The sequence below is a fragment of the Bufo bufo genome, chromosome 6, assembly GCF_905171765.1.
Source record: "Bufo bufo chromosome 6, aBufBuf1.1, whole genome shotgun sequence".
Lineage (NCBI taxonomy): Eukaryota > Metazoa > Chordata > Amphibia > Anura > Bufonidae > Bufo > Bufo bufo.
The window spans coordinates 316,007,305-316,079,393 of NC_053394.1; positions in this window are offsets into that span (position 1 = coordinate 316,007,305).

Below are 72,089 nucleotides of genomic sequence, written 5' to 3' on the forward strand. Positions count from 1 at the left end.
GTACGACCACATATGGGGTGTTTCTGTAAACGGCAGAGTCAGGGCAATAAAGATACAGTCTTGTTTGGCTGTTAACCCTTGCTTTGTTAGTGGAAAAAATGGGTTAAAATGTAAAATTTGGCAAAAAAATTAAATTCTCAAATTTCATCCCCATTTGCCAATAACTCTTGTGCAACACCTAAAGGGTTAACAAAGTTTGTAAAATCAGTTTTGAATACCTTGAGGGGGTGTAGTTTCTTAGATGGGGTCACTTTTATGGAGTTTCTACTCTAGGGGTGCATCAGGGGGGCTTCAAATGGGACATGGTGTAAATAATCCAGTCCAGCAAAATCTGCCTTTTAAAAACCATATGGCACACCTTTCCCTCTACGCCCTACTGTGTGGCCGTACAGTAGTGTACGACCACATGTTGGGTGTTTCTGTAAACGGCAGAGTCAGGGCAATAAAGATAGTCTTGTTTGGTTGTTAACCCTTGCTTTGTTAGTGGAAAAAATGGGTTAAAATGGAAAATTTGGCAAAAAAATGTAATTCTCAAATTTCATCCCTATTTGCCAATAACTCTTGTGCAACACCTAAAAGGTTAACAAAGTTTGTAAAATCAGTTTTGAATACCTTGAGGGGTGTAGTTTCTTAGATGGGGTTACTTTTACGGAGTTTCTACTCTAGGGGTGCATCAGGGGGGCTTCAAATGGGACATGGTGTAAATAAACCAGTCCAGCAAAATCTGCCTTCCAAAAACCATATGGCGCACCTTTCCCTCTACACCCTACTGTGTGGCTGTACAGTAGTGTACGACCACATATGGGGTGTTTCTGTAAACGGCAGAGTCAGGGCAATAAATATACAGTCTTGTTTGGCTGTTAACCCTTGCTTTGTTAGTGGAAAAATTGGTTAAAATGGAAAATTTGCCCAAAAATCTAAATTCTGAAATGTTATCTCCATTTGCCATTAACTCTTGTGGAACACCTAAAGGGTTAACAACATTTGTAAAATCAGTTTTGAATACCTTGAGGGGTGTAGTTTCTAGAATTTGGGTGGTTTCTATTATGTAAGCCTCGCAAAGTGACTTAAGACCTGAACTGGTCCCTAAAAATTGGTTTTTTGAAAATTTCAGAAAAATTTCAAGATTTGCTTCTAAACTTCTAAGCCTTGTAACATCCCCAAAAAATAAAATATCATTCCCAAAATGATCTAAACAGGAAGTAGACATATGGGGAATGTAAAGTAATAACTATTTTTGGAGGTATTACTATGTATTATAGAAGTAGAGAAATTGAAACTTGGAAATTAGCCATTTTTTACAAATTTTTGCTAAATTTGGTATTTTTTTTATAAATAAAAATGAATTTTTTGGACTTCATTTTACCAGTGTCATGAAGTACAATATGTGACGAAAAAGCAATCTCAGAATGGCTAGAATAAGTCAAAGCGTTTTAAAGTTATCACCACTTAAAGTGACACTGATCAGATTTGCAAAAAATGGCCAAGTCCTTAAGGAGAAATAGGGCTGTGTCCGAAAGGGGTTAATCGGACCTTAGCTCACAGCCCCAATCAGACCCCTAATGTTAATAAGACCCTCAATCAGACCTCAGATCATACCCACAATCAGACCTCAGATCAGACCCCAATGTAAATGACCCCCAATCAGACCTCAGCTAAAGCCCCAATATAAATTCAGACTTCACATGAGACCCCCATGCCTCAGATCAGCCCCCCGCCATATATCAGCTATCAGCCTCATGTCAACCTCCAGCCATCAGTCTCATGTCAGCCTCCACCTATCAGCCTCATGTCAGCCCCCAGCCATCAGCCTCATGTCAGCTCCCAGACATCACCCTCATGTCAGTCCCCAGCTATAGAGCAAATACAATAAAAAAAATCTACTTACCCATCCTGCTCCAGACCTCAGCTCCTCACCTCCAGTGCTCTCTCTGTTCTTCCTGCCGCGGCTGTGCTGTGACCCGACACGCACAGCGTGATGTTACAGAAATCCCTCACGCTGTGCGCAGCCATAGAGCAAATAAAATTAAAAAAATCCACTTACCTATTCTTCTCCGGACGCTGCCACTCCTCACCTCCAGCGCTCTTTCTCTTTTTTCTGCCACGGCTGTACTGTGACCCGACGCGCACAGCATGAGGTCACATAGCCCATTTGTGTTGTGCTCAGCCACAGCACAGCCGACAGCCGTGGACCAGGAAGCGGTGAGTACAGAGCCTCCATAATGGAAGCGCTCATTAGTATTATTCGTCCCATAAGACGCAGTGACATTTTCCCCCCACCAGTGCGTCTTATGGGGCGAAAAATGTTCTTTTGGTGGTGAATAAGCAAAAAACAATAACTGTCATTTTTCTTTTGACGGCATTCACCATATGGGGTAAATTACATGATAATTGTGTAGTACATGTTGTTACTGATGCGGCAACCAAATATTTGATGGGGACATTATTTTTACAATTTTTTCCATTGAAAAGCTTTTTTAATAAAACTTTTTTTTAACCATTTAGTAGTCCCACAAGGGAAATTTAATCGGTGATCTTATGCAGTTCAGTGTATTATATGGTCATTGCTATACTAGCTAGTCACAGCCTGATACGGATAAACTGCACGCAGGGCCGGGGACTTCATTGCTCCCTAGGCTTCCATGTAAATACATCAACACCCCGCAATCTTATTTGCCAAGATGCCCATGGGAGACAGAGAGAGTTCCCTCCCTCTAAACCACTTAGATGCCATGGTCGCTATTGACGGTGGCATCTAAGGGGTTAAACAAACCGGATCAGTGCTTTTGATAACTTGCTTTGATGCCTGGAGTTCATTTATTGTGCTACAGTTATGTGCCCGCGATGCCCCCTCTACCTGTGGATGCATTCCTTACTACGCTTTCTATGGATCCTAACTGGCATGATTTTTTTCAACTTTATCAAGCTGGCTCAAAGAAAAAAACTAAAAAGGCAATCTTCTTCCTGGCAAACCGTTGCTGAACTCTTTTGCACACCATAGCCGTCTGAAATGGAGTTACCTGATTCCCCAAGTGGCAGCACTAGCTCGCAATTGCCTTCTGAACCTGATCCAGCTGTGAACTCCCCAGCTCCAGCACTTGACCCTACTGAGCTTTATGCAAACATCTATACTCTCTACTAAGGAGCTATCCAACGTGGTTGCGGATTTTACTAAAATACAAGACTTGGGTTCTTGAGTATCCTATTTAGAAGACAAAATGGATGACATGGTGGATGCCATGGAGGTGAACAATCATGTTCATAGATTGGAGGTACATGAGTACAAATTGGAGGATTTGGAGAATCGTAATCACAGAGCTAATGTAGGATTGGAGATATGCCTGAATCGATTACGACTTTACAACCAACTGTCCTTAAAGTTTTTCAAGCATTATTGTCTCAGGACTCTAATATGTTTAGAATGGATCATAATTATAGAGCACTCAGCTGTCCAAGAAATCCTATTGCTCCACAAAACATTGTACTATGGCTGCTCTACCCTGAAATGAGGGACCAACTTTTGGCGGCTGCTCACGGTTTAAAACCTCTCCCGGGTGTTGAATCTTTTGTACAGTTGTTCGCTGATTTGGCCCTGGCCACGGTAGATAAAAATAGAGTGATGCAACCAGTGACTATAGCCCTTCAAAGAGCCCAAATACATTACCGCTGGGGCTTCCCTTTTCATGTGGCCAGCAAGATTGGATCCCACAACTATATGGTTAAAGATCTTAAGGAAGGTTACGGCATACTGCAATGGGAGGGCATACCAACCAGACACACCTACTCCGATGCCGCAAAGGCTTACTAGATCACTGCAAGTTTGACGATGAACTCCCGCCTAAGTCTACTTTCACACTCGCGTTTTGGCTTTCCGTTTGTGAGATCTGTTCAGAGCTCTCACAAGTAGTGTTGAGCGAACAGTTCGAGCATAGTTCGGGTCCGTACCGAATTTTGGGGTGTTCGTGACACGGACCCGAACCCGAACTTTTTCGTAAAAGTTCGGGTTCGGGTTCGTCGTTCGGCATGTATTTTGGCGCATTTTGAAAGGCTGCAAAGCAGCCAATCAACATGCATCATACTACTTGCCCTAAGATGCCATCGCAGCCATGCCTACTATTGGCAAGGCTGTGATTGGCCAAGTGCAGCATGTGACTCAGCCTCTTTATAAGCTTGTGCGCACGTCGGGACGTGCTCACTCCCGATGTGAATAGAACAGGGATAGACGCAGCTGATGCTAGGGCGAGAATAGGCAGGGATAATTGAATAACTGGAAGCAAATTTCTCTCCTCCACCTGTGATTCATCTGAACAACTGCAGCTGAGCTGCTTTTTTGATAGGGATTGGCTATTTTTAGAGTGGCCAGAGTGATTTTTCCATCCACATGTACCTGGGCTGACCGCCGGCCGCCATTTTGCGACTTGTAGTGCTGCAGCAGAAGCTGCCACAGTGTGCATTCCAAAGCTCCAAACAAGTCAGACATCTACACCTGGGATTCAGACCAATAGCGATTTAGCAGCACAGTCCAAGGCTATTTTTTTTAAAGGTTGTGCAGACCATTTTGTGGCACATGTTACTGGGCTGATAGGCGGCGGCCATCTTGGGACTAGTGCTGCAGCACAATCTCTCCCAACGTCCATTAATCACTTGTAATAGTGGTCTGTGCCATAGAAATCCTACATCAGGGACTTGGGTGTGCTTGTGTCACCCCTACTAATACCAGTCCACCTGTAATCCATACAGTGAAAAGCCATAAAGTATTCCAGTGAGGGAATTTTTTTTTTATTTAAAAAAGGCCAAGTTAGTTTATCTGGCGTTCAATATACTAGATACAGTTAGGCCTGCGTTTCATACATCTGGAATTAGCAAACTAATGTGCTGGGGTTGGGAAAACATATATGTACCCATACTAGAATCTGTCAAAGAAAGCGGTACTCACATATAACAGTCATTCCATCTGTAATCCATACAGTCAAAAGACTGAAAGTATTCCAGTGAGGGGATTTTTTTTATTTAAAAAAGGCCAAGTTAGTTTATCTGGCGTTCAATATACTAGATACAGTTAGGCCTGCGTTTCATACATCTGGAATTAGCAAACTAATGTGCTGGGGTTGGGAAAACATATATGTACCCATACTAGAATCTGTCAAAGAAAGCGGTACTCACATATAACAGTCATTCCATCTGTAATCCATACAGTCAAAAGACTGAAAGTATTCCAGTGAGGGAATTTTTTTTATTTAAAAAAGGCCAAGTTAGTTTATCTGGCGTTCAATATACTAGATACAGTTAGGCCTGCGTTTCATACATCTGGAATTAGCAAACTAATGTGCTGGGGTTGGGAAAACATATATGTACCCATACTAGAATCTGTCAAAGAAAGCGGTACTCACATATAACAGTCATTCCATCTGTAATCCATACAGTCAAAAGACTGAAAGTATTCCAGTGAGGGAATTTTTTTTATTTAAAAAAGGCCAAGTTAGTTTATCTGGCGTTCAATATACTAGATACAGTTAGGCCTGCGTTTCATACATCTGGAATTAGCAAACTAATGTGCTGGGGTTGGGAAAACATATATGTACCCATACTAGAATCTGTCAAAGAAAGCGGTACTCACATATAACAGTCATTCCATCTGTAATCCATACAGTCAAAAGACTGAAAGTATTCCAGTGAGGGAATTTTTTTTATTTAAAAAAGGCCAAGTTAGTTTATCTGGCGTTCAATATACTAGATACAGTTAGGCCTGCGTTTCATACATCTGGAATTAGCAAACTAATGTGCTGGGGTTGGGAAAACATATATGTACCCATACTAGAATCTGTCAAAGAAAGCGGTACTCACATATAACAGTCATTCCATCTGTAATCCATACAGTCAAAAGACTGAAAGTATTCCAGTGAGGGAATTTTTTTTATTTAAAAAAGGCCAAGTTAGTTTATCTGGCGTTCAATATACTAGATACAGTTAGGCCTGCGTTTCATACATCTGGAATTAGCAAACTAATGTGCTGGGGTTGGGAAAACATATATGTACCCATACTAGAATCTGTCAAAGAAAGCGGTACTCACATATAACAGTCATTCCATCTGTAATCCATACAGTCAAAAGACTGAAAGTATTCCAGTGAGGGGATTTTTTTTATTTAAAAAAGGCCAAGTTAGTTTATCTGGCGTTCAATATACTAGATACAGTTAGGCCTGCGTTTCATACATCTGGAATTAGCAAACTAATGTGCTGGGGTTGGGAAAACATATATGTACCCATACTAGAATCTGTCAAAGAAAGCGGTACTCACATATAACAGTCATTCCATCTGTAATCCATACAGTCAAAAGACTGAAAGTATTCCAGTGAGGGGATTTTTTTTATTTAAAAAAGGCCAAGTTAGTTTATCTGGCGTTCAATATACTAGATACAGTTAGGCCTGCGTTTCATACATCTGGAATTAGCAAACTAATGTGCTGGGGTTGGGAAAACATATATGTACCCATACTAGAATCTGTCAAAGAAAGCGGTACTCACATATAACAGTCATTCCATCTGTAATCCATACAGTCAAAAGACTGAAAGTATTCCAGTGAGGGAATTTTTTTTATTTAAAAAAGGCCAAGTTAGTTTATCTGGCGTTCAATATACTAGATACAGTTAGGCCTGCGTTTCATACATCTGGAATTAGCAAACTAATGTGCTGGGGTTGGGAAAACATATATGTACCCATACTAGAATCTGTCAAAGAAAGCGGTACTCACATATAACAGTCATTCCATCTGTAATCCATAAAGTCAAAAGACTGAAAGTATTCCAGTGAGGGAATTTTTTTTATTTAAAAAAGGCCAAGTTAGTTTATCTGGCGTTCAATATACTAGATACAGTTAGGCCTGCGTTTCATACATCTGGAATTAGCAAACTAATGTGCTGGGGTTGGGAAAACATATATGTACCCATACTAGAATCTGTCAAAGAAAGCGGTACTCACATATAACAGTCATTCCATCTGTAATCCATACAGTCAAAAGACTGAAAGTATTCCAGTGAGGGAATTTTTTTTATTTAAAAAAGGCCAAGTTAGTTTATCTGGCGTTCAATATACTAGATACAGTTAGGCCTGCGTTTCATACATCTGGAATTAGCAAACTAATGTGCTGGGGTTGGGAAAACATATATGTACCCATACTAGAATCTGTCAAAGAAAGCGGTACTCACATATAACAGTCATTCCATCTGTAATCCATACAGTCAAAAGACTGAAAGTATTCCAGTGAGGGAATTTTTTTTATTTAAAAAAGGCCAAGTTAGTTTATCTGGCGTTCAATATACTAGATACAGTTAGGCCTGCGTTTCATACATCTGGAATTAGCAAACTAATGTGCTGGGGTTGGGAAAACATATATGTACCCATACTAGAATCTGTCAAAGAAAGCGGTACTCACATATAACAGTCATTCCATCTGTAATCCATACAGTCAAAAGACTGAAAGTATTCCAGTGAGGGGATTTTTTTTATTTAAAAAAGGCCAAGTTAGTTTATCTGGCGTTCAATATACTAGATACAGTTAGGCCTGCGTTTCATACATCTGGAATTAGCAAACTAATGTGCTGGGGTTGGGAAAACATATATGTACCCATACTAGAATCTGTCAAAGAAAGCGGTACTCACATATAACAGTCATTCCATCTGTAATCCATACAGTCAAAAGACTGAAAGTATTCCAGTGAGGGGATTTTTTTTATTTAAAAAAGGCCAAGTTAGTTTATCTGGCGTTCAATATACTAGATACAGTTAGGCCTGCGTTTCATACATCTGGAATTAGCAAACTAATGTGCTGGGGTTGGGAAAACATATATGTACCCATACTAGAATCTGTCAAAGAAAGCGGTACTCACATATAACAGTCATTCCATCTGTAATCCATACAGTCAAAAGACTGAAAGTATTCCAGTGAGGGAATTTTTTTTTTATTTAAAAAAGGCCAAGTTAGTTTATCTGGCGTTCAATATACTAGATACAGTTAGGTCTGCGTTTCATACATCTGGAATTAGCAAACTAATGTGCTGGGGTTGGGAAAACATATATGTACCCATACTAGAATCTGTCAAAGAAAGCGGTACTCACATATAACAGTCATTCCATCTGTAATCCATACAGTCAAAAGACTGAAAGTATTCCAGTGAGGGGATTTTTTTTATTTAAAAAAGGCCAAGTTAGTTTATCTGGCGTTCAATATACTAGATACAGTTAGGCCTGCGTTTCATACATCTGGAATTAGCAAACTAATGTGCTGGGGTTGGGAAAACATATATGTACCCATACTAGAATCTGTCAAAGAAAGCGGTACTCACATATAACAGTCATTCCATCTGTAATCCATACAGTCAAAAGACTGAAAGTATTCCAGTGAGGGAATTTTTTTTATTTAAAAAAGGCCAAGTTAGTTTATCTGGCGTTCAATATACTAGATACAGTTAGGCCTGCGTTTCATACATCTGGAATTAGCAAACTAATGTGCTGGGGTTGGGAAAACATATATGTACCCATACTAGAATCTGTCAAAGAAAGCGGTACTCACATATAACAGTCATTCCATCTGTAATCCATACAGTCAAAAGACTGAAAGTATTCCAGTGAGGGGATTTTTTTTATTTAAAAAAGGCCAAGTTAGTTTATCTGGCGTTCAATATACTAGATACAGTTAGGCCTGCGTTTCATACATCTGGAATTAGCAAACTAATGTGCTGGGGTTGGGAAAACATATATGTACCCATACTAGAATCTGTCAAAGAAAGCGGTACTCACATATAACAGTCATTCCATCTGTAATCCATACAGTCAAAAGACTGAAAGTATTCCAGTGAGGGGATTTTTTTTATTTAAAAAAGGCCAAGTTAGTTTATCTGGCGTTCAATATACTAGATACAGTTAGGCCTGCGTTTCATACATCTGGAATTAGCAAACTAATGTGCTGGGGTTGGGAAAACATATATGTACCCATACTAGAATCTGTCAAAGAAAGCGGTACTCACATATAACAGTCATTCCATCTGTAATCCATACAGTCAAAAGACTGAAAGTATTCCAGTGAGGGGATTTTTTTTATTTAAAAAAGGCCAAGTTAGTTTATCTGGCGTTCAATATACTAGATACAGTTAGGCCTGCGTTTCATACATCTGGAATTAGCAAACTAATGTGCTGGGGTTGGGAAAACATATATGTACCCATACTAGAATCTGTCAAAGAAAGCGGTACTCACATATAACAGTCATTCCATCTGTAATCCATACAGTCAAAAGACTGAAAGTATTCCAGTGAGGGAATTTTTTTTATTTAAAAAAGGCCAAGTTAGTTTATCTGGCGTTCAATATACTAGATACAGTTAGGCCTGCGTTTCATACATCTGGAATTAGCAAACTAATGTGCTGGGGTTGGGAAAACATATATGTACCCATACTAGAATCTGTCAAAGAAAGCGGTACTCACATATAACAGTCATTCCATCTGTAATCCATACAGTCAAAAGACTGAAAGTATTCCAGTGAGGGAATTTTTTTTATTTAAAAAAGGCCAAGTTAGTTTATCTGGCGTTCAATATACTAGATACAGTTAGGCCTGCGTTTCATACATCTGGAATTAGCAAACTAATGTGCTGGGGTTGGGAAAACATATATGTACCCATACTAGAATCTGTCAAAGAAAGCGGTACTCACATATAACAGTCATTCCATCTGTAATCCATACAGTCAAAAGACTGAAAGTATTCCAGTGAGGGAATTTTTTTTTTATTTAAAAAAGGCCAAGTTAGTTTATCTGGCGTTCAATATACTAGATACAGTTAGGCCTGCGTTTCATACATCTGGAATTAGCAAACTAATGTGCTGGGGTTGGGAAAACATATATGTACCCATACTAGAATCTGTCAAAGAAAGCGGTACTCACATATAACAGTCATTCCATCTGTAATCCATACAGTCAAAAGACTGAAAGTATTCCAGTGAGGGGATTTTTTTTATTTAAAAAAGGCCAAGTTAGTTTATCTGGCGTTCAATATACTAGATACAGTTAGGCCTGCGTTTCATACATCTGGAATTAGCAAACTAATGTGCTGGGGTTGGGAAAACATATATGTACCCATACTAGAATCTGTCAAAGAAAGCGGTACTCACATATAACAGTCATTCCATCTGTAATCCATACAGTCAAAAGACTGAAAGTATTCCAGTGAGGGGATTTTTTTTATTTAAAAAAGGCCAAGTTAGTTTATCTGGCGTTCAATATACTAGATACAGTTAGGCCTGCGTTTCATACATCTGGAATTAGCAAACTAATGTGCTGGGGTTGGGAAAACATATATGTACCCATACTAGAATCTGTCAAAGAAAGCGGTACTCACATATAACAGTCATTCCATCTGTAATCCATACAGTCAAAAGACTGAAAGTATTCCAGTGAGGGGATTTTGCTTATAAAAAATAATATATTTCATTGTGGTGCGAGTTTAATCGCAACAATGAAGAAAAATACTATTAAGGGACGAGGACGCGGTCGTGGTGGTGTCCGTGGAGCCTCTGTTGCTGGTAGAGGACGTGGCCGTTCGGCCCCAGGCGCACACAGTAGGGAACGAACTCCCTCAACTAGCCGGCAGAATGTACCGCAATATCTCGTGGGGCCCAATGCCGCTCTTAGGATGGTAAGGCCTGAGCAGGTACAGGCATTAATCGATTGGGTGGCCGACAGTGCTTCCAGCACGTTCACCACATGGTCTTCCACCCAGTCTTCTGCGGAAAGCGCACAGGTGGCACCTGAAAACCAAGCCCATCAGTCTGTCACATCACCCCCAAGCATATCAGGGAAACGGTCTGAGCCACAAGTTATGCAGCAGTCTCTTCTTCTGTTTGAAGACTCTGCTTCCAGGGTTTCCCAGGGGCGTCCACCTAGCCCTTCCCCAGTGGAGGAAGACATACCATGCACTGACGCACAACCACTTATGTCTCCAGATGAAGAGGACATGGGAATACCACCACAGCAGAGTCACCGACTCTCTGATGATGACGAAACACAGGTGCCCACTGCCGCGTCTTTTTGCAGTGTGCAGACTGAACAGGAGGAGGTCAGGGAGGGAGACTGGGTGGAAGACGATGCAGAGGACGATGAGGTCTTAGACCCCACATGGACTGAAGGTCGTGGCGATGACTTTCACAGTTCAGAGGAAGAGGTAGTGGTGAGACCGAGACAACAGCGAAGCCAAAGAGGGAGCAGGGGGCCAAAGCAGACGAGCCGCCGCCCCCAGAGTTCGCCTGCTACTGGACATCGCCAACAGGGACCCAGCCCCACAAAGGCAGCTTCAAAGAGTTCCCTGGCATGGCACTTCTTTAAACAATGTCCTACCGACAAGACCCGAGTGACTTGCACGCTCTGCCATCAGAGCCTGAGGCGAGGCATTAACGTTCTGAACCTCAGCACAACCTGCATGACCAGGCATCTACATGCAAAGCATGAACTGCAGTGGGGTACACACCTTAAAAACCAGGCACTCGCTGAGGCTCCCCCTGCTCCCTCTACCGCTGCTGCCTCGGCTTCCGCCTCGAGAGGAATGTTGCCACCTGCCGAGCAGCAAACAGAGGATGTGCCACCGACACCACCACCACCGCCACCGTCAACTAGCGTCTCCACTATATCACACAGCAGCGTTCAGCTCTCAATATCTCAAACCTTAGAGAGGAAGCGCAAATTCCCCCCGAGTCACCCTCGAGCCCTTGGCCTGAACGCCAGCATTTCTAAACTGCTGGCCTTTGAAATGCTGTCATTCCGGCTGGTGGACACAGACAGCTTCAAACAGCTGATGGCCATGGCTGTCCCGCAGTATGTGGTTCCCAGCCGCCACTACTTCTCCAAGACAGCCGTGTCTTCCCTGCACATGCAAGTGTCCGATAAAATCAAGTGTGCACTGCGCAACGCCATTTGTGGCAAGGTCCACCTAACCACAGATACGTGGACCAGTAAGCACGGCCAGGGACGCTATATCTCACTAACTGCACACTGGATGAATGTAGTGGCGGCTGGGCCCCCGGCGGACAGTTCCTTGGCGCACGTCCTTCCGCCCCCTAGGATCGCAGGGCATCATTCTCTGCCTCCTGTAGCCTCCTCCTCCTACTCGGCTTCCTCCTCCACTGCTTCCACCAGCTCATCCGGTCAGCCACACACCTTCACCACCAACTTCAGCACAGCCCGGGGTAAACGTCAGCAGGCCATTCTGAAACTCATATGTTTGGGGGACAGGCCCCACAGCGCAAAGGAGTTGTGGCGGGGTATTGAACAACAGACCGACGAGTGGTTTCTGCCGGTGGGCCTCAAGCCAGGCCTGGTGGTATGCGATAATGGGCGAAATCTCGTGGCAGCTCTGGGACTAGCCGGTTTGACGCACATCCCTTGCCTGGCGCATGTGCTGAACTTGGTGGTGCAGAGGTTCATTCACCACTACCCCAACATGTCAGAGCTGCTGCATAAAGTGCGGGCCGTCTGTGCGCGCTTCCGCCGTTCACATCCTGCCGCTGCTCGCCTGTCTGCGCTACAGCGGAACTTCGGCCTTCCCGCTCACCGCCTCATATGCGACGTGCCCACCCGGTGGAACTCCACCTTGCACATGCTGGAGAGACTGTGCGAGCAGCAGCAGGCCATAGTGGAGTTTCAGCTGCAGCACGCTCGCGTCAGTCGTACTGCCGAACAGCACCACTTCACCACCAATGATTGGGCCTCCATGCGAGACCTGTGTGCCCTGCTGCGCTGTTTCGAGTACTCCACCAACATGGCCAGTGGCGATGACACTGTTATCAGCGTTACAATACCACTTCTATGTCTCCTTGAGAAAACACTTAGGGCAATGATGTTAGAGGAGGTGGCCCAGGTGGAGGAGGAGGAGGAGGATGAGGGCTCGTTTCTAACACTTTCGGGCCAGTCTGTTCGAAGTGGCTCAGAGGGAGGTTTGTTTAAGCAGCAGAGGACAGGTTCACAAGTCGCCAGCCAAGGCACTGTACTGGAGGACGAGGAGGATGAGGAGGAGGAGGTGGAGGGGGACGAGGATGACGCAAGTTCACAGCGGGGTGGCAGCCCAGGCCCATCACTGGTGCGTGGCTGGGGGGATACGGTGGACGATGACGATACGCCTCCCACAGAGGACAGCTTGTCCTTACCCATGGGTAGCCTGGCCCACATGAGCGAATATATGCTCCAATGCCTGCGCAACGACAGCAGAGTTGCCCACGTTTTAACGTGTGCAGACTACTGGGTGGCCACCCTGCTGGATCCCCGGTATAAAGACAATGTGCCCACTTTAATTCCTGAACTGGAGCGCGACCGTAAGATGCGCGAGTACAAGCGCACGCTGATAGAGGCGCTCTTGAGAGCATTCCCACATGTCACAGGGGAACAGGTGGAAGGTGAAGGCAGAGGAGTGGCAAGAGGTCGCCAACGCAGCTGTGTCACGGCCAGCTCATCTGAGGGCAGGGTTAGCATGGCAGAAATGTGGAAAAGTTTTGTCTCCACGCCACAGCTATCTGCACCGACACCTGATACGGAACGTGTTAGCAGGAGGCAGCATTTCACTAACATGGTTGAACAGTATGTCTGCACACCCCTCCACATCCTGACGGATGGTTCGGCCCCATTCAACTACTGGGTTTCGAAATTGTCCACGTGGCCAGAGTTAGCATGTTATGCCTTGGAGGTGCTTTCCTGCCCGGCGGCCAGCGTTTTATCTGAACGCGTATTCAGCACGGCAGGGGGCGTCATTACTGACAAGCGCAGCCGCCTGTCCACAGCCAACGTGGACAAGCTGACCTTCATAAAGATGAACCAGGCATGGATCCCACAGGACCTGTCCCTCCCTTGTGCAGAGTAGTCCTTATTAACTACCTAAAACATGTCTTGTTGTGCTACGGGCCACTTCTTTATTTGATACAAATTTTATGAAACCCACAGTTGAATGAAACTCTTCTCTGTCTGGGCGCCGGGGCCTAACCAGATGAAAGTGGCCGGTTAAACTAACGGGTGACATGAAGCCATAACCTCTGCCATGCTACCTCTGTCTTCTGTCTGGGTGCTGAGGTCTAAGTCAAATAAAGCGGTCTTCTGCTGTGCTGGGGGATATGAAGCTAATCTCTGACCTCTCTCCTCTGTCTGGGTCCAAAGGCCTAAATCACTGAAAGAGGCCTTCTCCTGTGGTGTGTGATATGATGCCAGAATATGTGCTGTGGGGCCTCTCTCCTCTTCCTGGGTGCAGGGGTCAAATAAACTAAATTGTGGCCTACTCCTGTGGTGGTTGATATGATGCCTGATTCTCTGATGTGGAACCTCTCTCCTCTGTTTGGGTGAAGGGGTCAAAGTAACTAAATGGTGGCTTCTCCTGTGGTGGCTGATATGATGCCAGAATATGTGCTGTGGTGCCTCTCTCCTCTTCCTGGGTGCAGGGGTCAAAGTAACTAAATGGTGGCTTCTCCTGTGGTGGCTGATATGATGCCAGAATATGTGCTGTGGGGCCTCTCTCCTCTTCCTGGGTGCAGGGGTCAAAGTAACTCAATGGTGGCTTCTCCTGTGGTGGCTGATATGATGCCAGAATATGTGCTGTGGTGCCTCTCTCCTCTGTCTGGGTCCAAAGGCCTAAATCACTGAAAGAGGCCTTCTCCTGTGGTGTGTGATATGATGCCTGAATATGTGCTGTGGTGCCTCTCTCCTCTTCCTGGGTGCGGGGGTCAAAGTAACTCAATGGTGGCTTCTCCTGTGGTGGCTGATATGATGCCAGAATATGTGCTGTGGGGCCTCTCTCCTCTTCCTGGGTGCAGGGGTCAAAGTAACTCAATGGTGGCTTCTCCTGTGGTGGTTAGTATGATGCCAGAATATGTGCTGTGGGGCCTCTCTCCTCTTCCTGGGTGCAGGGGTCAAAGTAACTCAATGGTGGCTTCTCCTGTGGTGGCTGATATGATGCCAGAATATGTGCTGTGGGGCCTCTCTCCTCTTCCTGGGTGCAGGGGTCAAAGTAACTCAATGGTGGCTTCTCCTGTGGTGGCTGATATGATGCCAGAATATGTGCTGTGGTGCCTCTCTCCTCTGTCTGGGTCCAAAGGCCTAAATCACTGAAAGAGGCCTTCTCCTGTGGTGTGTGATATGATGCCTGAATATGTGCTGTGGTGCCTCTCTCCTCTTCCTGGGTGCGGGGGTCAAAGTAACTCAATGGTGGCTTCTCCTGTGGTGGCTGATATGATGCCAGAATATGTGCTGTGGTGCCTCTCTCCTCTTCCTGGGTGCGGGGGTCAAAGTAACTCAATGGTGGCTTCTCCTGTGGTGGCTGATATGATGCCAGAATATGTGCTGTGGGGCCTCTCTCCTCTTCCTGGGTGCAGGGGTCAAAGTAACTCAATGGTGGCTTCTCCTGTGGTGGCTGATATGATGCCAGAATATGTGCTGTGGTGCCTCTCTCCTCTTCCTGGGTGCGGGGGTCAAAGTAACTCAATGGTGGCTTCTCCTGTGGTGGCTGATATGATGCCAGAATATGTGCTGTGGGGCCTCTCTCCTCTTCCTGGGTGCAGGGGTCAAAGTAACTCAATGGTGGCTTCTCCTGTGGTGGTTAGTATGATGCCAGAATATGTGCTGTGGGGCCTCTCTCCTCTTCCTGGGTGCAGGGGTCAAAGTAACTCAATGGTGGCTTCTCCTGTGGTGGCTGATATGATGCCAGAATATGTGCTGTGGGGCCTCTCTCCTCTTCCTGGGTGCAGGGGTCAAAGTAACTCAATGGTGGCTTCTCCTGTGGTGGCTGATATGATGCCAGAATATGTGCTGTGGTGCCTCTCTCCTCTTCCTGGGTGCGGGGGTCAAAGTAACTCAATGGTGGCTTCTCCTGTGGTGGCTGATATGATGCCAGAATATGTGCTGTGGTGCCTCTCTCCTCTTCCTGGGTGCAGGGGTCAAAGTAACTAAATGGTGGCTTCTCCTGTGGTGGTTGATATGATGCCTGATTCTCTGCTGTGAAACCTCTCTCCTCCATCTGGGTGTAGGGGTCAAAGTCTTTCAAAGTCGCCTTCTCCTGTGCTGATTGATATAAAGCTGATGGTTGTGCCATCTGACATGGTTGCCAGGGTCTGATTCAATGGGGGCCTACTCCTGTGGTGGGTGATCTAAATGCCTGATTCTCTGCTGTGAAACCTCTCTCCTCCGTCTGGGTGTAGGGGTCAAAGTCTTTCAAAGTCGCCTTCTCCTGTGCTGATTGATATGAAGCTGATGGTTGTGCCATCTGACATGGTTGCCGGGGTCCCATTAAATTGGGGCCTACTCCTGTGGTGGGTGATCTAAATGCCTGATTCTCTGCTTTGAAACCTCTCTCCTCCGTCCGGGTGTAGGGGTCAAAGTCTGTCAAAGTCGCCTTCTCCTGTGCTGATTGATATAAAGCTTATGCTTGTGCCATCTGACATGGTTGCCGGGGTCTGATTCAATGGTGGCCTACTCCTGTGGTGGGTGATCTAAATGCCTGATTCTCTGCTGTGTAACCTCTCTCCTCCGTCTGGGTGTAGGGGTCAAAGTAACTAAATGGTGGCCTACTCCTGTGGTGGGTGATATGATGCCTGGTTCTCTGCTGTGGGACCTCTCTCCTTTGTCTGGGTGCTGTGGTCAAAATAATAGTAAGTGACCTTCTCCATTGGTGGGTGACTTGAAGCCTGATTCTGTGCTATGGGACCTCACTCCAATTAATATTGTTTAATTTTTATTTATTTTATGTTAACTCATCATTTCCCTATCTACATTTGTTTGCAGGGGATTTAACTACATTTTGCTGCCTTTTGCAGCCCTCTAGCCCTTTCCGGGTGTGTTTTACAGCCTTTTTAGTGCCCAAAAGTTCGGGTCCCCATTGACTTCTATGGGGTTCGGGTTCGGGATGAAGTTCGGGTCGAGTTCGGATCCCGAACCCGAACATTTTTCGAAAGTTCGGCCGAACTCGTCGAACCCGAACATCCAGGTGTTCGCTCAACTCTACTCACAAGCAGTCCAAAACAGATCAGTTTGCATTCTAATGAATGGAAAAGGATCCGTTCAGAATGCATCAGTTTGCCTCTGTTCCGTCTCCATTCCGCTTTGGAGGCGGACACCAAAACGTTGCTTGCAGTGTTTTGGTGTCCATCTGATGAAACTGAGCCAAACGGATCTGTTCTGACACACAATGTAAGTCAATGGGGACGGATTTGTTTTCTATGACACAATAGAAAACGGATCCGTCCTTTATTGACTTTCAATGGTGTTCAAGACGGATCCGTCTTGGCTATGTTAAAGATAATACAAACTGATCCATTCTAAACGGATGCAGACGGTTGTATTATCTGAACGGATCCGTCCATGACAGATCCGCACAAAACACGAGTGTGAAAGTAGCCTTACTTGAACTTCCTGGACAACTGTAGACGAGTGGCTGTCCTATGATCTCTAAGGAGAACTTCTTCCTGCAGAACCATTTGTCTGTACTGACTGATTATTGTGATCTACAGCATCCTGTTTGAGAGACTGATATTTTTCGTTGCATTGAGATGGTGCTCCCCCTTGCTAAACAGAATGACATGCGATTGCAATAGGCAATTCCTTCACTCCAGATATGTTGTTATTTGGTTAAGCAATGGGGAATACCCCAAAAACTTTTTTTGCACATCTAACCTTAGATGCAGTGTTATGATATATAGCTCTGTCGGAGTACAGTAGTTAATTTGCTGGTATCAGATTTTAAAGTCAGGCTGGCGGATACAACAGAGACCTGGCTGTTGGTAACAGCCAGGCTTCTGCAACAGATGAAGTGAACGCACTTTTGTCTAGAAATCCTACCGCACTTTGTTTATGCCGCAATCCCTCTGGAGTGACATTGGAAGTCATAGTGATAAATCTGGAGTGAAACTCATTAACATGCCTAGCTTCGCATTCCCCCCCCCCACCCCCCGTACATAAAACGTTTGCAACATTTCTTCTCCAGAAAACAGGCATAAAATTGGATATAGTACCCCCAATGTCTGTAGTGAATTTCATAATGCACTATAGATTTTAAAGTAAGATCTGGCTGGCTGCTTAAAACAATGCAAAAAGCCCCAAACATTGCTGTGGAAATTCTGATGGTTAACTTCAAATACTCCTAAACTCCAATACCCCTAAAACGGTAGGCACAGCCATAATGGGATCTACATAGAAAGAGACACTCTGTTACTCTGCATGCATGCACGTGCATCTCTGTGCGCCAGGAATAAAAATCTTGACTTACCACCAGTTTTCTGGTGTAAGTTATAGAAAATCCGCTAAGATCCACCCCTACAGTGCCAAGAGTCACTGTTATATTTCTTAAATTGGCGACATATACATTATCGCCACATTACATTACCCATACTCATTTGGTCATTGTTTTTTTCTGTGTACATACACTAGCGGACAAGTAATATAACCCCTTAACGACTGTTGCTGTCAGCAGGATATGAAGGTCCTCAGTCTGCAGCAATGTCTTTTGGCATTGTTGCAAATAAGGGGGGACAAATGGCTGCCGGAGCGCTCCAGCGCTAAGAACTGGCTTTTACTTACAGCCTATGTTCCTACCTTTGTGTCCAGCATAACAGCCGGGATCTGATGAAGCTCCGACCCTGGATGTTAACCCTTTGATCTTGGCGTGATTCATACTGCAGCATGATCAAAGATGTCTCCCCCTGCAGTTGGATCACTGGGTTTCGCAGTGACCCGATTGTAGCTGGGTGAGCAATATTTAATCAGTCCTGGGGACCTATGAAGGGTGTCTTCCCAATAAGCAGGCTGTTAGTGCACACTAGTGTTACCCTAAAAGCAGCCTGTGTCATACTGACACAGAGCATACTGTAATGTATTAGCATACAGGAGTATGTGAAATTAAGTTCTAAAACAGTGATCTTGTAATGTGATGTAACAAATGTTATAAATAATGCAATACAAAAAATGTTAACAAAATCACAACCCCACAAAAATATTACCATTAGTTACTGTAAAAAAGATTTGACTGTGTACACATTTAATAAAAAAAAATACACATATTAGGTATCCACGTGACCGTAATAACCTGGCAAATTTAATTATCAGTTTTTTTCTATATTTCTGCAGCAAAAACATTACAACGTTACACTGTAATTTTATATGTATCCCTAAACAAAAAAAAAATCAAATCAAAATTTTTAGACAGCCCTGTGAGTAAAATAAAATAAAAAAAGTTACAGCTGCTGTAATGCAGAGAGGTAAAAACTAAAAATATTTCTGGTCATTAAGGCTTTTCAGGCCTAGTCATTAAAGGGTTAATAAAGTGGCCTTTTCCTCCTCCTCCACCATAAGGCCTCTTGCACACGAACATTGTGCATCTGTTCCGTGCATTGGAGATTGCAATTTGCTTGGCGATAACAGGGATTGCAGAAATTTAAACTCTCAGATGCAGTGGTCAAATGTGACCATGGCATCTGAGTGCTGAAAATCCAAAAGTGAAGACTTCTGGGCCTGGAACGCCTCCCCAGCTCAGCAATCGGGACATGCCATCAGTCTCTCTAAAGAAACCCAGTGTATCTGAGGCCTGCAGGTGGCAGGGCTTCATAGTATAACAGCAAATTGGGCTTATAATGCAGTACTAATTCACTGCAATGTAAGCTAAAAACATTCTGAAGATCACATATTCTAGACCCCTGTGGGTTCTAAAAAAAATATGAAAATATGAAAAAAATGTATATGACAGTTCAAATCACCCCCTTTCCCAAGAATTAAAATAAACAATAAAAAATAAACATCATAGGGATCACTGTTTCCCAAAAGGCCAAACTATTAAAATATAAATGTGTTTATCCCGTACAGTGAACACTGTAATGGAAAAAAATCATAATGGCTGATTTGCCATTTTTCATTGCTTCACTTCCCAACAAGAATTGAATAAAAAGCGATCAAAAAGTCATACGCACTCCAAAATGGTATTGCTAAAAACTATAAATTGCCCCACCAAAAAATGAGCCCTCACTCAGCTTAGAAGACATAACTATAAAAAGTTATGGGGTTCAGAATATGGCGACGAAAAGAAAAAAATAATTTCTCCCAAATTTTTATTTTTTCAGTATTAAAACAAGAAAAAACTATGTAAATATGGTATTGTTGTAAACGTACTAACCTGAAAAATGTTAAAAAGAAACTGTAAAACTGCAGCGGAGTTGCTTTTTTTTCTTCCAGTTTCTATTCCACCCCATTTGGAATTTTTTCCAGCTTCCTATTACATTATATAATAAATGGTGCCATTAGAAAGTACAACTTGTCCTGCAAAAAAACAATCCCTCATACGTATGTGGCTCCGGGAAGGCAGAGAGTGAAAAACGAAAAGCAGGGAAGTGAAAACAAAATATCTTCTAGGGTTTAACCCCATGGCGACTTCCGCCGTACACGTGGCCTCCGGTTTTCTGCTGTTTCAAACAGCAGAGACCAGTGTCGGATGTATGCGATCAGTCCTATGGCCGATCGCATACATTTAACCCATCATTTGACCACAGCATCTGAGCGGTCCGGAAGCGGGAGCCTGGCGCTCCCTCACTCATAACAGCTTTCCCCAGCTGAGATTGGGCAACCTGTTATGGTACAGTAATAGCCCAAAGCCTCAAGCAGGCTTAGAGTGAGTTCACATCATTGTTATGGATTCTGTTATTGTTTTCCGTTATATCATGGTTATAACGGAAAATAACAGAATCCATAAGATGGAAGTCCAAACGGAAGCCTTTAAGAGGCTTTCCGTTTTAATCCTTCATAATACAAGTCTATGGGCAGACTTCTATTATGACAGATCAAAACGGAATGCCTCTTAAAGGCTTCTATTTTGACTTCCGTATTATGGATTCCGTTATTTTCCGTTATAACCATGTTATAACGGAAAACAATAACGTAATCCATAAAGGTGATGTGAACTCACCCTTAGATAGCTATTATTAGAATATACCAATACAGGCCTACAGGAGGCAGCACTGTATTGGTATATTGTAAATTAAGTGCTGTATGATTGCCAGTTATAGTCACCCGGGGTGACTTTAAAAAAAAGTTAATTTTTTTTTACAAATATTTAAATAATTAGAAATAATATAAAAGTTCAAATCACCCCCTTTCCCCAAATAAAAATACATAACCAATAAAAAAATACACATCATGGGCATCACCGCGTGTGAAAACTCCTGTACTATTAAAATATAACAATATTTATCTCGGATGGCCAATTCGCTATTTTTGGTCACTTCACCTCCCTAAATTTTTTTTAATAAAAACTGATCAAAAAGTCGCACACACTTCCAAATGGTACAACTGAAAAGGACAAGTCACCTCACAAAAAAATTAGCCCTCATACAACTCCGTACACATAACTACAAAAAAGTTCTAGGGGTTAGAATATGGCGATTAAAACACAAGAAAAACTATACAAGTATTGTATCGTTGTAATTATACTGACCTGCAGAATGAAGGGGAACAGATAAGGAATGTCGTAAAAAACAAACAAACATAAAACTGTGGTAGAATTTGTTCTTTTTTTCTAATTCCACCTTACCTGGAATTTTTTTCCAGCTCCCTACTACATCATATGAAATGTTAAATAGTGCCATTAGAAAGTGCAATTTGTCCTGCAAAAAATAAGCCCTCATAAGGCTATGTGAATGGAAAAAAAAGTTATGGCACTGGGAAGGCGGGGAGTAAAAAACAAAGACACAAAAATGGAAAATCGCAAGGTTCTCTAAGGGTTAAAGGATATCTGAAAGCGTATACCGTGGTCACTATTATTCACCCACCTACACTAGATATATGTCCAGTTTTTGCTGTAAAAATGTCGCATGACATGCCAATTGTGACTTTTTTGCAACATTTCTGCCACATTTTGGAGACATGCCACTTTTCAAAGTGGTCTATGTTTAAGGCAGAAAAGTGAGATTAGACCTGGAATATGGCACATTTATTAATTGGGACACTTGACATGTCTTAGAAAAGTTGCATCCTACACCAGGCAGCCCCTTGGTATATTTTTTAACAGAATGCAGTTGCATCAAATACATGAAAAATGAGCACAATTTCATAAATTTGGTACTGCCACACAATACAAAACCAGACCAGACTTGAAAACGATCTCAAATGATAACCCCCTGTATCCATATCTCCATAATACAGCATGCCACAGTTTATACATGCTCTATGCGAAGAAAACTCTGTATGAAATTAGAGTCACTGTATGAACATATAGATTTCCAGAACACCGATGCAGAATACGACTCTGTGCATGAGCCCTATAGGGTGCATTCACACGTCTGCAAGTGTTTTGCGGTCCGCAAATCGCTGATCCGCAAAACACGGACACCGGCCATGTGCGTTCCGTATTTTGTGGACCCCACATTGCCGGCACTGTGGCTGCAGACAAGAATAGGACATACTCTATCTTTTTTGCGGAACGGAAGTGTGGATGCGGACATCACGGTGTGCCATTCGCATCTTTTGCGGCCCCATTGAAATGAATGGGTCTGCACCTGTTCCGCAAAATTGTAGAACGGATGTGGACCCCTTCATGCGGACGTGTTAATGGACCCTAAGACTAATTCTGTGCTACAGTTATTGATGACCTATCCTCAGAATCAGTCATCAGTATCAGATGGGTCGGGGTCTGACACCCTGACACACCCACTGATCCGCGGTATCAGACTGCCGTGGCACCAGAAACTAACGATATACGGAGATGAAGCAGAAGTCTCTGTATACTGTGTAGTTTCTGGCACCAGCGTACTGAAGCTTTGCTGGGAGCTGAGCTGCAGTACCTAAGCATGGCCACTACACAGTGTATGGCGCTGTCTGCCTCCAGCTCCATACACTGTACAGTTTCCGGTACCACTGCAGTCCAAAACAGCTGATCGGTGAGGGTGCTGGGTGTCATCAATATCTATGGCATGGAGAACCCATTTAATCTGGTTGAAGGCATCTATAGGATCCGAAGTAAGATAGAAATTTAAATGAGGCACGTTCTGATTATACATGTATTCAAAGTGTATGTGAATTTAGATAAATTCATTTAAAGAAACGACTATAATTCTGCACCACTTTCCAAATGGTCCACAATGTGCCTGATTTAATAAATGGAATATTTGGGCCCAGGCCAACCTCTCTTAACAAATAAGAAACAGCAGGGATATGAGGGAACGTCTATAACAATAAATAAAATAAAATGAAATAAATGAAATTAATATAAAAACAAAAGGAAATGAAATTCAATTATATAGTTCACCACTGCGTTAATAAATCTTCTATCGGCTAAAGGGTAAACTGAACTGGCGAGGTGGAGACCCGGTGGCGAATATCAATCGCAGAGAAGTAGAATGGATATATAGAATGTGCTCTTTACAACCTGATGGATTAAACATTGATTTTGATTTAAAACGGTGTCTGATAGATTGGCTACAAGCTGTTAGTAGTAGTGTAGCTATGAATGAACTAGAATGGGAGTTCTTATTGGTCGTTATAAACCAGGTGTCAGTTTTTGTGAATGGATTGACGTTGGGTGATAGTAGACGTGAGTGCAACCTTACTGGCTGAGCGATACCATGTGGGTAAATAGCGTAAGGCTAATAGTAGGGGTTTATTGGTTATAAGTTCTAGTTATGAAGGATAGATCACCGATTATGTGGGGGAGATACAATGACCCCGCTTATATACCCCACACACTCAAGATATTTTGAAGGTCTGTTTTTAAGAGATCAGGGTTGCTATATTGCGAATATTTAATACATGTGACACAAAATGAGTTTAATACAGGCAATGTGAAATTCTCATTTGTTAGAAAATGTTTTTTAATTGCTATTGAGATAGTGTTGTTTTTGTTTAACTTTTTATAATGTTTTATGATATGGGTATATGGGGAGGGAGGAGTATGCCTTTTTGTCATCCCCTACCCATATAAATAGAACACCCAATTGTGGGTGTAACATTCGCCCCTTGATGAAGCTATTCCGGCAAAACCTGGGTCGGGCGGTCTTGTGAACACGGACGATTTTATGGTTGTTCAAAGCCTGTTGATTTTATACCTTTGTGAGTATAATAAAACCTATTGTTATACGGAAAATTGGTGGAGCTTCACTATGTGCTCCAAACTCTAATATCCGTTTTTTTGGCAAGGACTATCCTCTGTTAGAACTCGGATGTTCGGCTGCATTAGAAAAGACTTATCCCCACCAACACTCAGAAGTCACAGCCTATATGTGGCAGCATGACCACCTTCACTGAGTAAACAGGTATATGAAGGAGCCTGAGGCTGGAATTGGAGACATGCCACCCCTGAACAATTTTAAAGCAAAGAGTACTCTAGACTAGTTTACCCAGATAAAGCAGGAGATAAACTGTGCTGGAGACAATGCTAATCTTAATTCTCCTAAAGGTGCCAATACACTTTCAATAGCTGTCAGACAAAAGCTTTTTTGGCCGACAGTTATCTCTCCTGGCTCCCCCATATACATGCACACTTGACTGAGATAAGCATATATGTGGGGATCAATGCGGAGAAAGGAGAAATCTGTTGGCAGACATTTCTGATGGTAGCTTATCTCCTGGGATAATTTAAAGGGTCACTGAGTTTTCAGCAAAGTTTTGATACATTATAGAGACACATCAAAAGTTTTGATTGTTGGGGGTCTAAGTGTTGAGACACCCATCTAAGTGTGGAGACACACATCAAGGAGAGAGAAGTGCTCGCAAATCGTACTCTCCCTTCCCACTGCAGGAGAGGAAGCGAGACAGACTCAATAGAAAGGCTATGGATTCGATTCTCCGCATGAGATGCATACGCTTCTCTCTCTCCTCGTCATAGTGATCAGTGGGGGTCTCAGCACTCAGATCCCCAAGGATCAATAATTTAGATACGTCTCTATAACATATCAAAAGTTTACAGAAAGCTCAGTGACCCTTTAAGGATTAAGGGTTGAAATCTGGAGTTGGGCTTTATTTGTATATGATATTTTTTTTTTTTTACTGGATGCTTCTTTATTAAATCAGTCAACTAGACTATTCCATTTAACAAAAGAAAAAAAAAATGCTGATGAATTACAAAAGGAAATTTTTTTTGGGCATATATTGGATCAAAGAGGCCCTATGACTGTGTTTGGTGTATGCATCAGGAACTGGTGATAAAATATGATTCCTTTTAAGAGGAAAGTTAGAAAAAGGCTCAGTGAACAGCTATAATAAAAATATATTGGCGACAAAAAAAAATGGATAAAGGTCTTAATAGTTGTTTTCACGTTGCATAATCAACGTGAATTATATCATTGACGTAATAACATCAGTGATAGATACAATGAACAACAGACCAGAAAGGAAACTTCAACATCTCATAGAGAATTTCAGATAAGTTCATTGGAGTCTTTGGTTAGTCATTAGGGGCAGGGGACACAATGACTGCAGAAATGATAAGGCTGGCACCATAAGGAAAGGAAAATCCTGTTTTTGTTTGGTCTAAATGGCTGATGGTGCTGAAATGAAAAGAAGGAGCTCCTGCCAAACAATGCCAGATATGGATCAGGTCATTAGTGATGAAAGGTCTTTAGCAGATGAGAATGAACATGAGAAGTGTTTCATTCTAGAATAATGATAAATCAACCCCCAATTACCGGTAGCGAGTCTCAGCATTAGTATGGCTAGACACTATAGTGACCACAGGAGTGGTAAAAAATTGCAATCTCAACATTTTCCTTTTAGTAGTCACACAACAGTTATGAATGAAGGAATTATTGCACCCTACCTTTTACTCCTATAGATATACATTGAAGTAAACTGTTGCCATAGATCCATAGTCTAATTGCTACAGGCTTTACATCAATGTGGTTGGTTTGTGGATGAAATTAAGTGCCCTTTTACAAATGTTCCTCTGATCATTATTATGCCCGATCATTATCATACATAAATGAGAAAATGATCCTTTGACAGGTGATTGTGTCCCTTATGTGTAATCAAAAATCATCAGTTGTTGGCAGTATATTGCCCCTGTGTAATCAAATTATTGCATTAAATCTCATGGCACTAATAGACATGCTATATAATTGGTGCTTGCTTTGGGCAAAAATATTTACTCATGTAAATGTGTCAGTAGGAGCAATATTTACAGATTGTGCTGCTGGTTTTGATAGTTTTCATTCATTCAGACTGACTAATTATCATTACCATTGATAGGAAGAAAGTACAGCATACAGAGAAAGTAGCGCTCAAAGTGGTGTCACATTGTTCACTTGGACAATGCTCAATTCAATTGTGCTATGACCAATACAGCCTGATACAACAGAACTCGTGTCTGGATAGATGGCATTAGAGGGGATGTGCCAATGTAAAAGTTATCTCCTTTACACAGATTATGGAATAACTACCTGAGCAGCAGGGTTCTGATTGCTGGGATCCCCACCAATCCTTATAATGGGGCCCAGTTCCTGCATCTGAAGGAGAAGCAGGTCAAGCATGGCCACACTACACTGCTTTATCTGTGCTGCATTTTATGTTCGGTTCTTTGATGCACTGTACAAAAGTCCTCTGAAGAACCTATGTTAACACTCATAGGGAAACGCATCAGGACCTTAGGGGTATATAGCATAAGGGACATTCACCCCTTTTAAGGCGATTACTTCTCTTTTAGGTAGGGAGAACTTGTAGTCACAGGGTGAGTTTCCCATACCCATCAGCTGCCCAAAAGTGTAGTCTATCACTGAATTTTACTCAACACTCTTGCGATATTGATTCTCATAATGCTAGTAGATTATCACAATGCAAGATTTGAGATCCAACATTGATCTATGATCCAATGGGAATTAAGACCTCCCACCATTTAGCTAAATCATGGAATATTGGCAGCACCAATGTGACAGTCTCGCCATTAATGATTGTGTTAAAGAGAAAAGTCTAATCATGAGTAGCTGACAGTTGAACATGGGTACACTGGTGCTACCAGTAATGTGGTCTTGTGGTATATACACTGCTCAAAAAAATAAAGGGAACACTTAAACAACACAATGTAACTCCAAGTCAATCACACTTCTGTGAAATCAAACTGTCCACTTAGGAAGCAACACTGAGTGACAATCAATTTCACATGCTGTTGTGCAAATGGGATAGACAACAGGTGGAAATTATAGGCAATTAGCAAGACACCCCCATTAAAGGAGTGGTTCTTCAGGTGGTGACCACATCCACTTCTCAGTTCCTATGCTTCCTGGCTGATGGTTTGGTCACTTTTGAATGCTGGCGGTGCTTTCACTCTAGTGGTAGCATGAGACGGAGTCTACAACCCACACAAGTGGCTCAGGTAGTGCAGCTTATCCAGGATGGCACATCAATGCGAGCTGTGGCAAGAAGGTTTGCTTTGTCTGTCAGCGTAGTGTCCAGAGCATGGAGGCGCTACCAGGAGACAGGCCAGTACATCAGGAGACATGGAGGAGGCCGTAGGAGGGCAACAACCCAGCAGCAGGACTGCTACCTCCGCCTTTGTGCAAGGAGGAACAGGAGGAGCACTGCCACAGCCCTGCAAAATGACCTCCAGCAGGCCACAAATGTGCATGTGTCTGCTCAAACGGTCAGAAACAGACTCCATGAGGTGATATGAGGGCCCGACGTCCACAGCCCAACACCGTGCAGGACGTTTGGCATTTGTCAGAGAACACCAAGATTGGCAAATTCGCCACTGGCGCCCTGTGCTCTTCACAGATTAAAGCAGGTTCACACTGAGCACATGTGACAGACGTGACAGAGTCTTGAGACGCCGTGGAGAACGTTCTGCTGCCTGCAACATCCTCCAGCATAACTGGTTTGGCATTGGGTCAGTAATGGTGTGGGGTGGCATTTCTTTGGAGGGCCGCACAGCCCACCATGTGCTCACCAGAGGTAGCCTGACTGCCATTAGGTACCGAGATGAGATCCTCAGACCCCTTGTGAGACCATATGCTGGTGCGGTTGGCCCTGGGTTCCTCCTAATGCAAGACAATGCTAGACCTCATGTGGCTGGAGTGTGTCAGCAGTTCCTGCAAGACGAAGGCATTGATGCTATGGACTGGCCCGCCCGTTCCCCAGACCTGAATCCAATTGAGCACATCTGGGACATCATGTCTCGCTCTATCCACCAACGTCACGTTGCACCACAGACTGTCCAGGAGTTGGCAGATGCTTTAGTCCAGGTCTGGGAGGCGATCCCTCAGGAGACCGGCTGCCACCTCATCAGGAGTATGCACAGGCGTTGTGGGGAGGTAATACAGGCGAGTGGAGGCCACACACAGTGTGACTCCAAATCCAGACCTCCATGGGTTGAAAAATTTGATTTCCATTTTTAATTTTTGTGTGATTTTGTTGTCAGCACATTCAACTATGTAAAGAACAAAGTATTTCAGAAGAATATTTAATCAATTCAGATCTAGGATGTGTTATTTTTGTGTTCCCTTTATTTTTTTGAGCAGTGTATGTATTGACAGGTGCTGTACTGGTTTTTCGAGAAGAACGTTTTATTGGTGACACATCCCTGAGTTTCAGGAACCCTATAGATATATATTTTTATATTGCTTTTTTGGGAGTTCTAATTTAGTTCAAATTGAGTTTAGTTCAAGTTTAGAAGTTAGATTTTAATAGGGTGGGTAGTGATCATTAATATTGATAACCTATTGCCTATTATGAGTAATTGGTCTGAGAAAGTTGAACTATGTTACAGACATTTTGAGAGATAAGAACATCCGCTATTGTTGGGAGTTTCCTTGCCAACCCATTTTTTCAAAGGCTGATGTCCAATATGTTTGGCAAGATCTTAAAGAGGCTCGGGAAATTTTGATTATCTGAGATTGGTTGTCTGAGGCCACAGTTAAATCCCCAGAAAGGGATCTACAGTAATCCCAGCTAAAATGCAGATGGACTGGTAACAGGTTTAAAATGTAATATAACTTGATTAGCCTTTTGGAACTTTGAACCTCATCTTTTAGGCCTGTTTGATTAGAACTCAGGTATAGGGCCCAAAGATATGACACCATATTTGGTTGCCCTGTACAACAGTTTATAATAATTTCTGATCAAGGGGGAGTTGAGAGGTTTGCTACTGTATTATTTTTCTTTTACTCTGTACAAATTCTGGTGGTGAACCCATTTACTGAGGCAGAACAACTTCAGATTTGAAAATAAGATTTCTCCATTGATCTTCCATTCTAATGTGCAGAGAAAGAAGACTGGAGTCTTTATAACGATACATAAATCAACAAAATTCTAGTTTAAATGTATTACCAATACCAATGGAAAATATGTTATACTACATTGTAAGATTGAGACCCGCTTAATCACTATACTAAATCTACATGTCTCTAATAAAAGCCAGAAAAGATTTATTAATTCTCTACTCTCCAAAGTATGGGAATCGCTTGGTAATCTTATTGTTGGTGGTGACTTTAACGCTATTATTGGCCCCTCCCTAGATGTTTCATGTTCGAAAATAAATAAATGAATGATAATTAAGGATATTATTGAAAATAAAGATCTACACAATGCTTGGTGCTACAGGCATAGTACTGAGCGGGACTTCACCTTTTTTTCTGTGCCGCACCTATCATATTTGCATACTGATTTCTTCCTTATTGATAGGGCATTGCTCCCTTCCATACAAGCTATTGAGCTTTTACCTATAATATGCTCAGATCATGCCTCCATTTTACTTGCTATAGTTCCTATGTTCCAGATGGAAAATTGCAGGGTATGGAAGATGTCACATAAGGCTTTTAGTAGATGTAAAGACCTGAGTAAAACCTTATAGAATTCTAACATTATATAATTTTTTGAGATTAACAATATAGATTATGTATCCCCCTCACTATTATGGTACACATAAAACTGTTATGAAAGGTAAATATTTGAAGCTACAACCTCAGGAGAGATGAGCAAACTTTGAAAGATGCTCTATATCAGATGAACTGCTTAGAAGCGGAGCACAAGAGTTAGCCAACTAGTCTGGTTTACTCAAAATGAATCGCGGCCCTCTCTTAATTATGATCTATATTGAATCAACAATATACTGACTATCTCAAAAAAAGAGAAATCAAGGTTTTATGCAGTTGGGGATAAACCGGATAGGGTGCTCAGTCAGAGATTGAAGGGAGTGAGAATATTGGATAGGATAGAGAAAATAAAAATGAAGAATGGTGAGACTACCCATGATCTATCTAGAATTATGGAATCCCTTGCAGAATATTTTTAGGATCTCTATCATTTGCAGGAGAGAGAAGTGTTCAATCCTCCCTCCTTAGAATACGTTAACAGTTTTTTTTTTTATTCTCTTGACCAACTTGTTGTGGAGAAGGGTCAAAAGAATACTCTTAAATGCTCCTTTACCTTGTCTGAGGTTCAAAGGGTGACTAAATGTTCGAGAGTGGGAAAAGCACCGGCCCCTGATGGATTTTTAACAGAATATACTACCAAAAATATTCTGATAAATGTTGATGTAAAAATCTACGCCATGGTTTTGGCTGAGAGGTTAAGGTCTGTAATTATGAGCCTTCTATCAACAGATCAGGTGGGCTTTATTCCATATAAGCAAACTAGAGATGCCACATGCAGAGTTATTGATTTGATTCAAGTAGCTAAGCCCTCGGGCGCCCCGCTGTACTTTTATCTGTTGATGCCGAAAAATTGTTTTATTGGAGGCATTAGGAGTTGCTGAGGGCTACTCTGATTAAGTTTAGTTTTGGGGGGAGCTTTCTTAGAGCAGTGTTTGCACTTTATTCAAAACTTACAGCATGTTTCTTATCAAGAGAGATTAGCCTATCGAATGGCACCCGTCAGGGCTGTCTCCATTATTGTTTCATTTGGCCCTTGAGCCTTCAGCCCATGCAATAAAAATTAAAGATAGTATAACAGACATAAAGTGTGGAAACGTTACTTGCAAACTAAGCTTGTATGCAGATAACATTATAATTTCCTGTGTAAATCCTCTATCCTCATTGGGAGCCCTAAAGCAAGTACTAAACGCTTATTCTTTAGCAGTTCATTATAAGATAAACAACACAAAAAGTCTAATATCATGGTTATAAATCCGAATACTGAACTACTCCAGATATTAAAGGAGAACTATTCATATACAATAGTACAGGACAGCCTGGTGTATCTAGGCATATTTCTAGCGGATTCAATAGAATCATTGATTAAGAGGAATGCTGAGCGGGTAATACATCAAGTGAAAGATCAAATCAAGGCTATGAGAAGAGGATAGCTAGGATCAAGGCGGTTAAAATGAATACTCTGCCTATTATTTTGTACGGTTTGAGGTGCATCCCGATGGATTTCCCTAAATGGTTTATCAGGGAAGCCCAATGCTTTAAACTCTCATATATGGGATAACAAGCCTCCACTTTGGAGGGATGGGTATTCCCATCTTATCAATATATCAGAAAGTGGTACTTCTTGACCGATTAAAATGCATCTGTTTAAATGTTTCTGACCTAGCATAGGTACAATGGGAGACATCAATATCTAGGTTTGAATTGTTGAAGGACATATATTTGTTTGCTGTTGGATGGGACAAAATATTGCATAAAAATGAATCAATGTCTTTATTTGGTACTATTACCAGTTCGGTCAGAATATGGAAGCAATGTATTTGCAGAGAGAGAAGGTATGATATTACTGTAAAACATGTATCTCTAGAAATTCTTAGCCTAATGATTCCGGGCTTTAATCTGAATTTTTGGAGAATATCTGGTATTTTGACTCTGGATGATTGCGGAAGCTCAAAACCTTTAAGGATATAGTGACTGAATTTATTTATCTGCGAACTCCTACTTTCAATATATGGAGCTCCTCTCCTTTATTAAATCAGATTATTGAAGATTATTAAAAACTTTCCACAAAAATCTTTAGCATATAAATATATTTATGCATCAAGATACCGTTTTTTTAAAATTATCTATAGAGAAGTAAGAACTATTGTCCTCAATAGGGAGAGGTAAGCTTTTGCATATGTATAAGTGGGAGCGAGATATACAGAAAAGCTTTAGGATCATGGAATGGCAACAGGCCTCTCGATGGTCTTGGAAACTTCTCCACTGCATAAATCATATAGAGATTGCCTGTAAAATACAGTAGATAAGGTATACAGTTACAGAAAAAATGTGTATGTTCTCCACCATCACATAATGATACTTGCTGGTGAGACTGTGATGCCTCGGGCAGCTTCATATTTTGTGGGACTGTGGGTACTGTGGAAGTCACTGTTAAAGTTGTAAGTGTTATGTGTCAGGAAAGGCACGTGACCGCTTTTTTAGGTATTGGATAACGCTTTTATTGTACGGTGTCGAACAAGAACTGTGAATTGCCTATTGGCTATTAATTATTTAACGTTTGATGTTTTTATGTCTTATTTAATGTCTGATTTTTACAGGTTACCCTAAGGGGACGTTCACACAGAGGTTTATGCCGCCTGAATTTTGGCCAAAGTTCCTGTAGCAGCTGCGTGGGGTCTGCCTCCCATGTTTTTAATGCGGTTTAATGCCACAACCTTGCCAAGAAGGGACATAACCCCTTTTGTAGAGCGGTGCCTGGGTGGACACTGCTTGAAGTCGCGGCGTATGTGCACTCAGCGGCATTCAGAATGAACAGATAGAAACCATAGCAGCTTCTGCCACTGAGTACACAGAAGATTTTGACAGCATCAAAATCGGCTTTGTGAACGTACCCTTACGCCACATTCACACGACTGTGTATCCGCAAGACACGGGCATCACTTGTGTGCACTTCACATTGCATTGTGGCCCCACATGTGGACCCACATTGTGGACCCAGATATGCTTCCTATATAACACTTATTTGGTTTATATCATTTTGGGTTTTTTCTTAAATCTTAGTCTATAAATTCACGGTTGGTAATGTTCTTTTATTTTAAAGATACTTTTTCCCCACGATTATCAAATTGTTTTCTTCACATTCTCTATATCTCGTCCGAACCCTTTGAACCTTGAGATCCCCCTACCTTTCTCCCGTTTTTCTTGACTCTCCATTTGATAAGTGCTAGGAAATTGGTCTCTGGAATAGGTGCCTTATTCTCTAGGCCTTTGTGGCCCATGGCAAAGTGTCATGCTTTCTTTTTTCCTCCCTGTTGAATTAGTCAGCTAAGCGCATCGAGGCCTGATGGGTAAGACTGCGTGTACACAAGACTATAAAATAAATTAAAAAAAAATAAATAAAGGGGTGGATGCTATGAAGGTTTCTGTTAATGGGCAAGGCACTATGGAGGTCACTGTTAAGGGGCGAGCCGCTGTGGAGGTCACTGTTTAGGCAGTGGGGTACTGTAGAAGTCACTGTTAAAGGGGCGAGCGCTGTGGAGGTCATTTTTAAGGGGTGGGCTACTGTGGAGGTCACTGTTAAGGCAGTGGGGTACTGTGAAAGTCACTGTTAAAGGGGCAGACTCTGTGGAGGTTACCGTTAAAGGGCAGGGCACTGTGGAAGTCACTGTTAAGGCAATGGGGTAATGTGGAAGTCACTGTTAAACATGCAGGAACTGTTGAGGTCTCTGTTAAGGGGTTGTACTGTGAAGGTGACTGATAAAGGGGCCAGGCTGTGGAGGTCACTGTTAAGGGGGCAGGGCACCATGGAGGTAACTGTTAAGGGGGCGGGGTGCTGTGGAGGTCACCATTAAAAGGGCGAGGCGGTGTGAGGGGGTCACTGTTAAGGGGGTAGATCGCTGTGGAGGTTGCAGTTAAGAGGGTGGGGTGCTGTGGAGGTCACTGTTAAGGGGTAGATTGATGTGGAAGGTCAATGCTAAGGGGCGGGCCACTGTGGAGATCTTTGTTAGGGGGGAGGGTGAGGTGTTATGGAGTTCAATGTTAAAGGGGCGGGCTGCTGTGAAGGTCAAAGTTAAGGGGGTGGGATGCTGTGGTGGTCACATCTTAAGGAGGCGGGGCACTGTGGGGGGGGGGTCAGTATTAAGGGGTGGGAGGCTGTGGATGTTCCTGTTAATGGGGTGGGGTGCTGTAGAGGTCACTGTTATGGGTAATAATGTCTATCTTTTAATGACACACAAACATTAAATGAAATAGCGAAAATATACCCGTGCAAAGCCGGGTCCTTCTGCTAGTGTTCAATAAATATCGAACCTACACCAGAATTGGCCTTGCTGGATATATCCATGGAACTTATTCCACCCAGGTGTAGATGGCTGACCAACCGTGTGCTCGCTAACAGAAGTGAAATGCTGGAGAAGTGAGCAGATACCATCGTTGGCAGACTGCTTGGTTGGTGGACAATTGCCACTCATTAGAATTATGCAAAATAAATAAATAAAGTTACTGGGCTGTGAATTTCAGTGGCCACAGGACTCAAAAGGATTGTACAGAATAAGAAAAACATGGCTGCCTTCTCGCACAAACTCTACCACACTTGTCCATGGGATATGTCTGGTATTAAAACTAACCTATGGACAGGTATGGCACTGTTTTTGAAAGAAGATGTGCATATTCTTCGAATTCTGCACAACTCTATTAAAGGGTTTGTGCATCTTTGGGGGAGGGAGGTTTGCCCCCTCCTGGGCAGACCTGCAAAAGCAAGCATACTTACCTGCTCTCCCAGCTCCTTCATTCCAGGGCCTCAGGTGCTCCGCTGGTCATCCTAGTTGTAAACTTCCTGTTTGCCGCTGCTGCATCCAATTGCTGGCTGCAGAGATGACCTGCTCCCCTTGTGTCATAACAAATGGTCACATGATGCAAAGGGAGAAGGTCACTGTTGCAGCCAGTTATTGGCTGCAGTGGCATAAAGTTTACATCTTGGGGACCCAGTGGAGCAGCTGAAGCCTTGGAGTGAAGAAGCCAGCAAGCGTTGGGAAGCGGATAAGTATGCTTCCCTTTAGGGGTCTACTCAGGAGGCGGTTGCCAATCATCCTCCAATAGGTGCATAACTTCTTTAACCCCTTAGTGACCAAGCCTGTTTGGGCCTTTATGACCAAGCGTTTTTCTTCCTTTTTTCATGGTCTCGTTCCAAGAGCTATAACTTTTGTATTTTTCCGTCTATATAGCTTTATGAGGGCTTGTTTTTTACGGGACAAGTTGTAGTTTTTAATGGCGCCATTTTGGGGTACACATAACTTTCTGATTAACTTTTATTAACTCTTTCTGGGAGGGAGATGGGGAGAAATAGCAATACTGCCACTGCGTTTTTACATTATAAATTTTATGGCGTTCATTTTTCGGTACAAATAACATAATATCTTTATTCTCTGGGTCAGTACGATTACAGTGATACTAAATACTTATAATTTTGTTTACGTTTTACTACTTTTTTTTGCAATAAAACCCCTTTTATTACCAAAAAAATGATTTTGCATTGCCACTTCACAAGACCCATAACTTTTTTAAATTTTTTTATATGGAAATGTGTGGGGGCTTGATTTTTGAAAGACGACTTGTATTTTTCATTGGTATAATTTTGGAGTAAATGCCACTTTTTGATCGCTTGTTATTACGTTTTTTTCGGTGGAAACTAAGAATAGATTCAAAATTCTGTCTTTTTTTTTTACGGCGTTCACCATAGGGGATAATTTATGTAATATTTATGTAGTCCCGGTCGGTACAGACGCGGCAATACCAAACATATGGGGGATTTTTTTCTTTTTGCTATTTTTTTTTCATTGAAAAGCGTATTTTCAATGGAAAAAAATGCATATTTTTTGATTTTATGGAATTTTTTTATTTAATAAATGTGTATTTTTTTTCTATTTTTTTTTACTACTTAATAGTCCCACAAGGGGACTATAATATACAGTATTTTGATTGCTTTTAAAATGTAATGCATTATCTCTATTATGCATTGCATTTCAATAGCAATGCTATTCAAACATTGACCAGCAGGCTGCGCCAGAGAGGCACAGCCTGCTGGAGGTAACGGAAGACAGGCTCGGGGCCCTGATCGGAAGGAAGGTAAGCTTCCCAACACATCAGCACCCCGCGATCGCATTTTTGGGGTGCTGATGGGAGACAGAGGGAGACCGCTCCCTCTGTCACCACTTTACATGCAGCGGGCGCCATTGCGCCCGGCATGTAAAGGGTTAAACAGCCCGGATCGGCACTCCTGCCGGTCCGGGCTGTTAGAGCAGGGACCCTGCTCTCATGTGAGAGCCGGGGGAGCCGTGCAGCACTTAGACTGGGCCGCCGTAAAAACGCGGTGGCCCAGCCTAAGGCCCCTTAGTGACCGCCGTAAAAACACGTATGGGTGGATTTTTATATGGCGGCATACTCCATTGGATGTCATATTATCCAAGTAAAAAACCCCTAGAAATGCCACTTATATGGGAGAATGTCTGTAATATGGCACTATATGAAGACGCTATATGGCAGAACACTTGTTAGCCGCATGCCTAAGAGTTGGGTTCAGCTCCTGTGATACATTTACTTTATCATACATTACAATATTGCAGGAAAACTGCTCTGAAGAATGAAGTATGTATGAAATGATGGACTAAGATCCAAACTTTTTATGTACAGTAGATTAATTCCACATGTAGTCTGTAAAATTATATTCAAAGGAAGACATACAGTCAGGTCCATAAATATTGGGACATCAACACAATTGTAACATTTTTGGCTCTATACACCACCACAATGGATTTGAAATGAAAAAAAAACAAGATGTGCTTTAACTGCAGACTGTCAGCTTTAATTTGAGGGTATTTACATCCAAATCAGGTGAACGGTGTAGGAATTACAACAGTTTTCATATGTGCCTCCCACTTGTTAAGGAACCAAAAGTAATGGGAGAATTGGCTTCTCGGCTGTTCCATGGCCAGGTCTGTGTTATTCCCTCATTATCCCAATTACAATGAGCAGATAAAAGGTCCAGAGTTCATTTCAAGTCTGCTATTTGCATTTGGAATCTGTTGCTGTCAACTCTCAAGATGAGATCCAAAGAGCTGTCACTATCAGTGAAGCAAGCCATTATTAGGCTGAAAAAACACAACAAACCCATCAGAGCGATAGCAAAAACATTAGGCATGGCCAAAACAACTGTTTGGAAGATTCTTAAAAAGAAGGAACGCACCGGTCAGCTCAGCAACACCAAAAGACCCGGAAGACCACGGAAAACAACTGTGGTGGATGACCGAAGAATTCTTTCCCTGGTGAAGAAAATACCCTGCACAACAGTTGGCCAGATCAAGAACACTCTCCAGGAGGTAGGTGTATGTGTGTCAAAGTCAACAATCAAGAGAAGACTTCACCAGAGTGAATACAGAGGGTTCACCACAAGATGTAAACCATTGATGAGCCTCAAAAACAGGAAGGCTAGATTAGAGTTTGCCAAATATCTAAAAAAAAGCCTTCACAGTTCTGGAACAACATCCTATGGACAGATGAGACCAAGATCGACTTGTACCAGAGTGATGAGAAAAGTATGGAGAAGGAAAGGAACTGCTCATGATCCTAAGCATACCACCTCATTAGTGAAGCATGGTGGTGGTAGTGTCATGGCGTGGGCATGTATGGCTGCCAATGTAACTGGTTCTCTTGTACTTATTGATGATGTGACTGCTGACAAAAGCAGCAGGATGAATTCTGAAGTGTTTCGGGAAATATTATCTGCTCATATTCAGCCAAATGCTTCAGAACTCATTGGACGGCGCTTCACAGTGCAGATGGACAATGACCGAAAGCATACTGCAAAAGCAACCAAAGATTTTTTTAACCACCTCAGCCCCCTTAGCTTAAACACCCTTAATGACCAGGCCACTTTTTACACTTCTGACCTACACTACTTTAACAGTTTATTGCTCGGTCATGCAACTTACCACCCAAATTAATTTTACCTCCTTTTCTTCTCACTAATAGAGCTTTCATTTGGTGGTATTTCATTGCTGCTGACATTTTTACTTTTTTTGTTATTAATTGAAATTTAACGATTTTTTTGCAAAAAAATGACATTTTTCACTTTCAGTTGTAAAATTTTGCAAAAAAAACGACATCCATATATAAATTTTGCTCTAAATTTATTGTTCTACATGTCTTTGATAAAAAAAAAATGTTTGGGTAAAAAAAAAAATGGTTTGGGTAAAAGTTATAGCGTTTACAAACTATGGTACAAAAATGTGAATTTCCGCTTTTTGAAGCAGCTCTGACTTTCTGAGCACCTGTCATGTTTCCTGAGGTTCTACAATGCCCAGACAGTACAAACACCCCACAAATGACCCCATTTCGGAAAGTAGACACCCTAAGGTATTCGCTGATGGGCATAGTGAGTTCATAGAACTTTTTATTTTTTGTCACAAGTTAGTTATTTCTCTCACCCAGCATGGGTATATGTAAAAAGACACCCCAAAACACATTGCCCAACTTCTCCTGAGTACGGGGATACCAGATGTGTGACACTTTTTTACAGCCTAGGTGGGCAAAGGGGCCCACATTCCAAAGAGCACCTTTTGGATTTCACCGGCCATTTTTTACAGATTTTGATTTCAAACCACTTCTCACGCATTCGGCCCCTAAAATGCCAGGGCAGTATAACTACCCCACAAGTGACCCCATTTTGGAAAGAAGACACCTCAAGGTATTTCGTGATGGGCATAGTGAGTTCATGGAAGTTTTTATTTTTTGTCACAAGTTAGTGGAATATGAGACTTTGTAAAAAAAAAAAAAATCATCATTTTCCGCTAACTTGTGACAAAAAATATAAAATTCTAGGAACTCGCCATGCCCCTCACGGAATACCTTGGGGTGTCTTCTTTCTAAAATGGGGTCACTTGTGGGGTAGTTATACTGCCCTGGCATTCTAGGGGCCCTAATGTGTGGTAAGTAGGTAAATGACCTGTGAAATCCGAAAGGTGCTCTTTGGAATGTGGGCCCCTTTGCCCACCTAGGCTGCAAAAAAGGGTCACACATGTGGTGTCGCCGTATTCAAGAGAAGTTGGGCAATGTGTTTTGGGGTGTCATTTTACAGATACTCATGCTGGGTGAGATAAATATCTCGGCAAAAGACAACTTTTCCCATTTTTTTATACAAAGTTGGCATTTGACCAAGATATTTATCTCACCCAGCATGGGTATATGTAAAATGACACCCCAAAACACATTGCCCAACTTCTACTGAGTACGGCGATACCAGATGTGTGACACTTTTTTGCAGCCTAGATGCGCAAAGGGGCCCACATTCCTTTTATAAGGGCATTTTTAGACATTTGGATCCCAGACTTCTTCTCACGCTTTAGGGCCCCTAGAATGCCAGGGCAGTATAAATACCCCACATGTGACCCCATTTTGGAAAGAAGACACCCCAAGGTATTCAATGAGGGGCAAGGCGAGTTCATAGAAATTTTATTTTTTTGGCACAAGTTAGCGGAAATTGATATATATATTTTTTTTCTCACAAAGTCTCCCTTTCCGCTAACTTGGGACAAAAATTTTAATCTTTCATGGACTCAATATGCCCCTCACGGAATACCTTGGGGTGTCTTCTTTCTGAAATGGGGTCACATGTGGGGTATTTATACTGCCATGGCATTCTAGGGGCCCTAAAGCGTGAGAAGAAGTCTGGAATATAAATGTCTAAAAATTTTTACGCATTTGGATTCCGTGAGGGGTATGGTGAGTTCATGTGAGATTTTATTTTTTGACACAAGTTAGTGGAATATGAGACTTTGTAAGAAAAAAAAAAAAAATTCCGCTACCTTGGGCCAAAAAAATGTCTGAATGGAGCCTTACAGGGGGATGATCAATGACAGGGGGGTGATCAATGACAGGGGGGTGATCAATGACAGGGGGGTGATCAGGGAGTCTATATGGGGTGATCACCCCCCTGTCATTGATCACCCCCCTATAAGGCTCCATTCAGATGTCCGTATGTGTTTTGCGGATCCGATCCATGTATCAGTGGATCCGTAAAAATCATACGGACATCTGAATGCAGCCTTACAGGGGGGTGATCAATGACAGGGGGGTGATCAGGGAATCTATATGGGGTGATCACCCCCCTGTCATTGATCACCCCCCTATAAGGCTCCATTCAGATGTCCGTATGTGTTTTGCAGATCCGATCCATGTATCAGTGGATCCGTAAAAATCATACGGACATCTGAATGCAGCCTTACAGGGGGGTGATCAATGACAGGGGGGTGATCAGGGAGTCTATATGGGGTGATCACCTCAGTCATTGATCACTCCTCTGTAAGGCTCCATTCAGACGTCCGTATGTGTTTTGCGGATCCGATCCATCTATCAGTGGATCCGTAAAATTCATACGGACGTCTGAATGCAGCCTTACAGGGGGGTGATCAATGACAGGGGGGTGATCAATGACAGGGGGGTGATCAGGGAATCTATATGGGGTGATCACCCCCCTGTCATTGATCACCCCCCTATAAGGCTCCATTCAGATGTCCGTATGTGTTTTGCAGATCCGATCCATGTATCAGTGGATCCGTAAAAATCATACGGACATCTGAATGCAGCCTTACAGGGGGGTGATCAATGACAGGGGGGTGATCAGGGAGTCTATATGGGGTGATCACCTCAGTCATTGATCACTCCTCTGTAAGGCTCCATTCAGACGTCCGTATGTGTTTTGCGGATCCGATCCATCTATCAGTGGATCCGTAAAATTCATACGGACGTCTGAATGCAGCCTTACAGGGGGGTGATCAATGACAGGGGGGTGATCAGGGAGTCTATATGGGGTGATCTGGGGTGATCAGGGGTGAATAAGGGGTTAATAAGTGACGGGGGGGGGGGGTGTGTCGTGTAGTGTAGTGGTGTTTGGTGCTACTTTACTGAGCTACCTGTGTCCTCTGGTGGTCGATCCAAACAAAAGGGACCACCAGAGGACCAGGTAGCAGGTATATTAGACGCTGTTATCATAACAGCGTCTAATATACCTGTTAGGGGTTAAAAAAATCACATCTCCAGCCTGCCAGCGAACGATCGCCGCTGGCAGTCTGGAGATCCACTCTCTTACCTTCCGTTCCTGTGAGCGCGCGCGCCTGCGTGCGCGCGTTCACAGGAAATCTCCCGTCTCGCGAGATGACGCACGGATGCGTCCAGGAGGAATGAATCAACCACCTTCCGGACGCATCCGTGCGTTAAGGGAAAGAAGTGGAATGTTATGCAATGGCCAAGTCAATCACCTGACCTGAATCTGATTGAGCATGCATTTCACTTGCTGAAGACAAAACTGAAGGGAAAATGCCACAAGAACAAGCAGGAACTGAAGACAGTTGCAGTAGAGGCCTGGCAGAGCATCACCAGGGATGAAACCCAGCGTCTGGTTATGTCTATGCGTTCCAGACTTCAGGCTGTAATTGACTGAAAAGGATTTGCAAGCAAGTATTAAAAAGTGAAAGTTTGATTTATGATTATTGTTCTGTCCCATTACTCTTGGTCCCTTAACAAGTGGGAGGCACATATGCAAACTGCTGTAATTCCTACACCGCTCACCTGATTTGGATGTAAATACCCTCAAATTAAAGCTGACAGTCTGCAGTTAAAGCACATCTTGTTTGTTTCATTTCAAATCCATTGTGGTGGTGTATAGAGCCAAAAATGTTAGAATTGTGTCCATGTCCCAATATTTATGGACCTGACTGTACGTGTCATCACAACTGTTGCTTGGGATCTGAAGCAGTACCCATCATGAAGGATCCCCATTTTATAACTTTGGGGTTGGGTGGGCACCTTTCATCCAGGAAAAAGTTGCATTTTCAGCTCGCGAAAACATTTCCTGGTTTATGATTTAAGGTTCGAATAACTCTCAGGGTCATTTAGTAGCAATGTCTATGAAATTGGAAAAGGCAGTGTGAGAGTTGATGAAAATGCCTGTTTCACATGACAATTGGGATACAATAGTCATTTATCCAAATTTATATTGTTTTAGCATTTTATATGTAAAGAGAAGGGGAAGTGGCACTTAGGGAGTTGAATTAATCATGTTTAATCCTTCAGTTAGTAACTGGAGAGGAAATGGATAGGTTTTCTCTATCCAATCCAAAGTCTACAGAGCCAGAAATCCGAGCCAACACAAATGCTGAATTTAAGAAGTTTAATCCATATGACTTTGATAGATCAAATGTTCCAGAATTCAGTCGTGGTGAAATTATGTGTGTTCACTTGCATTAACTAGAAGAGATCTCTGGAGGAAAATCCCACATGATGTGTGTAAGCAATCGATTTGGAGTAACCCAATACAATGTTGGACATTGTAAACCACATGATGATTTATGACCCATCACAAACATATACCGGTACATGCTCCTTACCAAAGGAGAGTAATGTCTTGGAATAGAACATGGGGTTTCAAGTGAATAAAATCAAAACATGCAGATCCTTATTGATCAATCATCCCATTAGGAGTGCACCTTTCAGCACTATAAAATGATTTCCTTGGATGTTAGACTGCTAAGTGTATTCCCAGTTATATTCAATCTCCCCAAATGTTGCATTTTTTTTTCACATTAAAAGGATCACCTTCAAGGGAATGTGTCATCCCAAAATGAGTTATTTAAATCACGTTTTTATGTTAAACACATTTTTAAAGAATTTTTGATGGTTTTTTTTTATTTTCCATGTCAATATCTATATTTAAACAAAAACCATAAAATCCTGCAGTTTTCATACTGGCCACAAAGCCTAATAAAAAGCGGTACTTTTTGGTCTGCACCGATCACATTATTACAGTCATCTGCTTATCTTTACATACAGGATTAGGCCTCATGCACACGACCGTTGTTTGGGTCCGCATCCGAGGCACCGTTTCGGCGGCTCGGATGCGGACCCATTCACTTCAATGGGGCCGCAAAAGATGCGGACAGCACTCCATGTGCTGTCTGCATCCGTAGCTCCGTTCCGCAGCCCCGCTAAAAAAATATAACATGTCCTATTCTTGTCCGCGCTTTTCGGACAAGAATAGGCATTTATATTGCCGGCGCCCGTTCCGTAAATTGCGGAAGGCAACACAGGCGGCTTCCGTTTTTTTGCAGATCCGCGGTTTGCGGACCGGAAAAAAACGGCACGGTCGTGTGCATGAGGCCTTAGAATCTTAGAATGACAGATATCACCTCCGTGTTTAGCTAACACAGGATTCACCATTCACAATAGGCGATTGGCAAAGCTTATCTACTCCCTCCTGACATCTGCACTGGTCACAGATGCCTAGGAAACTCTCCCATAGAAGTCAGTGAGGTCCCCTCCTGTCCATTGTGTTCATGGCTCAAATGTCTGCTGTAAATTATATGTCTAAATGCTGTTAAGAACAGCTCAGGCAAGATGGTTGCCACCGTAATCATGTTCAGGAAATAGAATAAAAAAAAGTCTACAATCAGAAAATAGAAACAGATTAGACAAAAAGGATACGTGCCGCTCTCTGATTTTTAAAGGAGTTGTCCAAGCCTTTAATATTGATGACCTATCCTCGGCACCCCCGCCGATCAGCTGTATGAGGAGATGGCTTGTGCAGTGTGCACGTGCTGTCTCCCTTCTCTCTTCCTGTTCACCGCTGCAGTCTATGGTCTTTGCCATAGACAGGACGACAGAAGGGAGACGGCACGTGTGCACTGCACACGCCGTCTCCTCATACAGCTGATCGGTGGGGGTGCCGGGTGTCTGACCCACGCCAATCTGATATTGATGAGCTATCCTGAGGATCAATATTAAAAGCCTGGACAACCTATTAACTATCAGAACAACATTCCCTTTACTTTTATATCTGCTCCCCTCGTCGTCAATGAAATGAATGGAAACTCTAAAGATACCCATATCCCTTCAGTAGCTGCCAGCCGACAGTGATCTCTCCTGACTCCCTCATACACATAGACCTATAGAGAGTTGCACGCTCTTCTTAGGCAATTGATGTCACATGTCACATGATTGGGCCTGGGCTGCAATACCAAGCACAGCCACTATGCAATAGATGGCACTGTGCATGGTAAGCTGTGAGGAGGCTGCAGCACTCACTGAAGCACCATTGTATCTTCAAACAGCGGTGGTGCCAGGAGTCAGACCCCCACCGATCAGATACTGATGACCTTTCTTGAAGATAGGCCATCAGTATTTCAGTCCTGGAAAACCCCTTTAAGCCCTTTCAAAAATGACAAGTCGTATTGTCATTGAATTGCTTTATTCTCTTTATCTTTTTTACTGTATTGAAAAATGTTGTTTTCATTAAAAATTATTGCCTCCAAAAATGACAAGTCCTATGAAGTTAGGGTGGCAGTACCATATTCAGCACTGGGACACAATGATCCTGTTGCTATAGCATCAATCAGCTAAATATACAGTATATAGGGCAGGGGTCAGGAACCTCCGCCACTCACGCTGTTGTGAAACTACAACTTCCAGCATGATCCATTCACGTCTATAGGAGCTCTGAGAAGCACTTGAGCAAGTGTGCATGCTGGGAGATTTTATAAAAGCTGCAGTGCTGGAGGTGGCTACCAACACTTTAGTATATGCAGCTGGGTCTCAGTTATTAAAGTAAAAAAAAAAAAAAAAAAACATTAAAGGGCTATCCCATGATTAATCTAAAACATTTAAATCAGACATCATATAGTACATGACAATCTCTATTCTTTCCTTGTACAACGACCTCTGCACAGATCACAGAGCATGCCTAAAAACTCTCCCATAGAAGTCAATGAGGTCCCCTCCTGAACCAGCCCTGTGCTTCACATGGATCCAGACATCTCCACATTCACTGCTCTGCTAGATTTATGTCAAGCTGTAGGGGAGTGTCTTTTCTGCTGTAGCTAAGGGGGCGTGTCTTTTCTGCTGCAGCCCTCTCCCTATCACAACTCAGGAGGCAGTTAAAGGATGAAACTGAGCATGTGCGGCCATCTCAGTGAGCCGGACAAAGAAATAAGGAAAACAACAAACAGCAGGTGGTGCTATACAGATATATTTTATTGAATAACTCAGTGGCTATGCAAAATTTTTAATTACATGCAATTACAAAAGTATTCAGATTCACGTACTGTTCGAAAACTGTAGAATATTTTTCGTGGGACAACCCTTTTAACAGATGTACCCTATAGGTATGTAGGTCAATAGTTACCATCTCTTCATAGTAATATGAACATAGGCACTATTATTAGCTTTTCTGTGATTTATCATAAACCTACAATACACCTTAGGTCACAACATAAATCTCAATTAACTTGTAATATAACATAACTATTCTGCATGGGCAGAAGCTACCTGAGGCTGCCTATAGGTTTTCTGCACCTACATTTAATCTCATTCATAAATAACCCTCAATGTCTTAATATGATATGCTTTTTTAACTCATTACATTATATGAAAAAAAAGATATTAGCGCCAAGCGTCAGAAAATTATTCACGAGGATAGCAGCACAGATCTGCCACTAGACAGTGTTTTCACCGTATAGAAATGTGGGGCCAAATATTCCCAAGACCCACAGTGAATAAATAGTGTTGTCTATTAATCCCGAGGCTTTATACCCAGAAATCTCACATCAGAGACTTTCTAAATTATGAAGAGCAAGGTTTGGATGGGGGTGAGATTAACAGATTTCTACTCTGATCTAAAATTAGATTAAATGAGTTGTTCTCGTCACTCTTGACACGATGGGCTGAATTTATCTTCCTCCTACTCCAGTTTTCCAGTTCTCACTGTGACTTTCTTTTTAGTCACAACAGGCATTTTATCGTCATCATAAAGTGTTCTTTGATGTGAGGTGAGGACAAACATTTGAAATGAACCATGCTTTCATAATAATTTCCTGATCATTTGAGAAGATGCAAACTGCATTTACATGCAGAAATCATCTTCTCTGTATGGGGATCAATGATTGCTACAAAAGTCCATGTTTATAGACCATGATCTGCTGCACAGAAAAGATGATCTTGGTGCCGACTGAAATTCATGATCACCTTATTAATGAGCATTTGCGTGTTCATTGGGTGATTGCAGCAACCTTCACATGGGTCAGTAATCAGAAACGAGCAATTCTACTAATAGTTATCCCCAATGAATGGCCAACTTTTGAGCCATGTAAAAGAACTTTAGGGTTAATTCTCCCATTGTTTGAATCCAGTACACTCCAGTGCAACAATTTGTCTTTTACTGTTTGATTTATGACGGATTGTTTCATTCTTCAGTTTGTACAGTTATTAACAATTTACAAGTAGATTTGAGGAATGACACATGTTTGTATTCCTAACTGAACATGGATAAAGTACGTCTGTATACACAGTTGGAATACGTAGAATTGTAAAGTCGTGTTTCAGAACTTTTTTTTTGCCGATACAGAACTTCAGATCTCCTGCACAGTCATGGAGTCCAATTATTTAAAGGAAATGTGTCACCCAAATTTTTTTCTAATCAGTTTTTATTTTCTGATTACAGATTTTTTTTTAGGCCGTCTCACACAGCCCGATTCTGCAGGCGATTGTCGAGAAGGAAGCGTTCCTTCCCAGCAATTACCCATACTGTGGAGAAGATCATTGCTATTATATGCAGTGATCTCCTCCAAAGTATGGAAAAGAGTGATCATTATTCCATCACTTGTCCTCATGCTGTCTAATTATTTGCCGGCAGCAGATCATAATTAGACAGCACGATCTGCCACCGGTAAATCGTGATCTTTCAGCATGCTGAAAGATCACAATTGCCCGATTAGCTTGTTAATCAGGTAATCGGTGGCAGTATTACACTGCCAGATGATCGCTACTCAGTATTCGTAGTATTGCTCGTTAGCGATCATCTGGCAATGTAATACTGCCACCGATTACCCGATTTCCTGAACATTATTATGGGGGAGGCCATCTTGCCTGAACTATTCTTAACAGCATTTACAAAGCATTAAGAGGTCATTGTACAAGGAAAGAATAGATAAGCTTTGGCAATCACCTATTGTGAATGGTGAATCCTGTCTTATGTGTCATTCTAATACTGCCTGTAATGACATCACCTCTGTATATAGATAAGCAGGTAACTGTAGTAAAGTGATCTGTACAGACCAAGAAATTGTGCCTATTACTAGGCTTAGTGGCCTGTACAAAAACTGCAGGATTTTATGTTTTTTTTTTAAATGTATGGAATACATGGAAAATTAAAAAGAACATCATAAACAATTTATAAACATCTAGTCTTGTGGCTCTATGTTGTGCAATTCATTTTAATTGCCAGCAGTCTGCAGTAAAGGTACAGAGGGATGGTAACAAGTTGGGGGTCTGACAATGGCAGCCCTAACTGAATAGAGTTAAACTGTGCAGGTACATGCCCCCAACTGGTTACCACCCCTCTGTACCTTTACTGCAGACTGCTAGCAATTCATTCATAACTTCTAGTAGAAATAATAAAGGAATGGCACAACATAGAGCCATAAGAATAGATGTTCCCGAATTGTTATTACATGGGGAATGCATGAAGCTATTAAAACAGACATGTCAGGAGCGGTGAAAGGTCCTCTTTAAACATAAAATCGTGATTTAAATAATAGGTCATTTTCTGATGACACATTCTCTTTAAGGCTTCGTTCACATCACCTTTCAGCCTTTCCGTTCTCCTGCCCCGTTTAGTGTCAGGAGAACGGAAAGGACGGATTCGGCACATAACTGAGCCGAACGGAGCCCACGGGCCCCATAGACTATACACTGCGTGCAGAATTATTAGGCAAATGAGTATTTTGACCACATCATCCTCTTTATGCATGTTGTCTTACTCCAAGCTGTATAGGCTCGAAAGCCTACTACCAATTAAGCATATTAGGTGATGTGCATCTCTGTAATGAGAAGGGGTGTGGTCTAATGACATCAACACCCTATATTAGGTGTGCATAATTATTAGGCAACTTCCTTTCCTTTGGCAAAATGGGTCAAAAGAAGGACTTGACAGGCTCAGAAAAGTCAAAAATAGTGAGATATCTTGCAGAGGGATGCAGCACTCTTAAAATTGCAAAGCTTCTGAAGCGTGATCATCGAACAATCAAGAGTTTCATTCAAAATAGTCAACAGGGTCGCAAGAAGCGTGTGGAAAAACCAAGGCGCAAAATAACTGCCCATGAACTGAGAAAAGTCAAGCGTGCAGCTGCCAAGATGCCACTTGCCACCAGTTTGGCCATATTTCAGAGCTGCAACATCACTGGAGTGCCCAAAAGCACAAGGTGTGCAATACTCAGAGACATGGCCAAGGTAAGAAAGGCTGAAAGACGACCACCACTGAACAAGACACACAAGCTGAAACGTCAAGACTGATTTTTCTAAGGTTTATGGACTGATGAAATGAGAGTGAGTCTTGATGGGCCAAAAGGATGGGCCCGTGGCTGGATTGGTAAAGGGCAGAGAGCTCCAGTCCGACTCAGACGCCAGCAAGGTGGAGGTGGAGTACTGGTTTGGGCTGGTATCATCAAAGATGAGCTTGTGGGGCCTTTTCGGGTTGAGGATGGAGTCAAGCTCAACTCCCAGTCCTACTGCCAGTTTCTGGAAGACACCTTCTTCAAGCAGTGGTACAGGAAGAAGTCTGCATCCTTCAAGAAAAACATGATTTTCATGCAGGACAATGCTCCATCACACGCGTCCAAGTACTCCACAGCGTGGCTGGCAAGAAAGGGTATAAAAGAAGAAAATCTAATGACATGGCCTCCTTGTTCACCTGATCTGAACCCCATTGAGAACCTGTGGTCCATCATCAAATGTGAGATTTACAAGGAGGGAAAACAGTACACCTCTCTGAACAGTGTCTGGGAGGCTGTGGTTGCTGCTGCACGCAATGTTGATGGTGAACAGATCAAAACACTGACAGAATCCATGGATGGCAGGCTTTTGAGTGTCCTTGCAAAGAAAGGAGGCTATATTGGTCACTGATTTGTTTTTGTTTTGTTTTTGAATGTCAGAAATGTATATTTGTGAATGTTGAGATGTAATATTGGTTTCACTGGTAAAAATAAATAATTGAAATGGGTATATATTTGTTTTTTGTTAAGTTGCCTAATAATTATGCACAGTAATAGTCACCTGCACACACAGATATCCCCCTAAAACCGCTAAAACTAAAAACAAACTAAAAACTACTTCCAAAAATATTCAGCTTTGATATTAATGAGTTTTTTGGGTTCATTGAGAACATGGTTGTTGTTCAATAATAAAATTAATCCTCAAAAATACAACTTGCCTAATAATTCTGCACTCCCTGTAATGGGGTCCTTTAGGATTCCGCTCAAAAGAAGATTTTTGAAGCAGAGACAAAAGTCCTGCATGCACAACTTTTTTCTCCGCTCCAAAATCTTCTTCTGAGCAGAAACCTAACGGACCCTATAGTCTATGGGGCCCGTGGGCTCCGTTCGGCTCAGTTATGTGCCAAATCCGTCCTTTCCGGCTGAACTGTGATGTGAACGAAGCCTAAACTGTTACAATAGGGAACTGTGAAAATCCAATGTTTACTGCGTCTGACTTAAAGGAAACCTTTTGGGTTACACATATGTTTGATCTGAAGGCAGCATGTTATAGAGCAGGAGGAGCTGAGCAGATTGATATATAGTTTGATAGAAGATAATTCAGTAAAACTTGTAATTTATTCATTTCAATTCCTGCTCCTTCTGGTCTTTGAAGTCATGGAGGTGGTCTTATCAGTGATTGGCAGCCTTCCCTATATGACTGTGTAGCTGTAGATTAGTGTTGGGCAAAGTGAAGCATTCAAAGTAGAATTCGGTCCGAAGTTTAGGAAAACTTCAATTCTAATCAAATCCGAATTTTCCCGTGCTTCTTCGTAACGAATCAAGTTTTCATAAAATGGCAGCTGCACATGTTACAAAGCAAAACTAAGTGTAGAAGAGACAAGCCCAGGAATGCAAGGTCACCCATAATGCTGTGCAGCTAGCCAATCCAAAGATAGCCATCCCCTGTGATGTCACAGCCCTATAAAACACACATCCCTTGCGGTCTCCACCATTGTCCTGTGACCTGAGCATAAGGAGAGACGAGACAAGCGCTCATGCGCTGGGGACAGTGTTGCTGAAAATGATTAATAGAAGAATATTGGAGAGGGAGACTGCAGGGAGACTTACGCTGCGTCAGTTTTATTTATTTATTCCTACAGTTACTTATTCCTACATCAGCCATAAACTAAGATATGTAATTCTATACCAATAAGATGTATTCCTTTAATATTCCACTGCCAGCGTGCCAACCAATACCATCCAGTTTGCATCCCTTAGAGGCACCAGGTCTTAATGATGACCATCCTCATCTTTTGCTGGCTTTACTTCTTCCAAATGATCCTTCAAAGTCTCTATGTCTTAGAAAAGTCTGCAAGACGCAGAGAGAGGAGGAGCTGGATGTTCCTGATGACATATTTTTTATCGATATTAGATGATGTGGAAAAGGAGGAAAAGCAGATGGCAGAAGAAGGGCTCCCACCTGTAGGGCAGGAGAGTGCTGGGGTTGGAGAAGTGGGTATGCCAGAGCTGATTAATATTCTGCATTTACCTGCAGGAGATTGCAGGCCAGAACAGCAATAATTTGCATATTGTGCGCCCACCTAACTATCCAAGCCCCATACCAAAACAGCCCCTGTTTAAAGGTGCATTAAAAGTGCTGCCCGGCCATTAACAATGAAAAAGGACTATATAGTGTGGTACTTGTTATTAAATTAAAGGCAGCTGTGGGCTAATTGGTCGCGCGGTTCTTCACTGCAGCACGGCCGTAACTCGCGCTCCGTGTGGCCGTACCCTCAGGTAGAGTGGCCTGGGTATACCTGATTTGTAGCGATTCATGACTAATTCATTTGGAACAAATCAGATTTCTTGGTAAACTTCAGTGAAGTCGAATCAAATTTTCAAAACTTCGCTCATCTCTACTGTAGATCACTGATAGGACCGCCTCGTTATCTTCAAAGATGCATGTTTTACTGAATCTTTTCCATAAAACTTTATATCAATCTGCTCATCTCCTCCTGCTCTATAACATGCTGCCTGCATCTTACATTGTATTTTCATAGTGACAGGTTCCCTTTAAAGGGGTTGTCCCAGCTCACTGTTTTCATGGCAAGATGGGACTTAACACAGGTCCCAGGTGACCGGGCTTACAGAAACAGCTGAGGAGGCAGGCATTACAATAGTTATGGAAGCAGCATAACTTGTTCTACTACGTTGTTTGCATAGCTCCCATTCACTACAATGGGAGTCACAGAAACAGCAGAGCTCCTGCCCACTCTGCTGTTTCCGCACGTCCGGAACTTGGAGCTGGTGCTTGGTCTCATCCCTCTGTGGAAACGGTGAGATTGGACAATACCTTTAAACACTGAACTCAATAATAAAATACTATGCAGTAGATTTCTAAACTTCAGCAGTAATGACTCTAAGCAGAAAGAAAATGTATGAGGCTTTTCAGTACAGACATTTTTACCGAAAGCTAGAAATGCTATAAAATAAGAAACTGAGTAATACTTACCTTGCTAATCCTGAGCCACGTCTTTGTATCCTGGCTTCCAGCACGATGTTTCAATGTGGTGGCTAATCACTCGCTGCAGCAGTGATCATAGTGGTGTCTGTTGCGGCTAGTAATTGGCAGCAATAGTCACGTGGCCATGTGGAAGTGTCATTGCTGGAGGCCAGGATACAGAGACTGCCAGAGGACCTGGGAAGCAGAAGCACAGGACCAGTGGAGGTTCTGTAAGTTCACTATTACTCGGCTATTTTATACCATTCGAAGATAGAACATTTCAAATCAATGATGAACAACTCATTTAACATCATGCTCGAGCTGATATAAAAAATATACTTGTTTATAGAAGGGTTACTTTAGCCTTTCCCTTTAAAGGGGTTATCCCATGATTAATGTTAAAATATGAAAATCAGACATCATATAGTACATGACAATCTCTAACAAAGCTAGAACCAGCCCTGTACCTCACATAGATCCAGAGATCTCTATATTCATTGCTAGATTTATTTCATGATGGCAGATTAGGGGGCATGTCGTTTGTGCTGCAGCTGGTGGCAGTTGAAGGATGGAACTGGGCATGTGTGACCTCAGGAGTTGGACAGAGAAATTAGAAAAATAGTAATCAGCAGGTGGCGCTATACAGATACATTTTATTGAGTAAGTAATTGCTTATACAAAATTTTTATTTACATACAATTACAAAAGTATTCAAATCCACGTGCTGGTTTAAAAACTGTAGAATATTTTTCATTAAGTATGGCTCTTCCTTTTAATTTAAAGTCATGAGTTGATGTACCTGGAAGGGTTAATTGGATTATGTTTTGATCAGCTGAGCCGTCCCAGCTTCTAACACATACACCGATAATACCCCAGCCTTCTAGTCTCAACTTCTGGTACAGGATGGCACTAAAAAACATCCCTTAGAATCCAGTGAGACCGCTCACTGCATATTCTTTTGTTCAGAAGGATCCAAAGGAACTACAGGTTAAACAGGATATAGTCCATAGGGATGAGTTGGAAGGGGCATGGGTATAAAAGCCAATGCAGCATCATCCAAGCGCCAGTTTGATTCAAGATGTCTTGTTGGTTGGTTGCTATTTGTCTTTGGTTTGAAGATCCGTGCTGGGACATAGTGAAGAACACATGAGCTGGCCCAGTAAGGAAACACAAATCAAAGTGATATTCTACTTCTTTATTCTGTATGCTTGCTTTTATATATTGTATTGACTCTTTTCACTTGAGCACATTATCTTATTGCTTTGATTTTTTCTTTTGATATCTGCTAAATCTTATTAAAATCACTTATTTCACTGAACGGTCTGGTGTTACATTATTTTTTTTGTTCCACAAACCAAAGTTCACTCTTTAAAACAATGCTAGAAAACAAACCAGGGCAAAATGTTGGAACTGAAAAATGGTGAAACTAGTGCAACAGCCAAGGCAAATTATAGCGCATATTTTATTGTGCAGTGGAAGAGTAGTCGCACGTTAATAAAAATTCTGGCACTTGCTCATACTATTTGCATGTACTGTTACTAACAAAATAACAGCTTGTAGTTAGGGATGAGTGAACCCAAACTGCAAAGCTCGGGTTTGTACCGAACTTTGCAAATTTGGGTACCCGGACCTGAACCCGGACTTTTTTTACTGAAGTCTGGGTTCGGGTTAAGTGTTTGGGTGATTTTATTATTTTCTTCTTCTTTTATTCTTTTGCATTCTGTCTTAAGAATGCTATTATTTTCCGATATAACCATGTTATAACGGAAAATAATAAAGTGAAGTTCAGATCCCCCTTGACTTCAATGGGGTGCGGGGTCAAGTTCGGGTCAAATTCATGTTCCGAACCCGAGCTTTGACCTGAACTTTGCCCCACAGGTTCGTTCATCCCTACTTGTAGTCTATTGCTAAGGAGAAACAAGTCTATAGGTAAGGGCAAAAATACAGAAGTAAGCAGCCCAAGTAACATTTTTTATTTTTTTTAATTGATAGGATATGCCATAAATGTATCATAGGTGCAGGTCCTACCTTTGCAAGCTGCTCCTATAACAAGAATGAAGCACTGGTATGAATGTAAAGCACATCACTCATGCGCTGCATCCTCTCCTCTCACTGGTATGAGCACACTCGGCTATTTTTGGCAGTCTGATAGCAGTAAATGGGCCAACAGCTATGGAGGGTGGCTGTGGGTGGATTGCTCCCCATTCACTACAGGACCCTATTCTTGAGATAAGAGTAGGGCACTGAGGTGAGACACGCGTCTATTGTACAGGGAGTGCAGAATTATTAGGCAAGTTGTATTTTTGAGGATTAATTTTATTATTGAACAACAACCATGTTCTCAAAAAACTCATTAATATCAAAGCTGAATATTTTTGGAAGTAGTTTTTAGTTTTAGCTATTTTAGGGGGATATCTGTGTGTGCAGGTGACTATTACTGTGCATAATTATTAGGCAACTTAACAAAAAACAAATATATACCCATTTCAATTATTTATTTTTACCAGTGAAACCAATATAACATCTCAACATTCACAAATATACATTTCTGACATTCAAAAACAAAACAAAAACAAATCAGTGACCAATATAGCCACCTTTCTTTGCAAGGACACTCAAAAGCCTGCCATCCATGGATTCTGTCAGTGTTTTGATCTGTTCACCATCAACATTGCGTGCAGCAGCAACCACAGCCTCCCAGACACTGTTCAGAGAGGTGTACTGTTTTCCCTCCTTGTAAATCTCACATTTGATGATGGACCACAGGTTCTCAATGGGGTTCAGATCAGGTGAACAAGGAGGCCATGTCATTAGATTTTCTTCTTTTATACCCTTTCTTGCCAGCCACGCTGTGGAGTACTTGGACGCGTGTGATGGAGCATTGTCCTGCATGAAAATCATGTTTTTCTTGAAGGATGCAGACTTCTTCCTGTACCACTGCTTGAAGAAGGTGTCTTCCAGAAACTGGCAGTAGGACTGGGAGTTGAGCTTGACTCCATCCTCAACCCGAAAAGGCCCCACAAGCTCATCTTTGATAATACCAGCCCAAACCAGTACTCCATCTCCACCTTGCTGGCGTCTGAGTCGGACTGGAGCTCTCTGCCCTTTACCAATCCAGCCACGGGCCCATCCATCTGGCCCATCAAGACTCACTCTCATTTCATCAGTCCATAAAACCTTAGAAAAGTCAGTCTTGAGATATTTCTTGGACCAGTCTTGACGTTTCAGCTTGTGTGTCTTGTTCAGTGGTGGTCGTCTTTCAGCCTTTCTTACCTTGGCCATGTCTCTGAGTATTGCACACCTTGTGCTTTTGGGCACTCCAGTGATGTTGCAGCTCTGAAATATGGCCAAACTGGTGGCAAGTGGCATCTTGGCAGCTGCACGCTTGACTTTTCTCAGTTCATGGGCAGTTATTTTGCGCCTTGGTTTTTCCACACGCTTCTTGCGACCCTGTTGACTATTTTGAATGAAACGCTTGATTGTTCGATGATCACGCTTCAGAAGCTTTGCAATTTTAAGAGTGCTGCATCCCTCTGCAAGATATCTCACTATTTTTGACTTTTCTGAGCCTGTCAAGTCCTTCTTTTGACCCATTTTGCCAAAGGAAAGGAAGTTGCCTAATAATTATGAACACCTAATATAGGGTGTTGATGTCATTAGACCACACCCCTTCTCATTACAGAGATGCACATCACCTAATATGCTTAATTGGTAGTAGGCTTTCGAGCCTATACAGCTTGGAGTAAGACAACATGCATAAAGAGGATGATGTGGTCAAAATACTCATTTGCCTAATAATTCTGCACGCAGTGTATATTTATGGCATATCCTATCGATATGCTGTAAATATCCCAGATGGGAATACCCCATTACTCACCAATGCAGCAAACCTATAAACAAGGGCCTCACTGTGAGCTAAAATTTACAAGAAGAGGGAGCCAATCAAAGGGAATAATGCATAACTGCAGGGCATGTGGTTTGTCTGTAGTGTAACACTATATAGCAGTGGTGATGAATCTATGGCACTCTGTAGGTACCCACACCCTGGAAAAAGTCTATTGTTTACCAACGTGCCTTAGACTTTTCCTGACCTTCATTTACGCAGGGCGCACTATGAACAGCACAGGCAGCGCATTGAATGTAGGCAGGCTATTGTAGCTGAATGATAAAGTACTTAGAATATATACTATATTGGACTGTAGTATTCAGGTTAAATTGGCATGTTGACACTGTGATAAATAAGTGGGTTTTGGGTTGCAGTTTGGGCACTCGTTCTCTAAAAGGTTCGCCATCACTGGTATATAGTATCTGTCTGTAAAGCGGCTGTACACACAAATGTTAGGACTACTTGCAGAGCTGCTTAACTTTTTTCTGTTTTAGATGCAGTGAAGCCATAAAAATAGGTTAAATAGGTGCCATTTAGGACATTTAAACATGGACTACAATTTATGTAACTTCTGTTAAAAATGTTGGCAACGTCACACCAAAGACATAGCATAACATTAAGTGTTTTTCAAGTCATTACAAAGCTGATATTTGGAAGCTTCCACAAAACCATCACTGACTTCAAAGCGTTGCTTAATCTAAAACCGATCAGGCGGAGATTTCTCTTCCTGCCAGTAATATGATGGGGCTACTCTGATTTATTTTTTGCTTTGTTTTATTAGTTCAGTTATCAGAGAGAACATTCTTTGAAGTATTGTGTTCTCCTGCAGTACTTACTACTTATGATGAGGGCATAACTATATTTAAAGAACAAATGTAAGACATTTTAATAGTGATAAATGCCGTGAAATAACCTCTAAGTCATTATTATATGTTTAATGTATCTAGTAATGATACAATAATGTCACAGATGCTTCTCCACCTCTTCGTTTCTCATGCTTCTGGTATTCTCTACTACGGATACTACAGAAAATGTATTTTAATATATGATGTGCTGCATGAAATAAATCGGTGCATCTGGAGAGCCTCAAAAATTATAAACTCAAACCACTACATAAAGTGATTAGAGATGAGCGACTTTAAAAAAAAATTGATTCGCCGGTTCGCCAAATTTTGCGGTGAATTACGTAAAAAAAAAAGCTATTTCCTGGCTGCTGAGAGCCTTTATAGTGGTGTAGAACACTGTGCCTTGCAGTAACATGCATAGGGAGTCTGCTTTGGTAGTGAAATAATACTGTGAGTCCGTATGACATGCAGATGACAGGCGTCGCTCTTAGAATCACTGCACATTTCACTTATTTGGGCAGTCACAGGGCCAAAACTGACCAAATAACTCAAGTATGAACTCAGCCTTACAGGTTGATGTTAGCGACAAGAAGAAGCGCACTCCTTTTACACTGTCGCCAGCTGATTCCACATAGATGTCTACAGAACCTGTTCTATTAAACGAGTATACAAGTAGAGCCCCCCGGACAGAGTGGAGAGGGTGTCAGCAGTAAGTTTGTGTTGACGTCACTGATTATTTGCCCTTCCTCTGATCCGTCAGAACAATAATCCACAAAAAACTGATCCTGTCTGTGGAGCATACGCCTTTACTCGGACAACATTTGCTTAATAATCCAACAGTATTGCTAATGCCAAAAAAACAGGAGTGGATCTAAAACAGTGATGACACGTAAATTGAATATTTCCATGTCTTCTGTGTTTTGTACCCACTCCAAGTTTTGGCTACCAAATCATAAGCCAATTCTGATGGGACCATACAGGCCTTACAGCTGCTACACAGACAGGATCCGTTGTGCGTCTAATTTTTCCTTCCTTCTGACAGATCATGATGTCAGCCAGGCTGAAAGGCAAACTAGTGGCCCAGTCATGAAGTGGGGAGGGTGGGAACAGCATGAGAAGTCCACAGAGTGGACCTATTACATAGTGGTGAGGTGGAAGCAGCATGAGGAGACCACAGAGTAGCCCAATGACAGGGTCTGGAGGAGGAAGCAGTATGAGGAGGCCACTGAGTGGCACAATGACAGAGTCTGGAGGTGGCAGCAGTATGAGGAGGCCACCGAGTGGCACAATGACTGAGTCTGGAGTTGGCAGCAGTATGAGGAGGCCACCGAGTGGCACAATGACAGAGTCTGGAGTTGGCAGCAGCATGAGGAGACCACAGAGTGGCCCAATGACAGTGTGGAGGTGGCGGCAGCAGCACTATCAGGAGGAGGCCATAAAGTGGCACAATGACAGAGTCTGGAGGTGGCAGCAGTATGAGGAGACCACAGAGTGCCCCAATGACAGAGTGTGGAGGTGGCAGCAGCAGCAACAGGAGGAGGCCACCGGGTGGCACAATGACCGAGTCTGGAGTTGGCAGCAGTATGAGGAGGCCACCAAGTGGCACAATGACCAAGTCTGGAGTTGGCAGCAGTATGAGGAGACCAGAGAGTGGCCCAATTACCAAGTCTGGAGTTGGCAGCAGTATGAGAAGGCCACCGAGTGGCACAATTACCGAGGCTGGAGGTGGCGGGAGCATGAGGAGCCCACAGAGTGGCCTAACGACAGAGTGTGGAGGTGGCGGCAGCAGCAGCATCAGGAGGAGGCCACAGAGTAGCACAATTACAGAGTCTGAAGGTGGCAGAAGTATGAGGAGGCCACCGGGTGGCACAATGACCAAGTTTGGAGTTGGCAGCAGTATGAGGAGGCCACCGAGTGGCACAATGACCAAGTCTGGAGTTGGCAGCAGTATGAGGAGACCACAGAGTGGCTCAATGACAGAGTGTAGAGGTGGCGGCAGCGGCAGCATCAGGAGGATACCACAGAGTGGCAAAGTGACATAGTCTGGAGTTGGCAGCAGTATGAGGAGGCCACCGAGTGGCACAATGACAGAGTCTGGAGTTGGCAGCAGCATGAGGAGACCACAGAGTGGCCCAATGACAGTGTGGAGGTGGCGGCAGCAGCACTATCAGGAGGAGGCCATAAAGTGGCACAATGACAGAGTCTGGAGGTGGCAGCAGTATGAGGAGACCACAGAGTGCCCCAATGACAGAGTGTGGAGGTGGCAGCAGCAGCAACAGGAGGAGGCCACCGGGTGGCACAATGACCGAGTCTGGAGTTGGCAGCAGTATGAGGAGGCCACCAAGTGGCACAATGACCAAGTCTGGAGTTGGCAGCAGTATGAGGAGACCAGAGAGTGGCCCAATTACCAAGTCTGGAGTTGGCAGCAGTATGAGAAGGCCACCGAGTGGCACAATTACCGAGGCTGGAGGTGGCGGGAGCATGAGGAGCCCACAGAGTGGCCTAACGACAGAGTGTGGAGGTGGCGGCAGCAGCAGCATCAGGAGGAGGCCACAGAGTGGCACAATTACAGAGTCTGAAGGTGGCAGAAGTATGAGGAGGCCACCGGGTGGCACAATGACCAAGTTTGGAGTTGGCAGCAGTATGAGGAGGCCACCGAGTGGCACAATGACCAAGTCTGGAGTTGGCAGCAGTATGAGGAGACCACAGAGTGGCTCAATGACAGAGTGTAGAGGTGGCGGCAGCGGCAGCATCAGGAGGATACCACAGAGTGGCAAAGTGACATAGTTTGGAGATGGCAGCAGCATCAGGATACCACAGAGAGGCAAGGTGACATAGTGTGGAGATGGCAGTAGCAGCAGCATCAGTATACCACACAGTAGCAAGGTGACATAGTGTGGAGATAGTAGCAGCAGCATCAGGATACCACAGAATGGCAAGGTGACATAGTTTGGAGATGGCATCAGCATCAGGATACCACAGAGAGGCAAGGTGACATAGTGTGGAGATGGCAGTAGCAACAGCAGCATCAGGATACCACACAATGGCAAGGTGACATAGTGTGGAGATGGCAGCAGCATCAGGATACCACAGAGTGGCAAGGTGACATAGTGTGGAGATGGCAGTAGCAGCAGCATCAGGATACCACAGAGTGGCAAGGTGACATAGTGTGGAGATGGCAGTAGCAGCAGCATCAGGATACCACAGAGTGGCAAGGTGACATAGTGTGGAGATGGCAGTAGCAGCAGCAGCAGCAGCAATAGGATACCACACAGTGGCAAGGTGACATAGTGTGGAGTTGGCAGCAGAAGTAGCATCAGGATATCACAGAGTGGCAAGGTGACACCGTGTTAAGATGGCAGCAGCAGCTGCATCAGGAGACCACCAAGTGACCCGGTGACAGAGTAGGGCGGTGGGTGGCAATACCAGTACCCGCTGACGAAGATGGGTGAAAGAAGGAGCACTTGGCATCAGATGTGTGGCATCAGGCGAGTGGCAGCATCAGAGTAGTAGCTGAGGCAGGTAGCCAGAAGAAACCAGTCTCTTTTGTCAAAGTGTTGGTGTGGCACCATGGATGATCTAGTCTGATGCATAAGGCATTGGTGGGAGGAAATCCTGGCTGATCCACGCCTGATTCATCTTGACAAAGGTCAGTCTCTCCACATTTCAGACAGGCGAGTTCTCCTTGGGGTAACTATGGCCCCAGCCGCACTAAACACCCGCTCTGATGCCATACTATTGGCCGGGCAGGACAGCTTTTACAGGGAAAACTCTGCTAGTTGCAGCCACAAATCCAGTTTGGCTGCCCAGTAGTCCAGCGGATTTTAAATGTGGGTTGCCAGGGTGCTGTCCAAGTATGCCACCACCTGCTGGTTCAGGTCCTGCTCCAGGTCTACCTGCTGCTGCTGGTGAGTAGTTTTTTCACTATGCGGGTGAAGAAAGCTACTCATCAGCGATTGTAGACTCAGGCTGCTGCTGATGGAGCTGGTACTGCTTCTGCCACCTCACCTCTCCCCAGCAGCCATGGCAGTGGAACGTGAGTGCAGACCTGCGAGAGGATGGACGATGGCGCAGATAGGCAGCGACCAACTGACTACATAGGATGTCTCTGTAGTAGTTCAGTTTGTCCTTCCTCTCAGTGGGTGTAAAAAAGGCCCCCCATTCTGGACCAGTAGTGAGGGTCCAAGAAGGTGGAGAGCCAGAGGTCATCCCTCTGCTGAATGGTGACAATTTCGCTGACCCTACGCAAGCAAGTGAGCATGCATTGGGCCATTTGTGCAAGTGACTCGGAGGGACTCCCTGCCTCCATCTCCACTGCATACTGCCACGGTGTGTCTGGGTCCTCTGTATCGTCTTCCCGTCATCACCCTGTTGCTCCTCTGGCTGCTCCTCCTCTCCTGTCCCCTGAGTAGAAAAACCACCCATTTTGCTACACATTGCCTGTGCTCCAATGTCCTCCCCCCCTCCTCCTCCTCTTCCAGTTCAGCCCACCACAGGGCTCATGTGGCCGTGAGATCTAGGCGCCACATCTCCAGTCCCCTGACCAGCCATTGTTACCACCATCTGTTCCAGGACATGAAGCAGTGGAATGACGTCGTTCATCCCATAGTCCAGGTAACTAACAAATAACGTGGCGTCCTCAAAGGGCCTGAGCAAATGGCAAGTGTCATGCATGAGCGGCCACTGGCTAACATCGAAGTTACACAAGGGAGTACTCCTATCCGCTTGCATCATGAAGAAACCGTTGATGGCCTTTCTCTGTTCGTACAGTTGGTCCAAAATATGGAGGGTGGAATTCCAACTGGTGGAAACGTCGCATATTAGCCTATGTTGGGGGATGCCGTTCTGCTGCTGGTGTTTGAGTGGCTGAAGTGCATGCAAAGTTTCCTGGCCATTTTTAGGATGTCTTGCAGATGGGTGGAAGACTTCAGGAACCACTTGACAACGAGATTGAACACGTGTGCCATGCATAGCGCTTGGCTCAGCTTTCCTTGATTCAGTGCCGACACAATGTTCTTCCCGCTGTCAGTCACCATGGTTCAGATTTTGAGTTGTCGGGAAAAAAGGCAGGATTTGATTTCTTGACGAAGGACACGGAGCAGTTCCCCCCCTGTGTGACTCCGTTTGCTTAGGGAAACGAGGTGCAGAACAGTTTGACACCTCCGAGCCCTGCACATGTGGTATGCTGGAGGGGCACTGTGAATTGTCCCTGTGCTGCCGTGCTCTTTAGCAGACACCGTCAGGCTCAAGGACTGGCCCACGTTCTGTTCTACATATTTGTGCAGGGCTGGTACTACCTTTTTGGCAAAGAAATGACGGCTTGGGACTCTCCACCTCATCTCGGCACAAACCATCAATTCTCTGAAAGGTGGAGAGTCCACCACTTGGAAAGGGAGAGACTGCAGCACCAGCAACTTGGACAGGAGCACATTCAGCTTCTGCGCCGCTAGATGCGTGCACGCATACTGCTGTGTCTTGGCAATCGCTTTGCCATAATACTTCTCTGGGTGAGGGAACAGCAAAGGACAGAGGCAGGTTGAAGTCAGGTGAGGGCACAGGGCCTGCTCCCGAGCCATGCCAACTAAGGGTTGTGTCTGACGAACCCACCGACTGTTGTCTGGGGGTGTCTGATGTCACTTGGGATGAAGTGGATGAACGAGTTAACCAATCAAGAACCACTGGGTTGCTTGTCAAGACCCGACCGCTAGATGACACCTGGAGCTCAGGCTTCTCGCTGCGACTCCTGCTGCCATGCCCCCTTACTCTGCTGCGACCTCTGCCTGCGCCAGAAACATTTATGCCTCTGCCACTCCTCTGTGCATGGCCTGGCACTTCTCTGTCTGACATACCTTTAGCTGAACTAAATAAAAAAATAAAAGCAAGTTAAAACAACCCTAAAAGCGATGAAAATTTTTTAATTTTTGTACTGAAATAGGCCACTAAATGCTTTTGCCACAAATAACTGCAACAGTGAAGTGCGTATATATTTTTCTTTCTGTACTGAAATAGGCCACTAAACGCTTTTATCACAAATAACTGCACCAGTGAAGTGCGTATATATTTTTTTTCTGTACTGAAATAGGCCACTAAACGCTTTTACTGCAAATAACTGCAACAGTGAACTGGGTATATATTTTTCTTTTTGTACTGAAATATGCCACTAGACGCTTTCACCGACTATAACTGCAAAAGTGAACTGCGTATATATTTTTATTTTTCCACAGATATTAGACACTAAAGGCTTTTCAATGTAGCACTTGCACCCCAAGAACAAATTGCTGGAATGACAGAGCTGTATAATGCCGATTTGGATCCCCAAATAATCTTTCCCTGCACTTGTAAATCGATTTTCTAGCACTGTCCCTAGCGCCTTCTGACGTCTCTCCCTGCACTAAGATGCTGTGAAATGATTCCTCCCTATCATTTCCCTGCACGTATAAATCGTTTTTTCAGTTTCTTTTTCGCAATGAGGTTTTTCCAATTGCTGTCCCTAGCACCTTCTCACGTCTGTCCCTGCACTCAGAACGCTGGAAAATGGCAGAATCTAAAATGGCTGCCGTATTTACAGGGCTGGCTGGCTGTTGATGCATGTTGCATGCATGCATGTCAATCTGGGTGATCCCGCCTTCCCAGAGTTCCTTGCCCCACATCCTCAGTCCTCACACATGTAGCCGCCATTTTAGGAAAAATTGTTATTCTTTACCACGAAGCGCAAGGAAATTTGCATTAGTTGCAAATCAAATTTTTCCTGAAATTCGGATCGAATTCCACTTAGTCTGATTCGATTTGCTCATCTCTAAAAGTGATATTGCAATAGAGTCTGTGAGTCCGTCGTGAATTTTGCATGTAGTGTGAAGTATGAAGTATGAAACTGTTCTGCCATGTGATATCACTGTCACGGCTGTATGTGAGCAACTAGAGCATACACAGAAAATAGAGCCACTGACCGGACCCAAACTAGGGAGGATAAAGGGTGACCCCTGTCAGACCCTCAAAGCTCTCCCTATGCTGCTAAGCACATACCCGGATCCTAATGGTGGAACGAGGCATGCCCGCGTACCTAAGACTGATGACCACTGTAACCCCTACAATAGGGGAAGGGTCACGGCCACCGGTGCCCTGCTCAGTATATGGAGGGAACCGTGGTCGCCTCGGATCCGGTCAGAAAACAAACAGATACACTACAATGTCTGCACACTTAGCTGAAGGAGCTGCAGCAGCAGAGAAGACGGATCCAAAGACAGGTGGCAATATCCGGAGTACTTGCTGCAGCAGAACACAGGTCCAGTGAAATGATAGCATACAAGTGAAGATACTCAAGCAAGAGCTACAACTCAAATGAGAAATATAATCCACACTCTACAAAGGAGGAGGGGTGATTAAAAGACAGAGAAATCAAACATAGGAGGAACAGCTGGGAGGAAGGAAACAAAAAGTAATGACCTCATCCCAGGGGCGGAGAAACAGAGCAGTGAGAACTCCTCCAAGCTCTGGTAGTGACATCATCACAGGGGTGGAGAAACAGACGTAGCTCAGGAGGCACAAACAACTTCCCAGAAGGACAACGGGCAGGTGCCTCAGTCTGGGCAGCCTGGACCTCGGCCTCCAAATCAGAATATAGAGCAGAAACAACTACCCCCTCCGCCAAAATGGGACCTGGGTCCTCGGAGTTTCCTCCTCCCGGAAAACAGCGAGAGAGAGCATCAGCCTTCACATTTTTGATCCCAGGGCGGAATGTAACGACAAAATTGAATCTGGAGAAGAACAGAGACCATCTGGCCTGTCTCGGATTCATACGCCTGGCCGACTCCAAGTATGCCAGATTCTTATGGTCGGTAAAAACGGTGATAGGGTGCCTGGCCCCCTCCAACCAATGGTGCCATTCCTCGAAAGCCAACTTGATGGCCAACAACTCCCTATCTCCCACATCATAGTTTTTCTCTGCCAGGGAGAGTTTTTTAGAGAAAAAGGCACAGGGTCGCCATTTGGCAGGAGAAGGGCCCTGGGACAAAACCGCACCCACACCCACCTCGGAAGCATCCACCTCAACAATAAAAGGTAAGGAAACATCGGGATGCACCAAGACGGGAGCAGACGCAAAACTCTCTTTAATCTTGGAAAAAGCTGCAAGCGCCTCCTCCGACCAAGAGAAAAAATCCGCCCCATTTTTTTGTCATGTCAGTGAGGGGTTTGACAACAGAGGAATATTTCAAAATGAACTTTCTGTAATAGTTCGCAAAACCCAGAAAGCGCATCAATGCCTTCTGATTCTCAGGAAGCTCCCACTCAAGTACAGCACGGACCTTCTCCGGATCCATGCGAAAACCATAAGCAGAGAGGAGAAAACCCAGAAATTGAATCTCTGATACCATAAAAACACATTTCTCCAGCTTGGCGTACAATTTATTTTCCCGCAGAATCTGCAGAACCTGGAAAAGATGATCCTGATAGGTCTGAACATCAGGGGAAAAAAAATCAAAATATCATCAAGATACACCAATACAAATTTCCCCATTAAATGGTAGAAAATACTGTTAACAAACTGCTGAAAGACGGCCGGAGCATTCATCAGGCCGAAAGGCATAACGAGATTCTCGAAATGCCCGTTAGGGGTATTAAAGGCCGTTTTCCATTCATCCCCCTCTCTGACCCTGACCAGGTTGTACGCGCCTCTCAAATCCAATTTGGAAAAAACCTTGGCCCCAACAATTTGGTTGAAGAGGTCCGGGATCAGAGGAAGGGAATAGGGATCGCGAATCGTGATACGGTTCAGCTCCCTAAAATCTAGGCAAGGTCTCAGAGAGCCATCTTTCTTTTTAACAAAAAAAAACCCAGCGGCAACAGGTGATTTTGAGGGACGAATATGCCCCTTATCGAGACTCTCGGAGATATAGGTTCGCATTGCGATTCTTTCCGGTTGTGAGAGATTGTAGAGGTGTGCTTTTGGCAGCTTGGCGCCGGGAATGAGGTTAATGGGACAGTCAAACTCCCGGTGAGGAGGTAGCTCCTGAACACCGCTCTCGGAAAACACGTCCGAGAAATCAGAGAGAAATGATGGCACAGTTTTAGTAGACACCTCTGCAAAAGTCGCTGTGAGACAATTCTCTCTACAAAAGTCACTCCACTCATTTATTTGCCTTCCTTGCCAACCAATAGTGGGGTTATGTCTAGTGAGCCAGGGTAACCCCAAAACTAGAGGAGAAGGCAATCCGTTAAGGACAAAACAAGATATATCCTCCACATGAGTGTCACCCACAGCCAACCGGATATTGTGAACAATGCCCTTCAGAGATCTCTGTGAGAGTGGAGCAGAGTCAATAGCAAAAACAGGTATATCCTTTTCTAATGTGCAAACCTGAAAACCATGCATGGCTACAAATTGAGTGTCAATAAGATTGACGGCCGCTCCACTATCGACAAAAATCTCACAAGAAATGACTTTGCTCTCTAGCGCCACCCTGGCAGACAGGAGAAAACGGGAACTGCAGGTCAGAGGAAAAGCATCAATTCCTACATCAACTTTGCCCAAAGTAGCAGATGAAGCAGAGTTTGATGATTTACCTTTTGAGGTTTTTCTCTTATTATCGCTCTTAGTACAGTTCAAGAATCTCCTAGACGGACAAACATTTGCCAAATGACCTATGCCCCCACAACAAAAACACAGCATACTCTGAGGACTAAATCCTCTTTTATCAGGGGCAAGTCGACCTAGCTGCATGGGCTCCACCTCAGAGGGGACCGAGACAGGATGAGGCCCTTGCACACTGAATGAGTCCGCACCACTGCCCCTAGACTGACAATGGCTGGACAGAGAGGTCTCGTTTCTTTCTCTTAGACGCCTGTCAAAGCGTACCGCCAATGACATGGCAGACTCTAAGGACGTTGGTCTCTCATGGAAAGCAAACGCATCTTTCAATCTCTCTGAGAGACCATGACAGAACTGACTCCGGAGTGCAGCATCATTCCAACCTGAATCAGCTGCCCAGCTCCGAAATTCAGAACAATAAAGCTCCGCAGACAGTTTGTTCTGGCATAAAACACGTAAGTTAGATTCGGCCAGCGCAACACGATCCGGGTCATCATATATCTGCCCCAGGGCCACAAAAAATCTCTCCACGGATCGAAGGGAGGGATCCCCTGATGGCAGCGAAAAAGCCCAAGTCTGAGCATTTCCCCTGAGCAGGGAGATGGCAATCCTCACCCTCTGCTCTTCATTACCAGAGGAATGGGGACACAAGCAAAAATGGAGTTTGCATGCCTCTCTGAAGCGAACAAAATTCTCACTGCCCGCGGAGAACGTTTCCGGAAGTGAGACCTTTGGCTCGCAACAGACTCCATGGGCCGGAGCAGAGCCCAATGCTTGAAGCTGAGTCATAGATTGACGGAGATCCGCTACCTCCAAAGAAAGACCCTGCATGCGGTCAACCAGGCCAGAAAGCGGATCCATGTCAAAAAAGACGGTTTTGGTGGATTATAATGTCACGGCTGTATGTGAGCAACTAGAGCATACACAGAAAATAGAGCCACTAACCGGACCCAAACTAGGGAGGATAAAGGGTGACCCTTGTCAGACCCTCAAAGCTCTCCCTATGCTGCTAAGCACATACCCGGATCCTAATGGTGGAACGAGGCATGCCCGCTTACCTAAGACTGATGACCACTGTAACCCCTACAATAGGGGAAGGGGCACGGCCACCGGTGTCCTGCTCAGTATATGGAGGGAACCGTGGTCGCCTCGGATCCGGTCAGAAAACAAACAGATACACTACAATGTCTGCACACTTAGCTGAAGGAGCTGCAGCAGCAGAGAAGACGGATCCAAAGACAGGTGGCAATGTCCGGAGTACTTGCTGCAGCAGAACACAGGTCCAGTGAAATGATAGCATACAAGTGAAGATACTCAAGCAAGAGCTACAACTCAAATGAGAAATATAATCCACACTCTACAAAGGAGGAGGGGTGATTAAAAGGCAGAGAAATCAAACATAGGAGGAACAGCTGGGAGAAAGGAAACAGAAAGTAATGACCTCATCCCAGGGGCGGAGAAACAGAGCAGTGAGAACTCCTCCAAGCTCTGGTAGTGACATCATCACAGGGGTGGAGAAACAGAGCTGTGAGAGCGTCTCAAAGCTCTGGTAGTGACAATCACTGAGATATCGGCAATTGACCGGCTCGTGCCCTATTGTGTTTTAAGATGACTATTGTACAATCAAGCACTTGTTACTAGAGTTGAGCGAACCCGAACCCGAACATTTACGTAAAAGTTCGGGTTCGGTGTTCGGCGCTTTTTATGGCGCTTTTTGAAAGGCTGCAAAGCAGCTAATAAACAAGCGTCATACTACTTGCCCCAAAAGGCCATCACAGCCATGCCTACTATTGGCATGGCTGTGATTGGCCAACTGCAGCATGTGACCCAGCCTCTATTTAAGCTGGAGTCACGTAGCGCCGCCCGTCACTCTGCTCGGATTAGTGTAGGGAGAGGCTGCAGCTGCTGTGAGGGAGAGATCAGGGAGAAATCTTATCAAGAACATTTTTTTGTACTCAGCGATCTACAGCAAATGTGTTTTGTGGGTGCAGTGCACAATTTTTTTAAGCCTGCCCTGAGCCAACTACTACTGAAAACAAACTTTTTTTTCTTCAGTTAGTCAATATCAATACATAATCGGCAGTCATTCTATGCAACGATAGTGCACCAGCACATCTGCATGTCTGCAAGTCCAGAAATACAGCTTTTTGCTTACTGGGGTTAAAAAAATACATCTGTTAAATATAGTGCACATCTGGGATTGTCACATTTAGGCCAGAAATACGACTTTGGCATACTGGGGTGAAAAAAGCCTCTGATATACTGCACATCTGGGATTACACATGCATAAGTGATTGTCACAATTAGGCCAGAAATACGGCTTTGGCATACTGGGGTGAAAAAATCCTCTAATATACTGCACATCTGGGATAAGACGTGCATAAGTGAGTGTCACATTTAGGCCAGAAATACATCTTTTTGGTTACTGGGGTGAAAAAACCCTCTAATATACTGCACATCTGGGATTAGACAAGCATAAGTGACTGTCACATTTAGGCCAGAAATACGGCTTTTTGGTTACTGGGGTAAAAAAAACCTCTAATATACTGCACATCTGGGATTACACATGCATAAGTGACTGTCACATTTAGGCCAGAAATACAGCTTTTTGCTTACTGGGGTGAAAAAACCCTCTAATATACTGCACATCTGGGATAAGACGTGCATAAGTGAGTGTCACATTTAGGCCAGAAATACTGCTTTTTGGTTACTGGGGTGAAAAAACCCTCTAATACACTGCACATCTGGGATTACACGCGCATAAGTGATTGTCACATTTAGGCCAGAAATACATCTTCTTGCTTACTGGGGTGAAAAAAGCCTCTAATATATTGCACATCTGGGATTACACGTGCATAAGTGACTGTCACATTTAGGCCAGAAATACGGCTTTTTGGTTACTGGGGTGAAAAAACCCTCTAATATACTGCACATCTGGGATTAGACAAGCATAAGTGACTGTCACATTTAGGCCAGAAATATGGCTTTTTGGTTACTGGGGTGAAAAAACCCTCTAATATACTGCACATCTAGGATTAGACAAGCATAAGTGACTGTCACATTTAGGCCAGAAATACGGCTTTTTGGTTACACGGGGTGAAAAAACCCTCTAATATACTGCACATCTGGGATTGGACAAGCATAAGTGACTGTCACATTTAGGCCAGAAATATGGCTTTTTGGTTACTGGGGTGAAAAAACCCTCTAATATACTGCACATCTGGGTGTCATGCCCTGCTCTGACTATGTGCGGAGGTCGGCCAGAATAGCAGCACGTGTTTAGTTTTGTTTTGTTTTGGAGTCGTGCTGGACCCGCCTCCCATCAGGTGCACTGGGTGGGGTCATTGGTTTAAATATCACTCTAGTCCAGTGTTCTGAGCGGGTTATAGAAATCAGTCTGGCCTTGGAAGCAAGGAAGGAAGGTTGTCTGTTCCAGCTCAGAAAAGATAAGTGTGGTTTCAGTTTTTGTTGATTGCTGTCTAGGTTGTGTTTGTGTCATCTTTCCCATCCAGGTTCTGTGCGAGCAGGATGCTCCTTTTACCCTTTTCACCATCTGAGGGAATCTAGGGTGTTTTAGCCCAGACACGAGGACACATCATTTCTACCTTCAAGGTCTGAATATGGGCTGAGCAGTGCAGGGAAAGAGGTCAGGGTTTAGCTAGGAGGTGACCCTTCCCCTGCTTCTCGCCTAGAGCCTGGTTGTTGGTTTATCTGTGTGTCTGAGTTCCCCGTCCGCCGTGACATTATAACCCGCCCTACTGTGACTGCCATTACTCTGCGGTTTTGTGATGGCTTCAATTGATGCACTGGTTGACTGCATGCAGGGATTATCCATAGAGGTTGCGGATCTGCGTAGTTCGGTCACACGGTGTCAGAATGCTCTGGCATCAGGTGCAGGTCAAATTTGTGTGGAGCCAAAAGTGGCTCTTCCTGATCGATTTGCAGGGGGTACGGATGACTTTATCCGTTTTAGAGAGTCTTGCAAATTGTATTTTCGGCTGCGTCCATCGTCGTCAGGTGATGAGAGTCAGAGGATAGGTATAATCATTTCTCTGCTTAAAGGGGACGCGCAATCCTGGGCCTTTTCTCTGCCGGTTCTCGGGCCCTCCGGTCGGTGGAGGAATTTTTTAAGGCCCTGGGATTAATCTACGATGGCCCAGATCGGGTCTCGATGGTGGAATCGAGATTACGTAATTTATTTCAGGGTGAACATACTGCAGAGGCTTACTGTGTTGAGTTTAGGAGATGGGCTACCGAAACAGAGTGGAATGATCCCGCGTTACGTAGTCAGTTTTGTCAGGGGTTATCTGAGAGATTGAAAGATGCCCTTGCTTTTCATGAGTACCCAGATTCTTTGGAGAATGCAATGTCTTTAGCAGTACGGTTAGATAGACGTATTAGAGAAAGGTGTAGGGCTCCCTCCGTGCTAGGGATCCCTTCTGTGAGTGGTTTTGGCTCTACTGCTTCCCAGGGTGATGTTACAGGTAGCTCTAGGGTAGCGGAGGAACCCATGCAGCTGGGTCAGATTTCTTGCCGTTCTGATAGTAGAGACTTTAGGAAATTGCACAAACTGTGTTACTACTGTGGGAAAAGTGGTCATTTTATTTTTGCTTGTCCTTTTGTTAAACCGCAGGTGGAAGAGAAAAAGAAAAAAAAAAAGTTTCCTGACTCTTGGTGGCGTGAATGGTGTGGTGGAGCAGGCAGGTATGCAAGCTTCCTGCAGTTCCCGTTTTCTCCTTCCAGCTGTGGTGGCGCTAGAGTCAAGAAATATTTTTGTTGAAGTATTCCTTGACTGTGGTGCTGGGGTAAACCTAATTGACTCTCTTTTTCTTCAAAATCTGTGTCTAAGTACTTGCACTTTAGAAAAAGAGATTCAGGTTTTTGCAATTGATTCTTCCCCTCTTTCTCAAAGGAGTCTTACTCACATTGTTCATGATATTCACTTAAGGTTGGGTGATTCACATGTTGAGATTATGTCTTGTTTTGTCATGAAGGATTTGCCAGCTCCTATACTTTTGGGGTTACCTCGGTTGACTAAACATAACCCAATTATAGATTGGCAAGCGAGTAAATCATTGGTTGGAGTGAGTTTTGTTCGGATAATTGTCTTGGCACATCTATCGCTGGTGTGTCCACTACGGCTTTACCTCAGTATCTCTCAGATTTTACGGATGTCTTTTCGGAGGGTGGGGCTCAGGAATTGCCCCCTCATCGTGACTATGATTGTCCAGTTAATCTCATCCCAGGGGCTAAGTTGCCGAAGTCTCGGCTTTACAACCTTTCTCAACCCGAAAGAGAGGTCATGCGAAAGTATATCGCCGAGAGTTTGGCAAAAGGTCATATTAGGCCATCTAAGTTTCCGGTGGCAGTAGGCTTGTTCTTTGTAAAAAAAAAAGGATGGATCACTGAGACCGTGTTTGGATTTCCGGGAATTAAACCGTATTACGGTCCGGGATCCATATCCCCTGCCTTTGATATCTGACCTTTTGTCAGATGTTGGCCAAGGGTTCAGTTGATAGAGGGGCCTACAATCTGATCAGAATCAAGGAGGGGGATGAGTGGAAAATGGCCTTCAATACGCACGAGGGTCATTTTGAGAATCTGGTTATGCCTTTTGGGTTGACGAACGCGCCAGCGGTATTTCAGCGATTCGTCAATGACATTTTTCATCATTTGATGGGGAGATTCGTGGTGGTTTATTTGGATGACATTTTAATTTACTCTCCTGATCTGAAGACCCATCAGGATCATGTGAGACAGGTCTTGACGATCCTTCGGGAGAATAAATTATATGCTAAATTGGAGAAATGTTTGTTTTCGGTGCAGGAGCTTTCGTTCTTGGGATATCTGCTTTCTGACTCTGGTTTTCGTATGGACCCCGAAAAGGTCCGGGCGGTTCTGGAGTGGGACCGACCAGAGAATCAGAAAGCTTTGATGAGGTTCCTGGGGTTTACTAATTATTATAGAAAATGTATTTCGAACTATTCTACCATTGTAAGAACTCTCACTGATATGACTAAGAAGGGCGCGGACGTCTCTGTCTGGTCGGATGAGGCATTGCAGGCCTTTTTCGGCTATTAAGGAGCGTTTTTTGCGTCTGCTCCCATTCTGGTGCAGCCCGATGTGTCTCAGCTATTCGTAGTGGAGGTTGATGCATCTGAAGTGGGTTGGAGCGGTGCTGTCGCAGGGTCCATCTCCTGGCAAATGGGTCCCGTGTGCTTTTTTCTCCAAGAAGCTCTCGGTTGCCGAGAGGAATTATGATGTTGGAGATAGAGAGTTGCTGGCTATCAAGTTGGCCTTTGAGGAATGGCGTCACTGGTTGGAGGGGGCGTCTCACCCCGTTACGGTATATACAGAC